The following is a 72089-nucleotide window of genomic DNA, read 5'->3' as shown; positions in this document are numbered from 1 at the left end:
GACATGATGTTTCTCATTGATGAGTCTTGTTGATAGATCAAAGTGATATTGAAGCTATGAAAATTAAGTGGTAAGTGGCATGGTAGATACAACATCACGTCTAGCTAAACCGAAGGCTTTTCTTAAATGTAGTTATAAAGTAGTATAGATACGGTACATATAAAAAATCAAATCAAAGAACATGATTGAGAATCTGTATTTATTCACGCATAGAAGGTCGTTGTTGAAGAAAATAAAGAGTGATATAAGATATTTAATGGCACCTTTCATTTAAGTTCAAGTAACTTTCCATTAACTCAATTTATTACAAGCTAAATTAAATGCTACAATTATGCCAAAAATTTCATTAAACTTGCAACAAACATATATTTATAGAATTGACATGGTACTAATTACTAAAATATTATATAAATTAAATATCGACTAACCAAAAATATTGTCTGTTCCCTAATTTTCTCTTTACACGATTGTTCAGCGGACGGTCAAATGCTCCCACAGAGCCTTAGCTCTGTTCAGCGTCTGTCCAACACTTCAATTGTATGTAACTCGATGAACTTTACCGCCAAACTGTCTGATGGGTGCATTTGAAGTTCTGCCTGGTGACCGCCAGATGATCTGTCGAAAGCCCGTGTTCATTTTCTAGCTTGCCAAATCGTCTAGCACGTGCAAGTTTTGCACACTTCCTCGTTTTGACTCTATTTCTTTGTCGGTCTTCGGGTCCGTTGTTCTTTCTCTTGCATCCCTATGATTTATCAGAGTCTATCTAACATATCTCAACACATATGCTAGTTCTAGTGATTATGTTGTCACCATTATCACCAAAGTCTCAATAAAATCATGGCTATGGGCACATGATACTTACAATCTCCCACTTTTTGTGACGATGGCAACACAATAAAAAAACAAGCACAAAATGCAATAGAATATTAACAATCGGAGTACATATGCACTAAGATTACCACAAACTTGCTTAGATGTCTTAGCATACATCCTTACAACCTCACATTCTCATCCAAAACTCATCCAACTTGACACCACTTGTAGTATCAGCTTAATTAATACCACTTGTAACACTCATTTGTATGCTGCTCATGGGCTTAATTAATACCACTTTAACACCACTTGGAATACTTGCATACCACAAGGCCAACGATGGTGATCCCCCTATGTCCATGGGACTGATGGGACCACCATATTTTCATCCCTCCCTCTAGATATAGTCCCCATCGATGCTTGATCTCCTTCGATGAGATGCATGTCGGACTGCTACTCCACGACATGTGCATGGGCTCATGTGGAGGTCAAAAACAGGCAGACAGCGTTGCAATATCATGGATCCAAGTCAAAGAGGAAGAATCTCATGAAGCGCTGCCAAACGTACGTGTCAAGGAGCAGACCGGAGTTAAGTTGGACCTGAAGCATGGGAAGCTAGTTTGAAAGCGCTACCAAAGAGGTTCATAATACAATATGGCTCATCCTGTCGTTAGCATTCTAAACTCTTCATATCCATACACACTAATGTTTGAAGAAGAGGAATCGCATCTTGATAGATTAGGATGTATCACAATAGACAAAAGGGAGAGAGAGAGAGAGTGAAGATTTGTGCACTGACATATATACAAGTCCATGCAAGTATCATATATGATCAATGCGAAAAAAACAAACATGCAAGTGTAAGAACACAACAAAAAGATTTGCATGAACCTAATTTTCGCCCAATGGCCTAAGTTCAAATTGGGTAAAATAATGTACTTGCCAGGATGCTACATACTTTTTGAATTTGAGTAACGAAATCGCTATAGAAAGAATTGTAACAGCACAATACGCTTGGCAATGCGTTTAGGTAAAACAACATATATGTTATTTGTATACATTTCTTTGTTGAGTATGTCTTGCACTGCACTTAACTACTGTAAGCCTGCCTGCGTGATGATGCACTGTTCACCCATTATTACGGGCATGTATTATTTAAACTTATTCGTATTTCAGCCCTGCAAGGCAGAGATCGTCGAGAAAACGTTGCTCAATAAGATCTCGGTAACCAACTCGAAAAAGCAGACTCTGGCATAACAATTAACAAGTGGTGATCTCTGTACTAGCTTCTACTGCGTTTTGGTTTGAAATTGTATAGTTGAAAGTTCTGTTTGGCTCTAGGCAGAAGTCCTTGGTCTAACAAACGTGCAGAATCGGACCACGACCAAGATCAGCATTCATCCGTTCAACCGGGCTGCGGCTGCAGGCATACCGAGCTACGGGTTCGAGCGGTCTGCCGCACGCACGGAGGCACGTATATATCGCACGTCCCCTGGCCCTGGATCTCCGCTCCGCCGACGGAGGCAGCACTGGACGGAGGTGGGGGATCCGCCGGCAGTCAGGCAAGGGCACTAGTGTCGTCGTCGGTTCACGACCCTTTTCCCTCAAATCTTTCACAGCCACGGTTAATCATGGGCGGGCGCAGGGCGCGCCAGCGGCTTTCACTTTGGCGAGAGAGGGGAGAGCGCCGACGCGGCGAGGCGGGTATCATTGGATGCCTCCGCTCCGCCGTGCGGTGCTGTCCAGGGGAGACGACCGACCCCAACTTCGTACCGCCTGCACTGCACGCCGCACGCGGGATGCACATGGCCTGCGCTCAGATCCCGCCCGCATCTTTTCTGATCGGAAAGCGCTGCTCGTCGCTCCTCTCCGCCCCTGCCCTGACGCTCCCCGGTCGTGCCCTGTCGGCTCGGCTGTGCTGCCTGTACACGCGGGAGGCCTTCCCTGTTCCTGCCAAATGCCAAGCGTGAAGGGGACGGGGTCAACACCGTTCGGCTGTGCTGTCTGGTTCTGGGCTTCTGGCAGTTTGCGACACAGGAATGTCGTAGCCTCAGCCACCTGCCCACTGAGCATTTTGAGCTTCCAAACAGCCAAATCTCCCTGCCCACTGAACATCAACTGGGCCTGGCCCCTGGGGGTGCCTCCTTTCATTTCATCACACAGCGAAATTTCCATCCTTTTGGCAACTAAAATAACCGATGAAATCAGGAAGCTCAGGTTCATCGAAGAATCAAAGCTGCCAATAACCCTTTCCAAAAAAAAAACAGAAAAGAAAGAATGCCAATAACAAGCTGAAAAAGGAGGGCTTCCATTGCTAATGACATACATGTAGGTTCACAAATTTTGGGCTGAACTTACTTTGGCTAAACCGCAAATTTACTTCCAGGTATTTACACTGTTCTAAGTTCCTTGTGACGACGAAACTAGGCACCGGTGGATATGATACGCGCGACTACATACATACAGTAGACTACACTTGGGACTAGCTGCTCTGCAAAGGAAGAGACGGGCCAATGGAGGTACTGAGATTTTTACAGATACTGAGATACACCATACAAAGGAATGCCGGTACTGACGTCACTCAGATCCATCATGTTCTGCAGGCCACTAGACTGAACGCTTTCTGCTCTCCACTGCATCAGTGCCATTGTGGTGCTGAAGTCCTGCATAGGATGGATGAGATGGCCTCGGTAAGAATGCACGGATGTGAAAAGCGTGTATTTGATAAGATTGCAGTGAGGCATAGTAAGACTAAGATGGCCTTTTGGTGTTCATGATGAGTAGCATACTTTGTCTTTCTTCCGCCAATCGATGAGGCACTGGCAGTTGGTTTGCTCATCGTTCGTGATGTCCGACGTGGTGGAGGTGGTGCGGGCGGTGCTGGTGGCTGCAAAAGTGAGTATGGAAAAAGGTCAAATCTGATGCAAAAACATCCTCACCAACAAATGAATATCTTAGAGTTCCATTCTTTTTAGATAAATGAAGCTTTATGTCGAGATGAAATATTGCTCCGGCATCTGTATCTTATAGATTGGAATTCCAAGTCATGATGAGAATACTGTGATGTCTATTGAAGTGCCTGAACCCTGACTTGGGGCTCTTGGTGGGTTTCAACTCTAACCTACCCCAACTTGCTTGGGACTGAAAGGCTATGTTGTTGTTGTTGATGATGATGAGAATACTGTGATGGGTAGAAATTCATACATTTGGAGCCCTCGCCTTTGAGTTTCCAGTCTGCAAAGGAGTTGTTCTCTTTGAAGTGGATGCTCGAGATTGCACTGTCGCCTGAACGCCCTACATAAAAGTTGCCAGCAGCTGTTAGTGAGTACGATTTTACTGTTGATGCGAGATTTTACACTACTTACACTACCCCAGTTCAGCTATAACTGTTTCCAGAAAGATGGTTTGCTAAGATTTGGTGGCATGTGGTAACCTATGACATGATAAAGGATTCTTAGAACCTTTTGTACTGGAGCCCTAAACTATGCAAAACCCAGGCATCTAGCAACACTGTTGCACACGTCAGTAGAGCCAAATGATCAGACTTATGTGTTTGCTATGGCCTATGGCTACTACAAACAAACATACAGTTGGACTGATAGGATTTATCAGCATCCGGCAGACAACAGAAATTAGCCCCTGGATTGAAATGTATTGTTTTTCTAAAGAATGGATTGAGATATAGTTCACTATATTACCAGATACTAGTTATTCAAAGTAATAGCGACTGCTATAACTACTTATGTGAACAGGGTAAACATTTAGTTGAAAGTTGAAACTGTCAATTTTGTGCGACACATGCATAAAAAAGAGGCAAGAATCATAACTAGATCATGAGCAATTACCTCTTTCTTTTTTGACCTAGAAATGGTTTCAACTGCTGGTTCTCCGGCAGTAGAACTGAAAATTTTCCTTGGAGGAAGGTTAACAGAACTACAAATCCAGAAGTTATGATCAGGAAATATGGCAAAGACAACTTTTACAATCATATTTTATAAGCATTATAAGATATTCCAACATTAATGCAGATTAGCACCTCGATTTCTGCTTGCCAGACACTTGCAAGTCCATTCTTTTTGACCTAGTAGAGTGGCTATCCAATACTGAAGGTCCCTTCAGTCTGTTGTTATTGCTGTTCAATGAAGCAGGTAAAGAAACAATGCAATCAAAATCCGACCAATAAAACTAACACTTTCAAGAATCTATCAATTGGTGTGTAGGAGTAACCTTTTTGTTTCCAGCTTGCTACTTCTAGCAGCATTTGGAGTGACAGCCTTTTTCGTATTGCCCTGCATGAACAAGTAAAATGTTAAGTTTTGCTGCAGTTGAGCTTTCACATGATAACCGAGCATGTGAGTATGCATCAGTCCAAATGAAGATGCTATGAACTAGTGATTGCCTAAACAAAGATGCTTCAAACTACAAATGCCACATTAGGTGCTTCAGTTACTCGTTATGCTGAAAAAGTCGATATGATAACAAAGATCTGGAGCATACCACTGTAGTTGTTTCACCCTTCGGATGAGCCACAGTTGCTCTTGCCTTACTAAGGCGTCTTCACATCCGTTCTCAGAACACTATCTCTAGTAATAGCGCGCCTCTCTCCTGTAGAGGGTCGACGTACAGCAGAAATATCACTATGCTTTGCTGCATTCTCTCTTTTGACGGGAGTCTTTCAGAAGTAGAAGGTCGACGTGGTGTGGTGACATTGGCTTGCTTCTGTGCACGATCTCGGGTGACTGGGCAGTCTCTCAGCAGTGGAAGGTCGTCGTGGGGTGGAAACAACCTGCAGGCAATTGTGAATTCTCCCTGGCAATGGCATGTCGCCTCTCCAGTAGAGGGCCGTTGCAGCACCTGCTGAGGAAGGTCTTCTGAGAACCTGTAAGCTTGCTTCCCTTCTGTAGGGCCAAACATCTTCTGGGCTGCTGCATTTGGCCTTTGCACCGGCTTAGCCTTCTGGTTCATACTTGTATTGGGCTTCACTGAACCAGGCCTCTGAAATTATTCATGTAAAATGTGTAATGAGTAACGACTTAATAAACAATTCATATTGGTGGGCATACAAGACAAAACATGCACTCATCTAGTTAGCTGAATACAAATTAGTGAGCAGAGAAACAGAAAAGTTGAGAGCGGAATCAAATAAACACCAATTCACTTGTACTGCTAGTATGTATGTCTACTCAGAAGGTTATAGTGTGTGGAAGTAGAAAGTAGCAAAATTTTATATATAAGATAAACAAATGCAGAAACAAAATTCATGGTATTACCTCACTAGCAAATGTGTAGTCCATAGCACTTTTTGGAAAGGGTTTTGATGGATTTCGGTATTATCTTGGGACTGTGTCTGAGCCTGGAGTCTTTCTCAATAATTCTTCTAGGAGTCCTTGCAGCTTCATATGTTGTTCTAGTATCACCATGAACAGAACCGGCATTCTGCTTCCCTGCATCCATTTTACTGGTAGAACTGTACCACGAACAGTTCCTCTAACATCATGGTCAGTTTGCTGCAGGAACACCTGATGAAGAAAGATTAGATGAGGAAAGTTCTGTATCGAAGTTTTCGTTTCCTTGGTCATTATAGCACTGCAGTCCGTGCTCTGACATAGTTTCATGCAGAGCTTCTTCCACATAAACATCCACAGCAGCTCCAGATCCAGTGGGAGTTTCAAGATCAGCACCCTGCTCATCTTCTGCTGTCTGGCTAGAGTCACTACCATCACCACTGTATTCCAGAATAAGTTCAGTTTGCTGGTTTTGCTGCTGTGAAGCCTTTAGTTCCCTGATCTTTTTGTAATACTCTTCAAAATAAGCCTTTTTCTGAGCGACTAAACCATTGAATTTTCCAAATTCTTCATTGCGTCTGTCATTAGTAAATACAGACCACTTCTCCCACGATAGTGACTCTAACTCAAATCTTCCGAAGGAAATGGAACCATGATCAAGTGTCTGAGATACAGATACTCCCTAACAAAAGTAAAGAAATGCAACAGAAAAGAGTGGTGAGAATACTAGCAGTAATAGTTGCCGAGAACAAAATTGTGCTTATTCTCTCTCTCTCTCTCTTTTTCCCCAAATGAGCTAATTTCACATAGCATAAATAAATCGAACAAAGCTAATTGACTAAAATGTACCATAAAAACTTACTTGAGGACCATCCCGTTCAGTTAGGTTCTCCTTGTGACAATGAAAAATAAGTTTGATTGACTTCCGTCGCCATTATGTATGGAGTGTCTAATTCATCATAATTGGGTGGACTCTGCTGGCAAACCCTGAAAACATTTGCCAGAACATTTAAAATCCAGGCATAACAGCATAGCTGAAATTTGATCTAAAATGACAGAAAACCGAAAAGGAAGTTCAAAGGCGTTGTTTGGTTTGGTGCATCTTAAGATTTCAGAATGCATTAGTAAATCTACAAATAATAGCCAGGACAAAGGAACACAAGGTTCTCAAACTTTTGCACAACACCACACCTGAGAAGTGGTAAAGAGCGCACGGTTCTAGAACACTAATATGAAAGAATTTTCAGTCACTGGAAGGTGGTAGCTAATAGCATGATAAATTTCACCGAGTCAATTCTATTTGAAGCATCAAGCCCTCAATCGCAGCACCTATCCTTTCCTTTTGGGTCAAGGTTTCAGACACTGCGTATTCGAGAAAAAAAAAGGTTTCAGACACGAAATTCCAACCTTCCACGCTGCAGGTGGATCCCTAAGCACGAAACCAGATACAGGCATACAGCCGGGAACGACAGTCTTCTTCTCAACAACCCATTCACATGCCAACAACTCAAACGAGTTGCAATCCAAAGGAAAGGATAACATGTACAGCCAAGTAAAACAGAAGACAGACTAAAGTGAAATGAACAAGAAAGAAAAGAAAACTCCTGTGGCCCAAAGAATCAGCTAGAGCACCGAAATCGAAAGTGTCTATTTTCTATCGCTGAAACATGAGGTTCTCGAAGTTAATAATTTATCACAGGACTGCATATGCAGAATCCAGCAACTTTCAGCCCTACCAGAACAAAACAGGAACACAACTAGCGATCTGTTTGGAGCAAGGGAAAAGAAGAAGAAACTTGACTTCTGGCCTACACAAGCTGAAATCAGGACACTGTTCTACCAAGCTCCGCTGCATCAGTGACAGTGAACGGAGCAGAAAAGGGAAGGGGTGAAAAAAATATATAGGAAAGAGAGGCCCAAAAAAAGGCGAAACTGTCGGTAATCATCAGAAGCCGTCAGATCCGTTAAAAAATGCGATCAAAGCGGGAATTTAAACTTCACCACAGAAAAGAAAGGGAGAGGCAAGAAAAGAGAGGCCACCGAGCAGTTAGAGCCCCCATCCCCCGCCCCCCCCCCCCCCCCCCCCCCCCCCCAACCCAAAAAAAAACGAGACTGAGAAAAGGGAAGCATTTTTGAAGAGCTGCGGCGCTCAAAAACAAAATTTATGTCAGACAGAAGCTGAATCGAAGGTCCAGCATCGACAGTGCGTAATTCCAACTTCTTCTACGAAACAACGACAGTCAGGCGAACAAGTCGTGAAATCCGAAACTTCGCAGCGTCAGAACAAAGAGAAGATCAAACACCAGACCCCCGGCGCAGAAGAAGTGGAGAAAATCGCGCGTCGCTGGTCCAAAACTTAAGGAAGTGTTTGGACGACGGGCATTTCGTGGCGAAATATAAGGCCTGTTCAAATTTGAACTGGATCTCCAAACTTTCCAACTGAGCACCTCGGATCAAAACGGAAGGATACCAAGAACCGCTCATCAAGGCACCAGACCCCGACAAAACTGCTCCACATTGCAGAATTCCGCACCAGCTACCAAAAACACCCGTTCCTCGTCACACAACCAGCCGCCAAAAATCCTCCAACTCCAAGCAGCGTGCCGTTCCACGCCTCCACCACCCAGCGCGGCCTAGTAGTAGAACCAGAGACCAGATAGAACGACGACAGGGGTGGAATCCTCCATTACCTGACACCGAGGACGCCGCATGGGGGTCGGGGGGATCCCGCGAGCCGCTGCGCTGCCGCTTCCGGCTCCGGAGTCCGGACCAGACAAGGCCGCGGGATGCGCACTCGCCCGCCGGTCGCTGTTCACCTCTGCCGCCGCCGCCGCTGCGGTGCGGCCACAGCCCACAGGGGGAACGAAGCGAAGAAAGCAACAACGCAGGTGGTAGGCAGGTGCGTGAGCCGAGGCCAAGGCGGGGGCTCTTAAATTCTGGGCGTGATTAGCGCCTTCTAATGGCCGCCGCGGCCGAGCAATTACCACGGCGATTCGTAGCGTGCGTGCTCGCGGGAGGGAAATGCTCCTGCCTTCACTAGCGAGAGTGGAGAGCGTGCTAATAACGCTCGCAGCGCGCGCGCACGCGTCTCTGAAGGTGGGACCCACGCCGGCGTGGGCGAGTGATTTCCGGATGGTTATGTGATGAGAACCAAGCCTTTGGTTAGTTTTACATTTGGTCTCATGGAAAAGGATAAATATTGTTAAATGATAGCCATATATAGAGGGCAGCACAGAAAGAATTTGACCTTTGTCTATAGAATGTTTGAAATGCGAAAACTTTGCAGGAATGCACTTAAATACTAGTATCCCTTCTGTTTTTAGTGTGTACCACCATTGGCTTTTGCTCAAATTTTTACCAACAACATTTTTTTTACTTAGTGATAAGGTGAAAATAGTACCAATAAATCTGTAAAAAAGGACATGAAGTGTGGTTGTATTTGGTTAAGGTGTCAGGTACAATTGCTAACCCTCTATTTTTACTCCTGGCGAATGATGCCCAGCAAATTGACCAAGACATGCTAAAGGCTACCACTAGCATTTGGTTAGGGTGATACCGTGATAGTACTAATCTTGAGTCGAACAGTTCTGAGCTGTGCAAATGCAAGGACACGAGAGGCCAAGGTAGGTTGGTCGAGGATAAGACTAGAAAGGATGCACAGGGACACAGGCAGGCAGCAAGCATGGATCCCAATTATTGAATCTATCTTTAGGGGAGGAGAGACAATGACAAATAGAAAACTCTCTTTGAGAGGCTTCCTTCCTCAGCGTTTCCATTCCCTGCCATGCCCTACCTAAAGCCCCTAATTTTTTCATCATCAGCTTGTCCATTTCTGCTGTGGGGGCACTTGCTGGCCCGGCCAGCAGTTCTCTTGTCCCTTTCCTTGCTTGCTCGGCCAGGGTAAATGGAAGGTGGTTATGCCCTGCATGCCCCATCATCATCTTCCTCCTCTTCAAATGCAAACATGGCAGACTTCAGGTGGGTCCCATGGTAGCTTGTTAACTTCACTGGCCCCTCAGACTCAGATTTTTAACGTCCAAGATAAGGCTGTATCATGCAGGTAATCCACTAGGGGGATGCAGCGGCTGGAACGTTGGATCACCGAGGCCTCTTGGTATGGTAGATGCTAAAAGCTGGGTTTAACCTTGAATGAACCGTCAACCGTGCCTTATACATCTGGTTAATTGGATTGGACGACCACATATGCTAGTGTTAAAGCATCTGTATCTTACTTTTTCTGTACATTTTACTTTTCTTGGCTTTGTTAGAAATATGCTAAGCATCCACTTTAATGGTTAGAATATGCTGTAGTAAGTGTGAGTCACCCTTTGCCTAAGGGAGTGTCATTACCAAATTAAGACATTGCATTTCCATTCAATCAAGCGCCCAAGGGCCAAGCTACCCTACGGTAGTTCCAGATCTGAATCTGAGATCCAATCGGGCCAACAATCTTCTATCGGAACTGAGAGGGTTCTTGAGTGAGCGAGCGCCATGTCCACTGCCAGCCAGGTCGCGAGAGCCCGCGCCGCCGCGAGTGCCAGAGCTGACGATCGCGTGACGTGCCTTGCTGCCGCAGAGGCAGCGGCAGCGGCGGCGACCGAGACAGCCAGGCAGGCGGCGGCTGCGGCCCAGACCGCGGTAGCCGCGGCCGCAACCCTACACGCCGAGATGGAGCGGGAGCCAGAGCCAGCTGGAGGATCGCATAGCCCGATCGGGCGCCGCCGCCAGTCGCCATCACCAGAGTGGCGGTGTGGTCGGCGCGGGCGCTCCCCGGTGCTGCAGACGGTCTACCACAACTCCGGAGCGGGAAGGCCGTGGCCGATGCTCACAAAGTCGAACTACCACGAGTGGAGCCTGCTGATGAAGGTCAAGCTGCAGGCCCGGCGGCTGTGGGAGGCGGTTCACGTCGGCGGCATCAACTACGACGACAATCGTCGGGCGCTAGAGGCATTGCGCGCCGCCGTCCCCACTGAGCTCGGCGCCTCCCTCGCCAACAAGGCTATGACAAAGCTGGCGTGGGAATCGATCATCGCGGCACGCATCGGCGGAGATTGTGTGCACCAGGCGATGTTGCAGCGCCTCCGAGGGGAGTGGGAAGGCCTCGCCTTTCAGCCTGGTGAGCAAGTCGAGGGCTTTGCCCTTCGTCTTACCAATCTGATGGAGCAGATGGCGCGCAACGGCGACACCGGCCTCACGGAGGAGCGCGCGGTGGAGAAATTCCTTCGCTGCATGCCGAAGAGATATGCGCAGATTGTCAATTCGATCGAGACGCTCCTCGACTTTGAGCAGCTCACCGTCGAGGACGTCACTGGGAGGCTCAAGGCGGTGCAAGACCGCGAGCAGGCGCTGAACTCCGAGCAGGGTGCCGCCGAAGGCAAGCTGTTGTACATGATGGAGCAGTGGCGCGCCTTCGATAAGAAGAAGGAGGAAGGATCCGGTTTGTCCGGCTCCAAGGAGCATCGCCGGCGTCCACATGGGGGCAAGAAGAAGGAGAAGAAGGGACCCTAGGGCCAGGTCAACGCTGATGGCGACGTCGCCGGCGAGCGCAAGGCGACCTAGGATGACACCTACAACAACTGTGGCGGGACTGGCCACTGGGTAGGCTCACGTCACGCAAGCAGAGGAGTAGGATTGTGACAGAACCGCCCAATTTATACAAGATCAAGTACGGTTGTCCCCGCTAACACGTTGACACACCCATACTTTCACTCATATAAACCCGGTAGTCCGCCGAGTGTCCCGAAAGACCTCGGTAAATCAACATCACAACCAAGATCGCGTGATTAAGCAAATACACATCACATACATCGGGTTGCAGCGGAAATAATATTACAAAGGGGTTAACAAATAATAGTACAAGTTTGGGTTTCAAAATCGCTTAGTGAAAACAACATAGCTTTCAAATGATTACATTAATATAAGTTCCAAATATATTGCTAGCATAGTGACATCATCCGACAAAAGCATATAGATGAGAAGTAAGTATAGAATCACCGAGCCCACCGGTGGTTAGCCACCATCATCAACAGGTCGAGAACATCACCTGCAACAAGGTGGGATAAACCCTGAGTACTCGAATGTACTCAGCCAGACTTACCCGTCGTAAACCAGAAATAAAGTGACACCAAGGATTATGCAAGGCTTTCTTTAGTGGGCTAGCTGACTTATTTGCGAAAAGCATAAGCCATCATGAAGAAACCATTTTAAGTACTTTGCATCATCTTTATTATGACCTATCCATCTAGGTAAGCACCTGTACTATAGCAATCACTTGATTAACCAATAACATTCAGTTACCAATTTAGATTTAGCATATCCCATACCATCTATATAACCATCATTGTTCCATAATAATTACTACGATGAAGTAACTCGAGTCAAGTGCTCACTATCCAGGAGCGATGGCGATTCGAATCGATTCCTAACCAGCTGGTGATTTATTCCTTACACAAACCTCACTCACCCGCTAAAGTGAGATATTGATCACCGAGTCAACTTTCCAGGAATCTCGAGTTTGCCAGGAACCACATGTACCCAGGGGCCGACCGACTGCACTTTGGTCTTATCATCTCGCCCCCGTGTCCTACCACACCTGCTCCGGCACAGTGCGTTGCGGGCAATCTACTCGGCCCGAAAAATCTCCCAGCTTCACGGTCGGAAGGTACTTTATCCGGCCAGCTAAATGTAAGGCATGCGTTCAACATGACTCAAGGCCCAACAACGGTCGGTCCTTAATCGACACAGACGGAAACTAACAGCACCCCAGAACCCTGTCTGGTTGCCTCCAACTTTTTCCGTCCGGTCTCCAATTATCCATCACACATGGTTAATTCCAGGATATCATTCTTTCCATAGCTAAATTCTTCCAGTAACCACCTATAATTGTAGGTGACCGGATATCACCGATCGCTACCGGTCTAAGCAAGGCTAAGCAGTTATTCGATCCTGACCTAACAGGGTAACAAGGTAGTAAGGTAGGCAAGGATAGTAATAAATGCATCAACGGTTTCAATCAACTCCTACAACTTAATGTAACAATATATATAAACTCATATATATAGAAAGAATTGCTTTTATAAAGTAGGAGACTTATAATGCTCCGGGGCTTGCCTGGGATCCGACACAAGTCAGTTCAGTTAGCTTGCACCATCCTAGGACATCTCAGATCCTAGCACTCGCTTAGTCCTTCCATCTTCGGGACAGATTCATCAAACACCGTCTTTGGGTTTGGCTCCAACATCACGTCCTTCACGTGGTTCATCTAGCGTACCTAGATGAGATGCAATATGCAAGTGCATAAATATGAAGAATAGTACCATGAGACACATCACAAAATAGCAAGCAAGACAAGCATAGTTTACACTAACACACTTAAGTACTTTGCGATGCTTAACTTAAACATCACACAATCAATCATGCTAAGATGGCAAACGGAGACAACAACACCAAGCATGACACAAGTTTCCTAAGATCTCAGGTGCTCTAACTCAGTCATCATTCAAGGCATAAGTCACACTTAACAATATATAAGCAAACGCTATAATTGGAATCTGCCACTTTCTAGATATGCAAACAACAGCTACAAGATTTAGCTATAACTGGAGTTACACAAATCCAAATGACTTGCAAGAAGACATTATGGAAAGCTTATGAAATTTTCTACAATTCATCTTTAATCATCTTAGCGTGATTCTCAAGTTAACTAAGTCAAATATATCTATTTACAGAAACTGGTCTACAATTAACAGAAAGCAGCCATTTCTGAAACCCAACTTTAAATAGCTGTAACTCTTAAACTACTTGGCCAAATGACACCAAATTTTAATAGAAGCTAGATACATGAATTATCTACAACTTTTGTATAAACAAGTTTCACAACAAAGCACATTATCATGAAGAACTTTGCTAAGTTCCCAGATCTGTCCATAAACCACACCGGCAAGAAAATAATTATTAACTTATGTTGCAAATTCATAATTGGGCTAAACCAACTTTACCAACATTTTACACATGACTAAAGAACACCAGAAAACCTAGTGTCCATGACCAAATAAATTCTTTTAATGCATTTCTTAATTTATTTTAGATAACAAGGTGACTTAATGAACATATACCAAAAGCATATAATAAATTCTACAAAAATTACAGTGGCTCACATATCCTCTCAATAGTCTACTTTACAAATTTCACTCCATTTGGATATGTATAGCAACCTCTATGAAAAAGACAAGTTGCTAAAGCAAGAATTCATGTGAGAGCAAGATAAACCAATAACTCACTCATACTTCATCCAATACTCATGAAATTTTTACCACACATCAACTATCACATGAGTAGCATGCCACAAAAATTTCACTTCATTTGGAGCCCTAGATCTATAGTTATGAAAAATAACAAATTCAACTAGCATTACAACCTTACTGCACAAATCTATTTTTACTGCAAAATATTTAAACTAAAACATGCCATATTATAGATCCACTGCATAGACAATTTCACAAGGATTCCAAAAAGTCCTCATTTACTATTTTACGAATTTTCTACGATTTACTATGAATTTCCAAAGTTCCTGCAAAATAATTATAAACCAGTCCTTACAGCACTATTCACATGAGTCACTGACTTCGCAGTTAGGACCTTGATTTTCGTCGAATTGTCGTATGACGCCCCTGGTCGGGATTTACAGAGGAGGCGGAGGAGGATCGCCGGGAGCGCGCGATGGCGGCCGGCTAGGGTCTGACGGCGGCGAGGAAGCGGCCGACGAGGACCGCGGCGTCGAGTCACACCCGAAGCCGGTCGTAGCGCCTCCAGAGGTGGCCCATGGCCTCCTGGCCACGTGAGCAGGCGGCTGTGACCGCGGCCATCCTCGGCAGGCGAGCGCCGGCAGCGGCGGGCCAAGGAGAAGGGCAGCGCGAGCACCGGTGGGACCACACGCATCCACGGGACTGCTCGGTTGAGCCGGAGGTAGCCCGAGGTGGCTCGGCCACACGCGCACCCGCGGTCGCGGCGGTGCGGCAGCAGCCTCCGGTGAGGATTGGGGCTGGGAAGGGGCACCGGGGTACGCCGTGCGACGGTGAGGGCTCTGGCGTTCACGGCTCGGACTGGGAAGGCGTGGAGGCCAGGGACAGTGACGGTGGGAAGCTCCAGCTCGCCGGCCATGGCGAGTGCGCTCTGTCGACAATGGCGACGACTTCCGCGCGCGGCTGGAGAGCGAGAGAGCGAGTGGAGAGCGAGCCGGAGATAACAAAGGAGGCAGAGGGGCGAGTGAATGAAGCTTGGGCTCTCCCCAGCACGCTCGGCAAGGCAGGGCGCGTGGCACGGGCGTGGATGCGCGGCTGCACTGCATGGTCGCCACGACGACATTTCACCGAACACATGTCGTGCGTCGCGGTGCCCGACTTGGAGTCCATTTTTCGCATAATCCACATGGATTCAGACCTGGGTGCCTGTACCAAAGTTGTTGCTCTTTAGGTACTCTCCAACTTTCATTAAGGGTAACTGGCCATTAGGGCTGTAGGTTAGTGGCTAATTAAGCCCCAAAATGACAGTGTCAGTGCCTTGATAACGGTCACAGAAATTCACTTTCGGAGGTCAAAACTCAGTCAAACTCAGTGCAACTTTTTGCATGCTCTTCTTCATAGTATAACCTTCAACTTTTATTTTTGGACCAACTCAAGTTGCTTAGCGAATTTCGGAGAACGCGGAATGCCAACGTCGTTGCTTAGTGAAACTCCAGACTTAGAATATTTCTAAGTGCTGAAAACAACAGCAATTTCGATCTTGTGACCTTGATTTGACTTACTTCCAAGCTGATCTAGCTCTTAGTCCAAAAACAAAGTTTGTTCTACTCTACCTAATCTTCAACTTTTATTTAAGGTGCAACTCCATGCAAGCACTGTAAGTGGTTGGTCAACATAGGTCAAAGTATCGTCACTATAAAGCTTAAATTAGAGTTATTGACCGATTGAGGCATTTTCTTGACTTCTCCTCAACATGAACCTTTCATGACTTTTGTTGTAGAGTTCATCTAGAGTCATTTGGGCAAGGTTGCAAGATTTGGTTGACGATCAAGAATTCCATTCACTTTATAAAATTATTCAAGCAAGGACATAACTCGTCATTTCATGTGACTTCTTGATTCCAAACTTCACGAAACTTTTCCATGGATCAATATAGATGGGTATTGATGTGAGACACATGAAGATATTCCAATCACACCACCCAAGCATATATCTTGAAAAGGGGTCTATAGGCGAGCAAAGGTGCAATATCCAAGTTTAGGTTGGGGCTCGTTTCTATAGGTTTGACCTTGACATCTTCATCATCACTTAATATACCCTGTTTTAGCTCAAACCCATTGCTTAACTGGTGGCAAACACCTGGGGTGTTACAGCCCTCCCCCCTTAAAGGAATCGCGTCCCGAGATTCGATGCGAAAGACTTTTAAGGGAAGAGAAACATGTCATCCAGTTTCCAACATCAGTGATAGCATTAGGCTACTTAACTTCGGAGCATCAGAGAGGCTAATTTGGTCAAGACACTTTCTGATACTTGTCCTTTGTAGCAAGTTTTGTCTGAAGAATTTCCTTCGTTGGCCTTCATGAAGTATGGTTACTTTGGGAGGAATCCAAGATAGCAATGTCCTACGTACTTCATCCTCGATGTACGAAGAGCAATACAAACGTAGACTAAATACTTGCAACATCTACTTCCCAAGTGGATATAGCACAGACCTTATGGACTTTGCACTAGATGATAATCTTCTGAAGGATACTCGTTGCAATGGTTCCAGGTGTGCAGTTCTCTTTCTCTGATAACAATATTGTATGGTCTAAGTCTACCGAGTGAGTGGTAAACATAGTAGCTGACTCTGTCGGCTCAACGTTCTCGATGATCATTCCTTAGGGAGCCTTCGTATCCAAGTTGCAACAGTGATCTGGGTTGAATCTGATGCAACCTCTTGGGTAAAAACACACATAAGGTACCAAAGGCATGTCAGCATTGGAGAACCATTGGCGTAGAAGGATGTTAGTGAGGCTTGGAGGACAACACAAGTTGCAAGTAATCACAAAACTAAGGACTAGTTCACTACCAAGCAGGTTAAGTACAATTTGCCTTCGTGGTGCAGTTGCACAACAAGTTGGGTTGACTTGCATCGTAGCAAAACCAGCCTTCTTACTACATTTGTCGTCGAGGCTTCCATTCTAAGGCCAATCAATATCTCAAAAACCATAATCCGAAAATCTACGGTTTAACACCCTTCCAATCTATTTTTGACTTGCAAGGGCACAATTTTGACTTCTAGAACACCTTGACTGCTCACGCATTGCTGATCTAAGAGGGCAAAGGCAAGGCACATAGGGGTGCAATTAGTCTTCTCAAGGGTATGGGGGGTTGTCTAATTAGTAATACACCTACAAGTTGTAATTTCTTGGCAGGAATGACAAACACAACTGTCTAATGCAAATGATGATCGCAGTCACAACGGAATTGCAGATTCTATACCCTTTTGTTTTCTATTCATATCTCACAAACTACTGCTCCAATATGCACAAATTTTTGTGGACATGTAGATCCATGGGTCTTCTAACTACTCACCAAAAATCAACTCAAACGGACACCATTTGACCATCCAAATAATTCATCTACCAAAACTGTTGTGTTCTAAAATGGCAGCAACCGAGCCGACAAGGTATCTCTCAAATCCGATGTTTTACTCAACCAATACTCAAACCAACTTAGGACATTGAAGGGTCCTAAGCAAAGAATGAGATCACCAAGTTTGGGGTCAATTCAACTTCGTTTGAGTCGCTAATCGCCGGTTGGAAGATAACCGGTTTAGTGCTACAAAATCTAGACAGATTTCGTGTTCTCCCTTTTCTTTGCTTCACACGTTGAGGTGTGTGTTTTGCACTCTCTACTTTTCTCATAGTAGTAGCAGCCTTTCCCTAGCTAAGGATGGAGGCTAGAGTTTTCCTTACATGCTTCTCTGGTAACAATTTCCACCGTTGATCTAGATACCAACTTGACGATGCACAAGCATTGGACTTGTGGCTGTTTTCGCATGGCACAAAACATTATTCCACATGTAGGGCATTTCTACATTGACAAGGAACCATTCCTATATATCCTTCGGCACTTCATCCAATAGAGTCCGGACACATGTGTTAGTGGCACCTTGGGGCACAAAGATGCTGACTAAAAACTAGGGGTGTGCTTTCACTAGCTCCTACCTAGCCGATACCACAGTCTTGTACTATCTACGTGATTGTCCAAGATGGAATTGACTTGATAGCACATTTGGAGAAGAAGTAGCACTTGCATCGTGGGGCCAGGTTTGCTATTTCCTTGATCAACATTGTTCTGTGAGATCTGGCCTTCATAGTTACCAAATAGTCGTTACCTAACTGAAGGCTAACTTTCCTACTGGTAACAAATCAGTTGTCCCTCAACACTAAAAAGGTTCCAAATCTTCACTCTTGATAATAAAAATTTTAGTCGAAGCCTACAGATGGTCGCCATTGAAGTCAGCAGAAAGGGGTCACACCAAAGGAGGTCGGTTCGTCTACGTATCCTTATGCACCTAAAGATTGAGAACTTGGACAGGAATCTCATATATACCAGGTGACCTATTACAGCACATAATCTCCTGGTCCATTTATCATTCCGACTGATAACTTGTTCAACCTTAAGTGTGGTGCACCTTTCTGATCCAATGAAAATGACATAAGTTGCTCACTAGATGATCGACGTCATTACAGGGACAGTCACGTCGAGTAGAGTCACTTGTCTACCCTCTTGCAGTCTGTTTATGTTCCTGTTAGTGACCTGTTCTTCAAAGGTTAACCGTTGGACGACTTCACAAGGGAGTCCTATTGCATCTAGTTCGACATATAGATCGCTTGACATGATAAGGAGAGATAACCAAGGAAGAGCTCAAGTGAGAATAACATATAGGTGCAGTTCTGCAATGGATCATGACTAGAAACCTTGATACCAGCGCTGTGCCGAGCAGCACAACCTTGTGTGCGCGCCCACAGGAGGCTCTCGGTTTCGTCGTGGCACCATAGATCGCTAATCGTTGCACCATTACTGAACATACAACCCACAAGAAATCTCACATGGCATAAATTGGGTTGCATAGGAGCAAGCACTATGCGAAGGAGGGATAGCAAACAAAGGTAGTCACTAAGGTTAGGAGTCAACAAGCAAGGGATCTGAAAATCAAAACACAACGCAAGAGAGCATAGCTTAATTGCCAAAGACAACTGAGCAGAGGACTTCTTGCCAAATTTCCATATACGTCTTGTGTCCACCAAGTGATTACCAAAACTTGGACGTGGTTCTAGGATAGCGCTCTTCAACACTCGTATGCTTACCGAGGACAAAAGGGGTGATAACTATGGCACTAATTAGATAACAAGCATACATACCCACCACTTGGCTAAACTAGAGGACATTATAGGTTAAGCATGTAACCACAATTATTTCTAGCAAGGCTAAGCACACACTTTTCTCAAGCACTTCCTATTCAAACAACATGGAACACGGCATTCTTGTTTAACTCCACACAAGGAAGATAGTGCAATACATCGATCACAAGTTACTTAGTACTTAGAACAAAGGAAGGGAAGCATATTTATGCACAAGCACAATCATGATGCATGCTCGTCCTATTCGTCCTCACGAAATTGCCAGCCTAAGGTGGCAATCACGTTCTATGTCGGTGGCATAACACGTACTCTCTCGATATATAGCTAGTCGTCAGCTACATTCAATCTACGCATTCGTGGTTAGCGTACCTGCAGGCAAATTCATTGCAGCCCATTCCCATAAGAGATAAATAAGCACATAATGAAAGCAGTAAACTAAGATACTTCTCCATATATACATCCCCAGATATATATACTTCGGTATCCATAGCTACCCGGTAGATATACCCATCAATTAAGTACCTTCATATATACATGTGTGTAACATGTAAATATTCCAGTAACCACAGCTAACTCTCCCCTAGACCGACAGTTGGACGGTCATACTCTCACAACTCACACTTACCTAGGCGTAGAGGCAATTGATCCATACAGTACCATTCAAGCGAATGGCATCCATACAATTGCACGCCGTATGGACGATGAAAGAAAAATTGCAATAAATTACATCCCTTAAAGTTAGTACTTAGATAGCCACCTAATAGTCCTTAACTGGGCATAAAGGAAGATGTCGCTAGCATAGTTTTGCAAATAAGTTTTGACAAATTTGCCTGTAGCTAAAGTTTTAGTTAAAATAGAACTTTTAAAACCAAAACTTAGCTTTTAAAACTATGTACCTGATAGTATTATGCTTAATCTCGCTCTAATACCAGCTGTGACAGAACCACCCAATTTATACAAGATCAAGTACGGTTGTCCCCGATAACACGTTGACACACCCATACTTTCACTCATATAAACCCGGTAGTCCGCCGAGTGTCCCGAAAGACCTCGGTAAATCAACATCACAACCAAGATCACGTGATTAAGCAAATACACATCACATACATCGGGTTGCAGCGGAAATAATATTACAAAGGGGTTAACAAATAATAGTACAAGTTTGGGTTTCAAAATCGCTTAGTGAAAACAACATAGCTTTCAAATGATTACATTAATATAAGTTCCAAATATATTGCTAGCATAGTGACATCATCCGACAAAAGCATATAGATGAGAAGTAAGTATAGAATCACCGAGCCCACCGGTGGTTAGCCACCATCATCAACAAGTTGAGAACATCACCTGCAATAAGGTGGGATAAACCCTGAGTACTCGAATGTAATCAGCCAGACTTACCCGTCGTAAACTAGAAATAAAGTGACACCAAGGATTATGCAAGGCTTTCTTTAGTGGGCTAGCTGACTTATTTGCGAAAAGCATAAGCCATCATGAAGAAACCATTTTAAGTACTTTGCATCATCTTTATTATGACCTATCTAGGTAAGCACCTGTACTATAGCAATCACTTGATTAACCAATAACATTCAGTTACCAATTTAGATTTAGCATATCCCATACCATCCATATAACCATCATTGTTCCATAATAATTACTACGATGAAGTAACTCGAGTCAAGTGCTCACTATCTAGGAGCGATGGCGATTCAAATCGATTCCTAACCAGCTGGTGATTTATTCCTTACACAAACCTCACTCACCCGCTAAAGTGAGATATTGATCACCGAGTCAACTTTCTAGGAATCTCGAGTTTGCCAGGAACCACATGTACCCGGGGGCCGACCGACTGCACTTTGGTCTTATCATCTCGCCCCCGTGTCCTACCACACCTGCTCCGGCACAGTGCGTTGCGGGTAATCTACTCGGCCCGAAAAATCTCCCAGCTTCGCGGTCGGAAGGTACTTTATCCGACCAGCTAAATGTAAGGCATGCGTTCAACATGACTCGAGGCCCAACAACGGTCGGTCCTTAATCGACACAGACAGAAACTAACAGCACCCCAGAACCCTGTCTGGTTGCCTCCAACTTTTTCCGTCCGGTCTCCAATTATCCATCACACATGGTTAATTCTAGGATATCATTCTTTCCATAGCTAAATTCTTCCAGTAACCACCTATAATTGTAGGTGACCGGATATCACCGATCACTACTGGTCTAAGCAAGGCTAAGCAGTTATTCGATCCTGACCTAACAGGGTAACAAGGTAGTAAGGTAGGCAAGGATAGTAATAAATGCATCAACGGTTTCAATCAACTCCTACAACTTAATGTAACAATATATATAAACTCATATATATAGAAAGAATTGCTTTTATAAAGTAGGAGACTTATAATGCTCCGGGGCTTGCCTAGGATCCGACACAAGTCAGTTCAGTTAGCTTGCACCATCCTGGGACATCTCAGATCCTAGCACTCGCTTAGTCCTTCCATCTTCGGGACAGATTCATCAAACACCGTCTTTGGGTTTGGCTCCAACATCACGTCCTTTACGTGGTTCATCTAGCGTACCTAGATGAGATGCAATATGCAAGTGCATAAATATGAAGAATAGTACCATGAGACACATCACAAAATAGCAAGCAAGACAAGCATAGTTTACACTAACACACTTAAGTACTTTGCGATGCTTAACTTAAACATCACACAATCAATCATGCTAAGATGGCAAACGGAGACAACAACACCAAGCATGACACAAGTTTCCTAAGATCTCAGGTGCTCTAACTCAGTCATCATTCAAGGCATAAGTCACACTTAACAATATACAAGCAAACACTATAATTGGAATCTGCCACTTTCTAGATATGCAAACAACAGCTACAAGATTTAGCTATAACTGGAGTTACACAAATCCAAATGACTTGCAAGAAGACATTATGAAAAGCTTATGAAATTTTCTACAATTCATCTTTAATCATCTTAGCGTGATTCTCAAGTTAACTAAGTCAAATATATCTATTTACAGAAACTGGTCTACAATTGACAGAAAGCAGCCATTTCTGAAACCCAACTTTAAACAGCTGTAACTCTTAAACTACTTGGCCAAATGACACCAAATTTTAATAGAAGCTAGATACATGAATTATCTACAACTTTTGTATAAACAAGTTTCACAACAAAGCACATTATCATGAAGAACTTTGCTAAGTTCCCAGATCTGTCCATAAACCACACCGGCAAGAAAATAATTATTAACTTATGTTGCAAATTCATAATTGGGCTAAACCAACTTTACCAACATTTCACACATGACTAAAGAACACCAGAAAACCTAGTGTCCATGACCAAATAAATTCTTTTAATGCATTTCTTAATTTATTTTAGATAACAAGGTGACTTAATGAACATATACCAAAAGCATATAATAAATTCTACAAAAATTACAGTGGCTCACATATCCTCTCAATAGTCTACTTTACAAATTTCACTCCATTTGGATATGTATAGCAACCTCTATGAAAAAGACAAGTTGCTAAAGCAAGAATTCATGTGAGAGCAAGATAAACCAATAACTCACTCATACTTCATCCAATACTCATGAAATTTTTACCACACATCAACTATCACATGAGTAGCATGCCACAAAAATTTCACTTCATTTGGAGCCCTAGATCTACAGTTATGAAAAATAACAAATTCAACTAGCATTACAACCTTACTGCACAAATCTATTTTTACCGCAAAATATTTAAACTAAAACATGCCATATTATAGATCCACTGCATAGCCAATTTCACAAGGATTCCAAAAAGTCCTCATTTACTATTTTACGAATTTTCTATGATTTAATATGAATTTCCAAAGTTCCTGCAAAATAATTACAAACCAGTCCTTATAGCACTATTCACACGAGTCACTGACTTCGCAGTTAGGACCTTGATTTTCGTCGAATTGTCGTATGACGCCCCTGGTCGGGATTTACAGAGGAGGCGGAGGAGGATCGTCGGGAGCGCGCGATGGCGGCCGGCTAGGGTCTGATGGCGGTGAGGAAGCGGCCGACGAGGACCGCGGCGTCGAGTCACACCCGAAGCCGGTCGTAGCGCCTCCAGAGGTGGCCCATGGCCTCCCGGCCACGTGAGCAGGCGGCTGTGACCGCGGCCATCCTCGGCAGGCGAGCGCCGGCAGCGGCGGGCCAAGGAGAAGGGCAGCGCGAGCACCGGTGGGACCACACGCATCCACGGGACTGCTCGGTTGAGCCGGAGGTAGCCCGACGTGGCTCGGCCATACGCGCACCCGCGGTCGCGACGGTGCGGCAGCAGCCTCCGGCGAGGATTGGGGCTGGGAAGGGGCACCGGGGTACGCCGTGCGACGGTGAGGGCTCTGGCGTTCACGGCTCGGACTGGGAAGGCGCGGAGGCCAGGGACAGTGACGGTGGGAAGCTCCAGCTCGCCGGCCATGGCGAGTGCGCTCTGTCGACAATGGCGACGACTTCCGCGCGCGGCTGGAGAGCGAGAGAGCGAGTGGAGAGCGAGCCGGAGATAACAAAGGAGGCAGAGGGGCGAGTGAATGAAGCTTGGGCTCTCCCCAGCACGCTCGGCAAGGCAGGGCGCGTGGCACGGGCGTGGACGCGCGGCTGCACTGCATGGTCGCCACGACGACATTTCACCGAACACATGTCGTGCGTCGCGGTGCCCGACTTGGAGTCCATTTTTCGCATAATCCACATGGATTCAGACCTGGGTGCCTGTACCAAAGTTGTTGCTCTTTAGGTACTCTCCAACTTTCATTAAGGGTAACTAGCCATTAGGGCTGTAGGTTAGTGGCTAATTAAGCCCCAAAATGACAGTGTCAGTGCCTTGATAACGGTCACAGAAATTCACTTTCGGAGGTCAAAACTCAGTCAAACTCAGTGCAACTTTTTGCATGCTCTTCTTCATAGTATAACCTTCAACTTTTATTTTTTGGACCAACTCAAGTTGCTTAGCGAATTTCGGAGAACGCGGAATGCCAACGTCGTTGCTTAGTGAAACTCCAGACTTAGAATATTTCTAAGTGCTGAAAACAACGGCAATTTCGATCTTGTGACCTTGATTTGACTTACTTCCAAGCTGATCTAGCTCTTAGTCCAAAAACAAAGTTTGTTCTACTCTACCTAATCTTCAACTTTTATTTAAGGTGCAACTCCATGCAAGCACTGTAAGTGGTTGGTCAACATAGGTCAAAGTATCGTCACTATAAAGCTTAAATTAGAGTTATTGACCGATTGAGGCATTTTCTTGACTTCTCCTCAACATGAACCTTTCATGACTTTTGTTGTAGAGTTCATCTAGAGTCATTTGGGCAAGGTTGCAAGATTTGGTTGACGATCAAGAATTCCATTCACTTTATAAAATTATTCAAGCAAGGACATAACTCGTCATTTCATGTGACTTCTTGATTCCAAACTTCACGAAACTTTTCCATGGATCAATATAGATGGGTATTGATGTGAGACACATGAAGATATTCCAATCACACCACCCAAGCATATATCTTGAAAAGGGGTCTATAGGCGAGCAAAGGTGCAATATCCAAGTTTAGGTTGGGGCTCGTTTCTATAGGTTTGACCTTGACATCTTCATCATCACTTAATATATCCTGTTTTAGCTCAAACCCATTGCTTAACTAGTGGCAAACACCTGGGGTGTTACAAGGATGCCACCCTATTCCTGGTGCATGGATGCATAGAGCTGCAGCAAGACACACGGGAAGGGGTAAAAGGTCCAAGCTTTCCCCTTTCTGGGTCGGCTGGCTCCACCGAGCTCCACCTCGATGAACCACGCGCCCACGCCTTCCTCGACAAAGGTGCCATCGATGACAAGATCGATGGCTGGTACCTTGACACCAGTGCAAAGCACCACATGATTGGTCGACGTGAGTTCTTCTCTGACCTGGACTCTGGCGTGAAGGGCTCCATCAAGTTCGGTGATGCCTTCGCCATCGAGATCAAGGGTGTCGGCTCGGTCATCTTCAAGGCCAAGACAGGGGAGCACAGTCTTCTCACCGGGGTGTACTACCATCATATGGAGACCGGGTGGGACCGTATGTGGACTTGGTTAGGCAACTGAGCGAGGCTCTGGTTGCATTTGTTCCACCTGTGTCGGTTGAGGACCGTCCATTGTTGTGGATGGTAGTCAGGTCATAGACTTATTATCCTAAGCACATACTTGCTTATGGGAGTGGGAAGGCTTGTTGCGCTCTTGTTGTGGGTTCCGACTCTTTTCGGACTGACTGATTGGAGGCGGGAAAAGGTAGAGGTCTAAACACCACACTAAGATCAGGTCTCAAGTGTGGGGGCTTGGAGTCCAAATTTGGATGGGGACCTGAACCCCTCGACAGGAGTGAAATGGGTTGGTCTCGTTTGTGCCTAGGGTACAAGCGAGGCGTGTGTTTTTGGGTACCCAGCTGTGATACATTGATTCACGAATCGTCGTTTTTGTTAACGGTACCGACTTGATTATGGTCTAGCACCGTAGTAAGAACTGGAATATGAGAGATGGTAAAATAGTTTTGATTGCTTACCATATGCTTGAAAGTAGCTTAGGTGCTTACTTAGAATGATTAGCTAATTAACTAAAAATAACTGCTCAAAACTTAGAACATAAGGATGCACCAGTTGTAATGCTTTCTGCAAATACAATAATCCAGCAAGCCAAATAAGCCTTGCATATCCTTATAGTCTTTTCTTTTTCTCCTGTCGGGTAAGTCTTGCTAAGTACAATCAAGTACTCAGAGTTTTATTCCCCCTGTTATAGGTGACAGGTGGATACTAGAGCTGACTCTTGTATGTGGAAATCTTATGGTTGGCTCAGAGAGGATTCCTTTCACGCTGTGATCGTAGTGTTTATTTATAACCCTCACTAAAGGTTTTTATAAGAAAATATGTAAAATCTGCTAGCATATCTTGTATAGAAATGTCCACTACGTTAATGCTTCACCATGTCATTAGATTAATCTTTGTTTCCGCTGTAACTCTGATCATATGTTTATTTTTCGCTGCAAGATAAAACTTATGAACCTGAATGTATAAACCCGTTTACATGTAAAATGTTTAATTTTCACTGTTGCATTCAACTTGTTTAAGTACTCTGATGTTGTAATAAAGTGATATAAGAAATGGCTAGGAATGTTGTAAGCTTTATCCTCTCGTTTATAGGCCCCGTTCGGCTTACCTGTTCGGCTTCTTTTTTTTAGCCAAAACAGTGTTTTTCTCTCACAACATTTAAACCAGAACAGTGTTTTTAGGCACTTTCAGCCAAGTTTCAGCAAGCCGAACGGGGTCTTGATGAAAAATATGGATTTTCGAGTTCTCCCATTAGTTGTGCTCGACGAACAATCTGAATTAGTGCGCTCCCATGTGTACTTAGTGTCTAATGTTAGACGGGTACTCTTGAGAGGACATTAGCTCAGACGGTTTTGCCACACAAGCTGTCCTTTAATAATTTCAGATCTAAATCTAAGATCCAATCGGACCAACAGTGTAAATGGTGCGGTGCGGTGGAACGATCCTCTTCGACATTCCCGGCCTAGGTGATTTTTTTTAATTTTAACCCTTTTTTGAATATAATTTTAAATCTAACACTATCGGTTTTTTTTAAAACTAACACTTTTGGCTGCGCCTATTTCCCTGGCGCGGCCAAATGTCTGTGTCGCGCCATACATGATGGTGTGGCATAGGGGCTGACGTGACGTGGGTCGGCCTAGGGGCCGATGATGTGGCGGGTCTTGACGCGCCATCGACCCTGGCGTGGCAGTGCCGCGCCCTATTGCGTGGCGCGGCTGGACCAAATATACCGCACGAGCAGCCACACCACCTGGCCGCTGCGCCTGTCGCCGGCCCAAGCTACCTGGATGGTAGAATCGAAACGCGTTGCGCCCGTATTTTGTTGAGTTTTTTTCATGACTGAATAGAGAATTTGATAAGCCAATGATTAGTTTTTCGTCTTTCATAATATGGTTATGCACCATTTTAACTAATCAATTACGAAAAATTGCCACCGGCGTCCAGATACGTCGGGACTGTCGGTTCTCGAACGCATGATACTTAATCTCGCCGGCAGTGCTACCGTGACTCAAAGAAACGAATAAGAAGCAAGTTGACAAGCTACCACATAACATATTCATTGTTTTGACATAAGTTTGAGATAACATAACCAAATAACCCCGCAAGTTTCGGATGCCAATATTCGTTTGACCTAACAAACTAAGACCCAGGAGTGTAAGGATCCCTCGGACGCCTCTGTCTCTTCGGATTTGTTGGCAACACATTGGGAGTGTAGCCAACGTCGGTATGGTCGCATCGACTGTGTGTACGGCTCGTACCCTGTAGGTATATGATACACACGATTACTTATAATTCTTTATGATCGTTAGTTCATGGAGCCTACGTATTTAAATAAACTATCTTTTATAGTACCTGTGAGGCTCCTTGGGTACCAAGCGGGGCACCACCTAGCTGAGACATGCTGATCTCATGCTGCGGCCATTCATCCCACTGGCCGTGTTGTCCGTGGAAGCATGGGGGTTCATCGTCGTCGTCATCGTCCTCCTCCTCATCCTCGGTTGCAGGGTCCTTCCCAGCGCTATGATGTGGTGGTGTACGCACCGCGGAAGTGGCACCCTGCGTCATCGACTGAGAAGAGCCGGCTGGTGTCCTCAAAGAGGCTGAAGACGTGCCACCCGACCGCACGAGGAGTGGCGGTTCCTCATAAGGAGTGTCCATGTAGCTCAACTTCTGAGCTAGCCTCCTGCAGCTCATCTTCACCTTCTGCATAAATAGATGTTAAAGTTAGTTCATTACCCAAACACATATACACTAAAGAAATATTTTTGAAACGGATAAGTTTATGTTTACCTCCACAAAAACCGCGAGAACGCCTGGCCCCTGCCCTCTAGACTTGTGAAGCCGGAACGCTGCTTCATTCGACAGCCTTGACAATTGTGTCGTTTGAGTACAGAAACACGATTGGACAGTTTTAGTACACATATTTAATACCAAAAGGATAACAAATTGTACCATTCAAGTATCTTACCACGTATCTTTGAAGCGGGGCTCTCTGTAGCTATGTGTCCTCCCTAGTGGTAATGTCGTACACATCTTCGATGATATCTTCCTCTAAGTCCTCGTCAATCATCACGTCAATGTACGGGGGCTTGATATGTGTCCTTGTAGACCTGTGAAGCCACCGTAGGTACTCGTCGAAGGTGTGCTGCTCGTGTGGAGGACCCGCAAGGACCACATGTGGTACCCTGGTCTACCACAAATGGATGTACGAGATGTGTGTCATGCGCCAATCCTTGGTCTTGTACCTCTTCCTACAGTCAAACCTGCAACAAAATGATATTAGTTGTACCAAACACACCTATAAATTATAGCATTGTTATTAATCGATAACACACCCGTGCAATGCTTGATTGGTGGAGTAAAGCGGTGGTGGATAGCCTGTCATTCTTCCAAACTGTCTACAGACCCGGATGGGCAAGTGAATCTCGACCACATGGAAGAAAATAAGAGGGATGTCGCAGTGATACTCATGTGACTCGTCCCTAGTGATAGGACTCAGATAGTCCTGGAGCTCCGGAGAATCCCAAGGACACCAAAACACCTGAAATTTCGTAATTGTGTTAGGTTATGATATAGTGTACATCAAAGAAGATACTGGTACGATAGTATAGAGAGTGTAACCTAGTGCTGTGTCAGGACGTCGAGATCGTCCGTATACTCCCTATACTTGCGCCACGCATTCCCTCTAACTAACTGTGCTTCCGTCCAGATATACAAAGTTGTAGGAAGTGTGTCATGCCTGTTCCATTGCTGCATTGAACACGATAATAAATTAGCAACAAATAATCTCATCATATCTAACTGCTTGGAAGAATATAATGAACCGAAGTACTTACCGGTAAACCATTATTAAGGGGCCTCCCAACGGGCAATCGTTCTCAACACCAAACCCGGAGTAGGTAGGAGCAACCCCAAGATTCGCATGTCCTGAGGCGCAACGGCAGGCAACGCATAGCTATTGATACGTCCATGCTAGGACTGCGCTGCCCCAGCTGTACCCTGCTATGTTCTCCCACGGCTAGCGAAGTATGTCAAGGAAGATCCAGCTGATGGTATTGCCCGAGGCGTCTAGAAAGAGGAAAGCACCAAGAAAGTGCCAGAGTCACACTCGAGCGAACCTGTCGATCTGTGCCTCCTCAACTTGTGGGTCCAAGTACTCAAAGCGCTCTGTGATTCAGGACGATAAAACACCGAAACTTTTCCTGTAATTGATCAAAGAAAATGAGACCCGATGCCAGCTGTAAAGCAATGCAAGTATTAAATAGGCTTGAATTACTCACTTATTTTTTTTGGAAGCATCGTCATCCGGTGGAAGAAAACCAGTAAACTGAGCCACCAACTACCTCCAGTGATCGTTGTCAACTATCCCTATCACTAAAAGTCCCCCCAACCGAAGGCTTAAAATAGCCTTCACGTCCTGCAACATCAAGGTCATCTCGCCACAAGGTAGGTGGAACGTGTGGGTCTCAGGCCTCCACCTGTTATAAGAATAGAACGACTGTTAGTTGCCTCCAATTTGTTACAAGAAAGTTTACGTACAAAGAATGCACTCGCACCTGTCTACGGCTACAGTAAGTAGTGTTGGGTCAAGGGGCGAAAGACCGTGGTTGACAACACAGACAAGCTCGAGGAAGCTGGCACGCCGTATGTGAAAGGTCCTAATATGGCTAGAGGGGGGGGGTGAATAGCCTATTTAAAAATCTACAAATCAACTAGAGCAATTTGATTAGTATGACAAAAAGCGTAATGCAAACTTGCTCTAGCTCTACAAGGGTTGCAAGCCACCTATCCAACAATTCTAGTTGCAATGATTACTTAGGCACACAAACTTGCTATGTAATTACTCACTAAGAGCTCTCAACCTTGCTACTCTAAAGAGCTCAACTAGATGAATATAAATAATAAAGCAAGCTCTCAATTCTAATTACACTAAAGAGCTTGTGTCAACTAGTTTGCAAGAATGTAAATAAGTGAGTAGAGTGATTATACCGATGTGTAGGGGATGAACCAATCACAAGATGAATATATAGCCAATCACCGGGAGAATGCCAAAGACAAGAGACAATCGATTTTCTTCCGAGGTTCACGTGCTTGCCAACATGCTACGTCCCCATTGTGTCGACCAACACTTGGTGATTCGGCGGCTAAGAGGTGTTTCACAAACCTCGTCCACACGATTGGACACCACAAGAACCGACCCATAAGTGAGGTAACTCAATGACACGAGTAATTTACTAGAGTTACCTTTCGGCGCTCCGCCGAGGAAGGTACAACTCCCCTCACAATCACCGAAGGCGGCCACGAACAATCACCAACTCGTGCCGATCCTTCACCGCTGCTCCAACCATCTAGGTGGTGGCAACCACCAAGAGAAACAAGCGAAATCCACAGCGCAACACGAATACCAAGTGCCACTAGATGCAATCACTCAAGCAATGCACTTGGATTCTCTCCCAATCTCACAAAGATGATGAATCAATGATGGAGATGAGTGGGAGGGCTTTGGCTAAGCTCACAAGGTTGTTATGTCAATGAAAATGAGCAAGAGTTATCCCTTGAGCCGGCCATGGGGCTATAAATAGAGCCCCCATCAAATAGAGCCGTTGTACCCCTTCACTGGGCAAAACACGCTCTGACCGGACGCTCCGGTCATACCGACCGGACGCTGGCCCTCAGCGTCCGGTCGCCCGATGGACGCCACGTGTCTCTAGCTTTAAACACTGTTCATCAGATTTCAACAGCTACGAAGCTGACCGGACGCTCCGGTCAAAACTGACCGGATGCTGAAGCCCCAGCGTCCGGTCGTTTCCAGTAAGCTCCCCGAGGCATGTTTTTTCGACCGGACACGTTCGGTCCACCTTGACCGGACGCAGACCAGCGTCCGGTGCTCAACCCTAGCGACTGTGCCGTCTGACAGCTCAACCGGACGTAGCCTTTCAGCGTCCGGTCGCTGAGTGACCCAGCGTCCGGTCAGTAGACCGACGCCAGCATCATTTCGACCAACTCCATTTCAACTCTAACTTCTTCACCCTTGCTCAAGTGTGCCAACCACCAAGAATTTTGCATCCGGCGCAATAGAAAATAGACATTTCATTTTTCCAAAAGCGCCGAATCCCGCCGAGCAAGCTCGGCGGGAGGGAGAGAGAGACCCAAACCCATCTCAACCCTGCAAACACCTTGTGCACATGTGTTAGCATATTTTCACAAATATTTTCAAGGGTGTTAGCACTCCACTAGATCCTAAATGCATATGCAATGAGTTAGAGCATCTAGTGGCACTTTGATAACCGCATTCCGATACGAGTTTCACTTCTCTTAATAGTACGACTATCTATCCTAAATGTGATCACACTCACTAAGTGTCTTGATCACTAAAACAAAATGGCTCCTACATTTTATACCTTTGCCTTGAGCCTTTTGTTTTTCTCTTTCTTCTTTTCTAAGTTCAAGCATTTGATCATCACCATGCTATCACCATTGTCATGATCTTCGTCATTGCTTCATCACTTGGAGTAGTGCTACCTATCTCATAATCATCTTGATAAACTAGGTTAGCACTTAGGGTTTCATCAATTAACCAAAACCAAACTAGAGCTTTCAGTATGTACGGCGTATAACGCTCGTCCCGCTGATGCGCCCTAGTGTGAGTGCGGGGCCTCAAAGGAGACAAGAACACCTCTGCGTCATTGTCACTCAAGATGTGTGATCGGTGTTGGTCGTCATACTCTACCTCAAGAATGGAGTACAAGTGGTGCTGCGTGGGAGGGGTCATCCTGTTATAAATTGATAAACAAAGCGTTAGAGTATTCAAATTAATAAAATTCAAGTTAACATTAGTAAGTTCACAAATAAATCACATACAAATTCAGTAACCTAACTAGCCTAAATCTCTAAACCCAAAATCCTAACTATACTAGATAATAAATACATAATCAATCCATATAGAACTTTGGTTTTAAAATTACAAGTAATCTCTCCGTCTCAAAATAAATACACATCTTGCTTCTCGAGTAGTCAAATATGTTTAAGTTGGATCAAAACTAAAAAAACTGTATCAATATTTCTATCTTCTAATAAGTTTATTACGAAAGTATACTCCATGCTTAATGTAATAGTACCTATTATGTATCATAAATATTAGTACGTTATTATATAAATTTGGTCAAAGACACTAATAGTCAATGAAAATAGCCTCGATGTCCCTACATGCTTCTAGAAATGCTAGCACTAGCAGACCATCATCAACTCTTTTGCTTCTGCGCTGGCCGCTCGAGGATTGCGAGGACACATGGGGTACCGTAGGGATACAAAAAATACTAACTATACTAGATAATAAAAAAAATATGAAATCGAGAGGGAGGTACCTTAGGAGCGGGCGGCCTTGACGCGCCGGCGTTCATGGCGTGGCCGGCTAGGGCACTGCGCGGCGGGAGTAGCCGGGCGCGGCGTGGGCGAGCGGCCGAGGCCGGGCCGTGCGGGCGCGGGCGGGGCGAGGCGAGGCCGGGAGGGCGAGGGCGCGTGCGGCCGCAGGCAGGGCGCTGGCGGCGGCGTTCAGGCGGGCGGGCAAGGAAGGGGTGCGTGCGGACGGGTGGGCTCGCACGCGGTATATATCTGGTCCAACCGCGCCACGGATCAGGGCGCGGCACTGCCGCGCCAGGGTCGGTGGCGCGGCAAGACCCGCCACGTTATCGGCCCCCAGGCCAGCCCACGCCACGTCAGCCCTGTGCCACGCCACCATGCTGGCGCGGCACAGGCATTTGGCCACGCCAGGGTAATAGGCACGGTCAAAAGTGTTAGTTTAAAAAAAACGACGATGTTAAATTTAAAATTATATTAAAAAAAAGGGTTAAAATTAAAAAAAATCGCCTAGGTTGACACGGCGGCAGAGCCATTGCGTGCGTCGGTAGCGCTGCAATGTAATGCAAGTCATATCCGGCATCACGGCAAGCACTAATCTCTCACGTGAGCAGCGTGAGATCGGTTGGCTTTCAGCTCGCCGATCGGAGTGATCGATCGTGACGATTATTTTATCTTGTGGGGAAAGCGCATGGGTCTGGCTCTGTTTGGCTGCTCTAATAAATCAGTTTATGAGCGAGCTTATCGGTTATGATATAATATTTTTTTCTCATAATAAATTAGTCGTACAAATTAATATAAACGGCTTACATATCTGCAGAACAGAACCCATCTAGATCATCGGGCAAGCGAGCGAGGCACGGAGGCAGCGAGCAAGAAAGCGACGGGAAAAGGCAGCCGCGACCGGGAGCGGGAGCACGTCGCCGGGCGCGCCACATGCAGCTCCGATCCATGGGATGGGTGGATGGATCTCGCTCATCTCTGCCACGAGGCGCTGTCGCCCGCCCATGTTACCCCGCCGATCCGGCTCCGCGTGCTCCACGACCGCCAGCGTAACAGGCAGGCGCGCGAGCGGAAGCGCTGCGGAGTATGAAGATCTCATCATCTTGTCCCGTAGTACGGCAGGTGCAGCTGCAGCGTGCAGGCACGCTCGCGTCGCCGTCGCGCGGCGCCGTGCTCCTGCGATGGTCTCGCCTCGATCGTGCCAGTGGATGCAGCCTTCCTCTATTCTGCGCGATGCAGAGAACGAGTCCCAATCATGGAGGCGGAGCAGCAGCGTGGTACCGGTAGTCCGGTACAGTGAGCGCGACGTCACATGGCCCGTCCGCGGAATACTCCGAGCCCATAACGTGGCGTGTCGCCCATTGGCTCGCGTCTCGGGTTCAGTAGCATGCCCTTCTCGGCTTCTCTGTTTGTTTGTCGTGGACAGTATTATGAAAACTCGTCAAATGCACTGCTACACATGCCTCCTGCTGCTGCGTAGTATTACTAGTACTCCTACTAATTAACCTGTTATTACGATTTAAGAGACACATGCCTCCAGCTGCTGCGTAGTATTACTGGTACTCCTGCTAATTAACATGTTATTAGATTGAAAAGAACTAAAACCGAATACATGACATGCGATTTTAACAGAGTTGTACAGAGGAGGGAGATGTAAATTTTGAAGGTAGTAGTAGTGTCTAAGAAGGATATCTTTTTGGTATCTGGGATCGATGCTATAGAAGGATGGAGATATTGATGCGGACGTTAGCCATATAATCAAAGCAGGGTGGATCAAGTGGCGACAAGCTTCCGACATTCTCTATGACAAGAGGGTACCACAAAAGCTAAAAGGCAAGTTCTATAGAACGGTGATTAGACCGGCTATGTTGTATGGAGCAGAATGTTGGCCTACAAAGATTCGACATGTTCAACAACTGAGTATTGCGGAAATGCGTATGTTGCGATGGATTTGCGGTCACACAAGAATGGACCAAGTTCGGAACGATGATATACATGATCGTCTAGAGGTAGCACCAATTGAAGAAAAGCTTGTCCAACATCGGTTGAGGTGGTTTGGCCATATCCAAAGAAGACCTCCAGAGACAACAGTGCATTGTGAAGTCCTAAGCCAAGCTAATAATACGAAGAGATATAGTGGAAGACCGAAATTAACATGGAGGAGACAATAAAAAGATATTTGAAAGCTTAACATATACTTAGAGATCTATGTTTAAATAGGAGTACTTGAAAAGTAGTGCCTGAACCGTGATTTAGGGTTCTTGGGTTTCAACTCTAGCCTTGGTACTTTCAGACCATGTTGTTGCAGTAGTATTACGATTTAAGAGACAGCCCGGGGATGTTCTGCCGACGTGCATCTTGGCCGGGCCTTATTCCTCTTCTTCCGTCAGTAAAAAAAACCTCAAAAAACTGCCTACCGACTTGCATCGCAGCTAATATTGGGCTGGTCAGACCCGACGTGTGAGCAGCATCGGTGACGGCTCACCCACGGACCCACTGGATGCCTGCGCGCCTTGGCTAGGGTCAACATGTCGGGTCCGGTCCCACATGCAAGTGACAACAAGGGACGCTTGCGGGCCGGCATGCAGGAGGACCGAGGACGTGAGCTCGGAGGGGAGAAGCGTCCAAGGGCAAACTGCACATGAAGGCCACATGACCTTGCAGGCTTGCAGCCAAGAAAGAAGAGATGCGTCTGACCGACGGGATGCGCGCGCGCACTTGCAGGAATCTTCCCTGATGGAGTGTTAGGAGTACTTACGCATTTTATTATACTAGGCATGTCTGAACGACGGGATCCGCCAGGGATAACAAGAGTATATTTGCAGGGATCGAGAGCACAAGAGTATATTTGCCATCTCCCATCAACCTAACAATCAGCCTTTTAGTTTGAATGTGGCTTGTCGTAAATGATCGTAAATTTTTAGCCAGAACAATATTTTTCTCTCACACAAACCAGTCAGCAGTACTTCTTCACGAACCAGCCAACCGAACAAGCTGCACTAAAGGTCAACAGAGCCAGACCATTAGTAAAAGTCAAACCTTGTGGTCAGAACCAGAATTCACAGTGCGTCCAAGATCAAACCTAGTCGTCCGGACTGGTACGGCGGCTGATGCCATGTCCAAATGTCACTTCTGACCCAGGACAGCAGGCACCGTGCTCCTCCTCCCAAAAAGTGCCGGTGAACGTACTGTTTGTTCATAACTAACGCAGCTAATCAATCAATCAGCAAGGCTAGCTTCAGCTCACACTGCTGCCCGCCCAACCGCTCGTGCTAGATGCATGTAGCTAGGCCGTGCAAACCAAATCACGCAAGGCTATGTTGCCAAACCAAATCACGGATGGGCTTGCTGCACCTTGGAAAGGACGAGGTGTGGTGTGAGGGCGAGGCTGCCATTCTGACTTCTGAGCTGCCATCGTCCTCTCCTTTACGCTGCTGCACGAGCGGCTGCCTGATCATTGATCACTGCTGCTTTCCGATCAGTTTGGTCCATGCACAGGAGGCTACCTGCAATCCTCTGCATGATGCAAGGGGAGCCCGTGACAGGGCCAAGGCACCCTCCACGCTCTGATGGCTATTTCGCTTGTTGGCTGCTACCATTACTGCACTGGGCCTCGCTAGATTCTCCCATCTTTCTTTCCGAGCTAGCCCAACCTACGAATGCAATGAATTTGTTAGAAAATCAGGTGTCATTGGAGACGAAAGAAAAAGAGTAAAATTCGCAAGCAATCTCTAAATTTGCACAGGAGTGTCATCTACCTCAACTTTTAAATTTTGATATTTGAGTCCCTAAACATGTATTGCAGTGTCACTCTCTGGTCCCTAACTCTCGATTTTCGACATTTGAATCCTCAAGCTTGTATAATGGTGTCATTTAGCCCCACAAATTTGTTCACGAACACAAAATTATCATGCCATGTTAGCGTCATCTATGTGTTAATATACAAGTTTGGGGACCTAAATGCCACTGCAGCACAAGTTTTGAGACCAAATAATTCGATAGCTTCGGACCCGAGTGACACCGCTATACAAGTTTAAAGACTCAAATATCAAATTTTTAGAGTTGGGGATCTAGATGACACGATTGTGCAAGTTTAGGGACAACTTATGAATTTTACTCAAAGAAGAACAACTGAGCCATATTTCGCTCGTTCGTTTTCTCGTAAACTCGCTTTGCCCATAAAAAGGTGCAATTATAAGATTTATGCAAGTCAAACTAGCTTAATTTTGATTAAATTTGTAGTAAATATTATTAATATTTATGTCTCTAACTAGATTTACTACGAAAATATATTTTATCATTAATTTAATGATACTTATTTCGTAACATAAATGTTAATACATTTTACATAAATTGGATCAAACTTTAAACCGTTTGACTCTAAGAAAATCAGAATTACATTCTAGGAGAGAGTATATACCTATATACTATTAAATAAAAGGAGAAACAAATTCTCTAAATTTTGGTCAGTCACACTCTCTTCCAAAGGCGTTTGCTCCTTCGAGCAGAAGAGTCCTTACTGGTTTTATTAAAATTATAGTATATATGTATAAATATATTTGTTAGTCCAAATAAATTTTATGGGACACTTTATGGGCGCCTCGGAATATTCGGGCGCAGATCTAAATTTTTCTGAAAAAAGGAAAAGAAGATGAGAGAATTCCTTGTGTGCCATTAAAAAGATTGCAATGCCCTATGAGTTCCTGGAAAAGTTCAGTGGTCTTCAGCGTCACTGCTCCAACTTTTTTGTGCCATCTATGCCATTGCCGTCAATTTGGGCTCTAACGGTGCCAAACTGTAGGTGTGAAAAGTCAAAAATACCCTTAAGTCTAAATATATCATTAATTTTTTTTAGCATCTTAACGACTTCAAATGAAAAATCTTAAAACTAGAAAGTTGTAGATCTCGTCGAGATCTATAATTTTCATATAAAAATTATCTTCATTTAATTCCACAAAAAATATGATTTGATATGATTAATATATCTTAGAAAAAAAATTAACAACTTTATAGTTTAGTTCAAATTGATGGCAGTGGCATGGAGGACAAAAAAGAGTTAAAGTAGTGTCGCTGAAGACTGCTAAATTTTTTCAGAGGCTTATAGGACATTACGATCTTTTTTAATTGCACACGAGGAATTCCTCAAAGAAGATGGGGGCGTCTGCAGCATGGATGGGGGATAGTGTTTTTTTTTTTTTTTAGCAGAGGATAGGGAATAGGTTGTTGGGCCTTGCCTTTCCATCGGTCAAGCATGGGGTCCATATGTTTGCGTACTTGAAATTGGGTTCTACTACTTGCCCTCCCATTGTGTCTATCTAGCTATAACCCAGTACGGTTCGAGCCATATCATAAGCTAAAACAGGAAAAAAGATACGTTTTGCCATGCGGATTAGGTGAGCACCATCATTCCTCACACATGCGAGGGTCACAGCATCTCTCTCATTCAAAAGTCCCATTTGAAACCTCAGATCAAGTTGTCTATTGCTTGCTGCATAGGCCATGGACAGTCTGAACTAATCCACATTAGGGTGTAGAGAGGCCATGAACGTCAACGGTCTGAATCACAGGATGACAGGAGCAGAACACCAGAATTAAACGGCGTGCCGCGTGCCAGTACTTTAGGTGCAGAATTGAACAGTCGATGAATATCAGGAATCCCAGCTTCCAAGTAGGATTAGGCAGCATAAACTATGTGTCGGTGAAGCGGTTCCATCCCGTGAATACAAACGTGCAGTGCAGCGGCCTTTTTGGTCTGTGAAGTGGACAGTTAACTAGCTTCTTCTTTTACAGTTAGCAGGAGCTGGGATGGGAAGAGATTGGAAACAAGAACAGTGTACAGTCAGTGTGCCACGTACAAATAGCGGTTTGAAGAAGATGGTGCAAGCCTTGTACATCACTGCACAGGATGCGGGACGCTTCATAGCTTAGCTTAGCCTCAAAATGTAATTGCTTACACAGCAGTATACTTCAATCAGTAGACTGAAGATGCGATGACAAATATATCTTACAATATTCTTTGAACGTCATAGTGTACTCCTAAGACCTGACAGGTGTATCAAATGAACATATGTATCATTCGATGATACTCCACAGCAAGATCACTTCGTATGATGATAATGCTCTCCTTCCTGGGATTTTCTTTGTTCGCACAGAGACAGCATTCATGCAGGATAGCTCAGGCAGGAGAGGAGGTCTATGTCCATTGCTTATCCAATGAATATCCGCAACCGAAGACATGGAGATCCATCAGGGTCCCCTGAAACGTGTACCACACAAGCCATTATCTCTGAAACTGGACGGTTGGACAGACGCGACTCTTGCGGATGGAGGATCGATCGTGCACTTTGGACCAGCATGACTTTCATTTGCTTCGGTTAAGATACGACTTGGAGAACATGAAAAAAAAAAGAAACAAAGCTCCAGGTTTTTCTCTCAAAGAGAAGATGGCGAAGAAAGTAAAAAAAAATTAAGGGAAGGATTCATTTATCAAGCCTTGTTTTGAATCAAAGGAAAATTCGACAGACACTGCAGCAGACTGAAACAACATGATCGATGCAGTAGTTTAGTCTAGCACATCTGCACATGGAAAGCTGCTTGTTGCAGCTTACTAGCAAGATCCGTGTCCGGCATTATTGTTTGTTTCTATAGCTAGGTGCAGCTGTTTGTAGGAAGACAGAGAGCCGAATGCGATGTACGAGCTACCAGTAACACCGACCGATCGTACGCAGTAGACCAAGAACGACAGCGAGATGCCGTGTTCGCATTCACATGCAAAACGAAGGACGAGAGAATAAATTTGACGCATGTCATTTTGTTGTGTCCTTGCGTCGTCCTTTCTACTAGATCGCCGCCCAATCACCTGGTCTGTGGAAGATTTTGCATTGCATATTCATTCGTGATTCGTCTTCGAACGTTCTGACCGAAGATCGATTGACCTCGACAACCTACCTGGTTTGCGCCGTTCCTCTGTGTCGTATCATCGTCTGCACCGTGCGGTCCGCCACAGGGAAAACAAGAGGAGAGACTACTGGCGGCAGCCCGGCCGTTCTCATTTGTACGGCCATCGGCTCTAGAGCCTTGGCTGCCTGATGTGGCGTTGATGCAAATTCTACTACAGGATCGACTTGGTTAATACCAGCTGCAAGGCAAGCTCAGACCCGCTGGACCGGGCCTGTTCGTGCACGGTGCAGGGCCTTGTGCGCTTGAACAGCTGTGGACGAGGGACGGGCGCGGCGGCCGGGCCGCGGCCCAGACATTCAGCATGGCCCTGGTGATGTGGTCTGGTCGCCACGTCCCCACCACGCACTGACGGCTGACGCACGCGAGGACCAGCGGCAGCCGACCGCACACCGCCACCATGAGGACTTTTTCCCGTATACGACCCCACCTGGCAGTACTCCATGGCCCCACGCGCCAGCCTCTAGCCTGTTTATTTCGGCTTATTTGTTTGTATCTGGCTTATACAGCCTGTTGGGTTGGCTGGTTCGTATCGTTGCTGGTTCGTGAAGAAGTACTGCTGGCTGGTTTGTGTAAGAGAAAAATATTATTCCGGCTGGAAATTTACGATCGTTTACGACGAGCCACAGCCAAACGAACAGACCGATAATCCACGATTTGAATTATATTTTTCTCTCACACCAAACCAGCCAACAGTACTTTCAGCCATGACTTATAAGCCAGTTCAGCCGAAACGAACAGGCCGTTGGGTTCTCCGCCTCCACCCTTTTTCTGCCCGTTTCCACACCACAAAACTGACCAAACAAACCGACCATTTTTATTGCGTTATTTGGATTCGTGGCATTATAATTTTTGATGTTTGAGAAACGCTGTTACTATTCGTCTATTTTGAAGCATACCATTACAATTTTTCGTTTCCCACAAATATGCCACAGAATACGTATAGACACGGCCTGAGCCCAACTGCAGGCGAATACGAAGACGTATACTTCATCGCAGCCTCTCTTCCTGTCACTGACATGTGGGTCTCACATGTCATCTTCTTCTTCCTTCTCTCCTCATCTTCCCTTGCTGAGCACGTCGATGGCGATGGCGAGAAGCAGCAGCAGCACGCGGGTGAGCGGAGCTCGCGGCATGTGGAGGACGCGGCGCACGGAGCTCACGGCCGGCGCGGAGTGGGCGAACTGGGCACGCACGGAGCACGCGGTCGGGCTCGCGAGCGTGAGGGCGAGCTGCTGCTGCGGGCGGTCAGGCTTGTGAGCAAGAGCGGCGGCGCCGGCAGCTAGGCACGAGGGGCCGCGGGCCATGGCGTCGGTGCGGGAGGCTGAGCTCGCGAGCACGAGCGACTGCCGCGGGTGGGTGGGCTCGCGAGCAGGAGCGGCGCGCCGGCATCGAGGTGCGAGCCGCCCAGGCCGCGAGCTCCGCTCGGCCACGTGCTGCTGCTGCTACTCGGTCGTGTGCTGCTACTGCTACTCGTCATCGCCATCGACGCGCTTAGCAAGGGAAGATGAGGAGAGGAGAAAGAAGAAGATGATATGTGCGGCCCACGTGTCAGTGATAGGGGAGAGAGCCTACGATGAAGTATATGTCTTCGTATACGCCTACAACTGGGTTCAGGCCATGTTCATACGTATTCTGTGGCATATTTGTGGGAAACGAATAATTGTAATAACATGCTTCAATATAGACAAATAGTAATGGCGTTTCTTCGTACATCAAAAATTATAATGGCACGAATCCCAAATAACCTTTTTATTTGCGAGCAAAACAAGCACCGATTTGGCTCGTCTCGGCGCGTGCCCCCACTCGCTCGCGCCCCTTTGCTGACCCCGCTCCCCGGTGATTTGATGTCGGCGGTGGCGCGCGCGCTCTCTCCGCGCCGTCGAGAAGAGCTCCGCTCGGAGCCGTGAGCCTCTGCACACCGCGACCCGGGGCTAGGGTTCGCGCGACGTGGCCTTGCGGATTTTTTTTTTAATTTTAACACTTTTTTGAACTTAATTTTAAATCTAACACTCTCGGTTTTTTTAACTAACACTTTTGGCCACGCCTATTGCCCTGGCACGGCCAAATGTCTGTGCCGCGCCATGCATGGTGGCGCGACAGAGGGCTGACGTGGCGGCGACCAGAAGCGCTGGCCGCTGACGTGGTAGGGCTCTGCCGCGCCACCGATCTTAGCGCGGCAGTGGCGCGCCCTGATCCATGGCGCGGCAAAGCCAGGTATAACCTCCGCCGTGGCCCGCGTGCCTGAGCAGTCGTCGTTCTCCGAGTAGCGCAGCAAGGCTGGCTGCCGCGCCCGCCTTCGCCTGCGCCTGCCCGCCGCCGTGCACGCCGTCTGCCGCGGCCGCGGCCGCCCACGCCAGCCAGCCTGCCCGCGCCAGCAAGTCAGCCGCGTCCGCCCACCTACGCAAGCCAGGCAGCCAGGCAGCCAGGCCACCGATCGCCGGGTGCGGCCGCCGCGCCCGCACGCCGGCGCGCCTCTCCCTCTGGCCAGAACCTCCGGTCACGCACGACGGCTGCCCTACGCCCGCGCCTCCCAGCCTGATCTTGCGCGCTGCAATAAGGTACTCCACTAATATAGTTAGCACAGTTAATAAAGTTAGTAAAATTATTAAAGTATAGTTAGTATAGTTAGTAAAGTCAGTTAGTTTAGTTAGTATACGTAATATAATAAGTTAGTATAGGTAGTAATGTTAGATAGTTTAGTTAGTACAGTTATAATATGCCTTGTATAGATGTTAATATTTGATTAGTTAGTATAGTTATAGTTAGAAAATATATTAATGTTAGTATGGACATTACGTACGATGATTTCGACGACTTAATAAAGTTTCTTGAAATGCTTCTGCAGATGGATTGTTGTGTTAGAGTTTTGTACGGAGGAAGTGTTAGGAGAGAGGATGGTATGTTTGAGGATATGGAAGAAGAATTGGAATGGTTTGATGAACCTCCTAGCTTCAACGACCTTTGTGTCCATTTGAATATAAAGTTTGGCGGTGATTTCACACTAAAGGGGAGGTTTGATACTGGGAAGACTAGGGCACACTATGTCCTCATGCCCTTGCGTGACCCTACTCACTGGTCTCGCTACACTAGGGTTCTCCAAGATTCCAATGTGCCCATGGCTGAGGTGGTGGTAGAGAATGGGTACAAGATGCATGGTGTTTAGGACGGCCCGTCTATTGATGGTTTTAGAGGCAATGAAAAAGAATTAGGGGTCAAAGGGGAAGCAACTCAGGATAACATGGATTTGGACGACCAGTTGATGCAGGAGCAGTTTTATTCAACTATAGTAGGCTATATAAGCAATGACTTCGATGTGAGTGAGTTCGAATGGAAAGAGAAGGAGCAGGAAGAGGACAGGATCGATGATATAGTTAGTAGTGATTCAGACGATTCTAATGATGACCAAGGAGGTATAGATGATATGGCAACAACAGCTGATGCCATGCCAGTACTGATACATACTGTGCCATTACCAGCACCAACTGAGGTTTTACAAGGTATCCATGCTCAGGGTAGACTAGTCACAGATTTAGCTGCAGATGATATCCTCTATGATTCATGGGCCAGAATTAGCAAAGCGCAGCAGTATGTTCCACCACCACCTTACACAGCGACTGAGCTTAAACAACTAAGATCCAAGGATGTACCTTTCAGGGGTGTTTCAAACTATAGGGATGTCAGCATGACAGATATGACAGTTTGTGATACCGGTCTCCAGATGTGTAGGAATTCATTGTATAACCATGAGACAGAAACCCTTAGGAAGGGGATGATATTCAACACAATGTCAGAGATGAAACTCTTCCTTTAGGACTATGTTGTGTACCACTATAGACCGTACACCGTCACTCATTCGGACCAGGAGTTGAGGTACCACTTGATATGCAAAAACGGTTGTCTGTGGAGGTTAAATGCATGAAGAAGACAGAGTGATGGCAAATGGAGGATAACTAAAGTTGTTGAACCCCACACTTACCTAGACAATAGGGGGAAGAAAAATCATCATCAGCTCACTGCACGTTACCTTACCCGTCGTATATTGGGGCTCATTGATGACAATAATGATATCTCAGTGTCTTCTTTACAACAGTCCATATCTAGATTTGTTAGGTATGATGTGACGTACGGAAAGGCTTGGCGTGCTAAGCAAATTGCTCTGGCAATTCAATGGGGGTACTTGGGAGGAAGCGTACAGCAGGGTGCCCCATATCTTATGTGCAATGCATTATTACAACCCTGGCTTGAAATGGTTTGTGGACACCGAAGAGATGTTTTTTCAGGACCCATTGAGGCATGTCCTCTATCGTGTGTTCTGGTCGTTTGCGCAAATGGAACATGTATTCTAGTTTTGTCGGCCAGTCGTACTTGTTGATGGCACTTTCCTAACAGGAAAGTACAGGGGCACCTTGATGATGGCTGCTGCTATTGATCCTGAGGACCAGATAGTACCCGTGGCATTTGCTTTGGCAGAGGGAGAGAACAATGAATCGTGGTCATGGTTCATGTGGCTTCTACATGTGTAAGTGCTTGGCCCAACTCGCACTATATGTTTGATCTCCGACCGTCACGCAGGGCTTCTTAACGCTGTAGCTGAGCATATAGATGGGTTCCCGCCTCTAGTACATAGATGGTGCATGAGACACTTTGCCGCTAATTTCTGGCGGCGTTAGCGGAAGCAGGAGGTATGTGACAAGGTAAATGCTCTATGTTGTGTATGTACAGAGCACCAGTTCAAGGAGACAAAGAGAGAACTAGACAAAATAGTAAATACAGCGGGAAAGGCTAGGTTAGAGGCGCAGATGGAATAGAAGGCTCAGTGGGCGTTAGCATATGATGATGGGGTTTCAGGTATGGCATCATGACCACTAACTCATCGAAGTCCTTCAACCGTGTATTCACCAGAGTTCGATCGTTGCCTGTGTCTAGAATTATTGAGTTCTCCTTTCATAAGTGCAACGAATATTTTGTGAAGAGGTGGGAGCTTGCGCAGAGGAATATAGTTGAGCAGGGGCATTTCGGAAAGGCCAGAGCTGAACATTTGAAGGAGACCAAGGAATTGGCCAAGCAGCACACCGCCGAGCCGTATGGACCCCGCCGCCATATCTTTAGTGTACGGGGCAAGGGTGGCACAAGCCTGGGCGGTGAACGTTATGGTGGACGAAACTACCGAGTTGATCTTGAAAAGGTAGAGTGCAGTTGCAATGTCTCTCAAATCATGCATGCCCCTTGCTCTCATATGATCACGGTCTACAGGGTTCGTGGGTACAACTATGAGGATCTATCATATATGTCACCCTTGTATCTCTGTTCGAACACCATTATTATTTGGGAGATGAGCTTCGAGCCATACCTTGAACCAACACAGTGGCTACCTTATAATGGCTATGACTATGTGCCACATCCGGATCTAATGAAGGTAGGGAAGGGTAGGAGGAAGAAAAAGCGACTAAAGGGGGACATAGACGCTATGAGAGGGTACGACGAAGACATGTACGGCGGGAGAGACTTCAACAAGACCCGTCGCAGGAATCTTTGCTCCGTTTGCAAATAATCTAGCCACAAGGCTAGCCGGCATAGAAGACAGCAGGTGATTTCATATTGTGTTTGTATTGCATAACAAGTAGTTCAAATTTTGCAATGCTACATAATGTTAATCTGAAAATTGTTAATTTGAATACTTCAACCCTTTGTTTATCATTTTGTAATAGGATGGCCCCTCCCACGCCGCACCAGCTGACCCCCCTTCATTACGTCGTGGGACTTAGTTCATTACGTCAAACTTATGTCGAACAAATATTGTTGTCAAAAACTTGTAGACTCATAAACCAATGAAAATGTTGTATGGCAACTTATCGTCCATTTATTTGCTTCATGTTTGTTTTGTATAGCACTAGTAGTTTTGTACAGCACCTTCGCCTGTAAGCCCACCTCTGCTTGTAGTTTTGTAGTTTTGTACAGCACAGACGCGCCGTGGGCTATGGCGCGACAAATGATTACGTTCGTTTTAGAAATTTTGAACGCATGATACAAACAGATGTGATCACTTAAGATCGATCATGGGTAATCCGAGTACATGATACATGGGTACAATACATCAGTAGTTCAAATGAAATATAACACAACATAATAGAATTTCTACTACATTGCTACATTGATCATTAATAAAGCATGGAACTAACAGACGGCGCAATCAAAAACCCTTAGGCAGAAACATACTAAGTAAGCAACTCGTCGTCCGAGTATCAATCCTCAACCACAACCCTGTTGCTGTGGCTAGACTCACCTGCATTGCTCTGACCTACCTATCGCCTGTAGTAAGTAGTCTTCGCCTCATCTACGGCCGCTGCGGCCTGAGTGAAGAACGCGTCGTCATCCTCCTCCGCCTATAAGCCCACCTCTGCTAGAGCGATGAGCTCGCTCAATCTGCCAGTGTCATCCTCATCCTCCTTCGCCTGCAAGCCCGCCTCTGCTAGAGCGATGAGCTCGCTCAGTCTGCTAGTGTCGTCCTCATCCTCCTCCGCCTGCAAGCCAGCCTCTGCTATAGCAATTAGCTCACTAAGTCTGATAGTGTCGTCCTTATCCCCGTCCCCCTCATCAGACAACACAATCGATGATTCAACGGTGCGACCAACTCGCTTTCTGTGCTCATCTAACTTCTTTTCCTCGTATCTTACACGAGCCACCTCTAGAGCATGTTCCTCGCTATATCATATCCCTTCATGTATAAAATGCAATCAGTTAGCAACGTGATTATATTACATTAATAATCAGGCAACGAAAATAGGCCTTCAAGCACTCACTGGCACATAATGCAGCAACATGCTCGTTCAAGACCTGCATTTGTACTCTTGTCTCCTCTATTGTCTCCTTCCTTGCCCTCTCCTCCTCTAACGTCATCCGTCTCTCCAATTCCTATTTGTTAAGCCCAACATCGATCGGGTTACAAATACCGTGCTGTCTAGCAAACTCACACATCTTTTCTTTGTGATGTTTAACGAATAGGTTGACGTAGTCAGGTCCATATCCCCTCTTCCTTGCAATTAGTTGCCTCTTCTTTAGTTCATCCAAGAACTTAGCTTGACCATCGTAACGTTCCCACCTACATTTCCTAGTGCTCTGTTCAAAATAAATATTATATCATATATGTCTTAGCAAAAGAAATAAAATATGATTTCATGTTTACCACAAATATAACGAACCTCTTCGTACTCAACCATATGGCCGCAATAATAGCCTATTCCAAGCTCCGAAGGGACTAGGCCATAGTTAGAATTAACACCACATTCGCACTTGACTGGTGGTGCTTTGTAAATTAACCTTTCTTTCTTCTTTTGTTTTGCTTTTGGAGGTTCTTCGGGCCATTTGTTCTTAGGACCATATAACCACTCCTTGAAATGGCACTTCACCATTGAATATACCTAAATAACGTGACATTAGTACATGACACATATAGCTCAATATTTCAACACATACACTTTGCATTTACTTCATGCTTGTTTGGACACACAAACTCCAACGTATTGTCAGGGTTTATCACGGTCCGGTCTCTGCAATGGCACAGAGGAGGTTCCTCGAGTCGTCTAACTACGGCTAAGTGCTTCTCCTTAGCCGTCATTGAAGGGGGGTTAGGGGGAGGTGAAACCCACTGCTCGAAGTGCTCTCGTGGATGTCGCCCTCGCCATCAATCGTCGAAAAGAAGGTACCTGGGGTCAAACTTGTCTGCACCGTCGATCCACTGAAATAAAAAGCACCTCTTATGGGCCTACACAACAAAAACTCGACAAAATATTAGTAACCTAGTAATACAAATGAAGAAAAATATACGGAAACAATTACTTACATTAAAACGACTACACGTGTAGAAGCAACGAGCCGCTGTGTCCGAATATCTCGATTGAAACACGTCGGCCGGACGACCACAGTCATAATTTGGGACAGGGAGTTCAGGAGGGACGGGGCATCTTTGTTAGACTCGTCGGGGTACATTTCTCTAGAACGACCCCGTTTTCGTCATAACTGCTCCAAAACATGTCTTCCATCTAATAAAACGGTTCAAATTAAACATCAATCAAAACAACGCAAATTAATGTAAAATGTAATCATTTGTAATACAACTAAAATATTATAAACAACAATTATAGCAACAAAAATATACATGGCAAACATACTTCTAACTAAATAATTAACCTTAATATTGACAAAATCATACTAATATCTTCACCATAGTTCCCAAACATAATTTTCCTACTAACCTTAACTCTATAATATTCTATCCACCATTCAAACGAAAATAAAATATGCGTCATTACCTTGAACTAGGACGAGGAGGGAGGGAGGCGGCCAGGGAAGGGAAGGGAGGGAGGCGGCAATGGAGGGCCGGGCTGCCGCCGTTCGTGGCGCGGCGGCCGGCGTGCTTGGCGACGGGCGGGAGCGACGCCTAGGACGCTTTGCTGCTCGGGCAGCGGGACTGGCCGCGGCGGAGGTTATACCCGGCTCTGCCGCGCCAAGATCGGTGGCGCGGCAGAGCCCTGCCACGTTAGCGGCCAACGCTTCTGGTCGCCGCCACGTTAGCCCTCTACCACGCCACCATGCATGGCGCGGCACAGGCATTTGGCCGCGCCAGGGCAATAGGCGCGACCAAAAGTGTTAATTTAAAAAAACCGAGAGTGTTAGATTTAAAATTAAGTTCAAAAAAAAGTGTTAAAATTTTAAAAAAATCGCCTTGCGAGGTACGGCTCTGCCTGCGCTCGCTCCGGGTGCCCAGAATCATGCTGCGTTCCGTTTAGTCGTCGTGGTCGGTTGCTGTAGGAGCTAGTGCTTGGTGGGGTTATGGGTGCTAACGCCTCGCGTTGCTGGATTTGGAGCTAAACGCGAGGTTTTGGTGCAATTTTGAGGGTGTGAGGTGGCGGGTGGTGGATTGGTGATCTGCCTAATGCAGATGCAATTAGGTCACTTCGCTGTACAATCCTATTGCTATTCAAGCAAACAAACTGTTTGTTGATGTATTTCTTACATTTTGGCAGCTGGGTTTTTTTATTTCATAGCATGGATTGCCTCGATTTCATTTGCCTCCAAATCTTTTTTTGTCACATAGCGGCACTAGAATGGAGGGAATTTTGGGGTAATGGAACTGATGATCATGGACTCACAAATCATTAGCATTGCTTCTTATGGCCGTATTAGTGACTAGTCATTAGTTTCTTCTGTGGCAATTTTATGTGTTTGCTGTAGTAATCACTGTAGTTTATTTAGTTTTAAGGAGGGCTCTAAACAGAAAATCATTTCTTACTTTGACTATAACTAAATATTTCAGATCCCACATTTATTCATATTTACTAGTTCCATTAGTGTTATGTCTTGCTACTTTTAATAAAAAAAGAGAGAACAAAAACAGACATATGATGTAATAGGAGGGAGATCTGGAACTTAAATTAGGGTTATGATGAAGAGAGTACAATGTTGAAGATGACATTAAGTGAATATTGGCTTGCCTGCATGATGGCATCCGCTAATGCAGTTGTCCAAATTTGTCTGATTTATGTATCATCAGCAGAAATCTCGACTTATCACTGTGATTATACCTTTGCCTCTTGGTTTCAGGAGAATTTCCATAATAACTGCCTGTTGACATCGTCTAGTCTGAATTCAAGTCCTTTGCGATGCCCTCCATGCAATTGTGCTCCAATGGCTTTGGCCGACACAAGAATTCCTTACCAGCCTGATGTTGACAAGCATGCTGGAGTTCTGCCTGTCATTAGTTGTAACACTAGCTTGATGTTGAAATATTTTTGTGCAATCAACATAAATCAAATTCAACACTTTAACTTCAGGTGCAGTGGAATTCGTTTATGGACAAATCAATACCTGATCCACCAACAGCTGTTCTTCTTCATGGAATCCTTGGGAGCAGGAAAAACTGGGGTAAATGAGGAGTCCTCAATACGTGCTTATAATTTGTCTTCATAGTGTATCATTTCGTATTTTGTTATAGGAACATACGTGATACTTTTATGTTTTGATTGTGAACCACGTGACTAACAAGCCATTTGTCTGTGAAGGATCTTTGGCGAAGAGATTGGCTCAGGAATTCCCAATGTGGCAGGTCATTATATCTATCGTTCTGATGATGGTCGGAATTGCTCTACAATGCATATATGAAAAATGATTGACATTTCTCTTTATGCAGTTCCTCTTGGTTGATTTGCGCTGCCATGGCGACTCAGCATCAATTAAGGAGCGTGGACCACACACTGCTGCCTCAACTGCTCTTGATGTTCTAAAGCTGGTTTGTAGCTTCTTGCGTCAGCTATTTATGTCTTCGCCCCATGGCTTCTCATGTTTTCAATCTTCATTTTTTATCAATAGAACAAGATGTGTAGCTTGTTTGAAAACAAACTGCATCTGTGTCCAATGTGCTTGCGCAATATCTGCATATTCATCTTATTGCAAATCTAGCTTTATGCATTTGGAGACAGACCTAACCCTTCATGTTATGTTACATGCATCAGCGTCATATGACAAAATGCAGATTTGAGATTCCTGTAATTTAATAATCATCACTATGAAGTAAATGACAAAGTGATTTGGTGGCATGGCACTACGCCTGCTTTAAAACTTATATGTTATATTTGGTGCTATTTGTTATTTCTCGGTTGTTCACTCCTTTTTTAGCTTACTTATATTTTGCTTCATCAAAATCCAACAGATAGTGCAGCTCAGGCTAACCCCTCGGGTTTTGGTTGGTCACAGCTTTGGCGGAAAAGGTTTTTATTAATATATGTCTTTATCTTTTATAAATGTCATGCTTTACAACAAAAGTAATTAAAATGTATACTGGTACTCATATATGAGTTTTGCAGTGGCCTTGAGTATGGTAGAACAAGCTGCAAAACCACTTGCTCGTCCTGTTAGAGTGAGCTTTACTTCTTGTTTTGAATGTTGTTGGTGTGATTGAAATGTGTTTGCATTGATTAGTTCTTCTCTTTTATGCTTATTTTCTTGGTATTCTGTTCCTTAAAAGGTATGGGTTCTTGATGCTACTCCTGGCAAAGTTCGTGCCGGGGGAGATGGTGAAGATCACCCTGCTGAACTTATTTTCTCAGAAGAATGCCTGAGCAGGTTGGACTTTAAGAAGTATCTTAAAAACTTGTACTGGGCAATACATTTTGGTGCCCTGTCACAGCTTTACGATTCATTTTTCTTTTGCATTTTATTGTTGAAATTCAGGTTTCTTCAAAACAGGAGGTGGTCGATGCTCTTGTTGAAGGACAATTTTCTGTGGATGTTGCACGGGTATGGTTAACAGCTTATTGAGATGCCCTTTCAGGCTACTCTATCTTGTTGTCTCCAATGAAACAACAGTCAACATGTATTCCTTTTTTGTGTTGTTTCTTTGTTTCAGTGGGTGGCCACAAATCTACGTCGAACCAGTCCATTGGGTCAGCGATCATCTTCAAGCTTCTCATGGACTTTTGACCTAAATGGCATCTCTGAGATGTACAAGTCTTATGAGGATACTAACTTATGGTAAATCTTCAGCGATGCCAGTTGAGATCATCTAAAGAAAGTATGTTGTGTGACTAATGGAATGCTGCTCCATTCAGGAGGATTGTAGAGAATGTACCAAGGGGTAGGGATGAAAATGGTACGGATATTTTCCGACCGTATTCGAAACCGAATTCGTTTAGAGGGGCTGAAATCTGTCCGTATCCGAGTCCGGATATCCAACATCCGATACCGTATCCGTATCCGAATACTGAAATCGCATATTTATGATGTCGATATCCAATCGTATCCTATCCGACATAGTTGACACTATCCGTATTCGAATCCGAATCCGGACAGAAATATGAAAACAAATATAATATCGGTGCTATCCGTCCATATCCGATCCGCTTTCATCCCTACCAAGGGGTGTTCATATTAATTTTCTAAAAGCTGAACGAAGTTTGCATAGATGGGCTCTTGAAGACCTCCAAAGAATTCATACTGCGGAGGAATTAGCTGCTGATGAGGGTGGAGGAGTTGAAATGCACGTGCTTGAAGATGCTGGACACTGGGTATTTTGGCATCCGCCTTTTTTTTTACTATAAAGGTGCAAACCAAAAGATTTGATTATTTGCATGTTTCCTTCCAGGTTCATGCAGACAACCCAGATGGTCTCTTCAGAATTCTCTCGTAAACCTTCCAAATCGAAACTACTATAAGAGGAATGCAAGACTGAGGATCAAACCTTAATTGATCTAGTGACAATATGAGGGAGGCACTTGCGAATCGATTCAACTATAAGAGGAATGCAAGAGGATCAAACCTTAATTGATCCAGTGACAATCTGAGGGGAGACACTGACATTACCAGAAGATGTGTATATTACAAGCAGGGAGGGTGGATCCATCATTTTTCTGAATGATAGGCGTCTTTGTTCATTCTTTTTTTTAAAAAAAAGAGAGTAAAATGCATATTTAGTACATAGGCCCTATTCGCTGGTATTATGAGCCGTACTATTTTCAGCGAACAAATAATGTTTTTCTCTCACAACAAATCAGCGAACAGTACTTTCAGTCATGACTTTTCAGCAAAGCGAATAGGGCCATAAACTTGGCAAGTGGGTGCACTTACATGCATTATCTCTTTAATTGCTCAACTCAGTTCAAGAACTTGTCAAGTGCGTGCACTTACATACATGATCCTTCTAATTGCTGAACTCAGTTCAAAATTATGGAAGGTGGGTGCATGGCAAGGAAAAAAATAGCCATACTAGTGGCCGATCTAGCATAGGAGGTTGTATTAATTTTAGATTGCCTCTTGGTATTATATTGTGTCATTATTTAGTGCTCACTTTGGCACAGACGAGAGACAGAGTTAGAGAGTTTTGGCAGAGGGAGAAAGGATGGCGCCGATGGCGCGTAATCACGGACAAAAGTGTACGCAACGGATGGGTCCAAGCCGAAGGGAGCGCTGCTAAACAAGCCTTTATTTGCCAGAACTCAAGACTCCTCCACAAGTCTTGGACACGCAGCATAGTAAAAGAATCCTTGCTACGGACGTGCAAAGAGTTGTACTTTACCTGGAGTCGGCATTCAGAGGAGACACGAGAGGGCGGGACAGAAAGTTTTTTTTTTTTTTTTTTGAAAATTTTCCAAGGCACAGGGGTTTGAGTTCGGGCCGGTCGGGTGAAGCAGAGCAGGTTACGCACGCATCTACAAAACGCTACCGCTCGTTCCAATCACCTTCCGGTTGGAACGGGGACAATCGAAAAAAATGGACTCGAAACATTTGTCGTTTACAAATTTTACACTGGATCTATATTCATAGATATAGATGAATCTATTTATCATCCACCCAAGTATCAACTTGATCGAAGAGTTAATCTTTGGAGTGCCAAATATCCAATTTTCTCGTTGGAAAGGAAGAAGCGGCGCGGCCAAATAAATCAAGAGAGAATTCCTTATTTGACATTGGAAAAATGAGTCGTTCCTTTCTTGGTCCTGAAATTTTCTTCGTTCCCTATTTGACACTCACTTTAACTTTCATCCCTAATTTGACACTACCGTCAAATCCGTTAGCTAACGGTGTTAACTGGCTGTTAAAAAGACGTTTTTGCCCCTAGAAAAAAAAGCGGCGAAGCAAATTTGAGAGGAAAAAAAACCCACGCCCGCCTCTGATGCATGCACCCAGCTGCAAAAAAAAGGCGCGGGTTTTTTTTCCTCTCAAATTTGCTTTGCCGCTTTTTTTCTAGAGGCAAAAACGTCTTTTTAACAGCCAGTTAACACCGTTAGCTAACGGATTTGACAGTAGTGTCAAATTAGGGATGAAAGTTGAAGTGAATATCAAATAATGAACGAAGAAAATTTTAGGACAAAAAAGAAATGACTCATTTTGGCAATGTCAAATAAAGAATTCTCTCGTAAATCAACGATGGGGGGTAGGTGCCCGCCGACGCCGGTAGCCGCCCGCCGCTTGGCACCCTGCCTGTGCTCGTGTACGATCATGGGCGACCAGAGCCTCCACGCAGGCGTCGTGCCAGAGCTGGCGGACTACTACTACGTGACGCCGCACGGGTGGGTCCTCCTGGTGGCGCCCGGGCCGTCGCCGCGCACTACCCGCCTGTGGGACCCTCGCACCGGCGAGCGCGTCTCCCTTCCTGCGATGGAGGGCGAGCTACCGGAGTACGGCGACGACTGGAAGTGCTATCTCTCCGACGCGCCCACCGCTGCGTCGTGCCACGTTCTCGTACTGGATATCCGCAAGCCCAGTTTCCGGTACTGCCGTGTTGGCAGGTGGAAGTCGCACGACTACGACATCGGCGACCGGATCCTGCCGCCGCCGGACTACGCGCCGCCGGGGTCGTTGGTCATCCTGCAGATGGCCGCCGTGGGTGGCAAGTTCTATTTCGAAGCGGAGGCCGGGAAGCTGGGGGTCGTCGACTTGTCGCAGGCGACGACGGAGTTGAGCTTCGTCGACTACCCGGAGGGAGAGTTCCCGGAGGGATGCAACTGCCGCCGGGGGCACCTGGTGGCGTCACGTGGCGAGCCGTTCGACGTACACATATGCCACAAGGAATTCAGCCCCGAGGTCCTGACGGTGTGTGTCTATAAGGTCCACCTGTCAGGGGCAGGGGCCGCCACTCCGCGTGAGGTGAAGGACCTGGGCGATAGGGCGTTCCTGCTGAGCTACCCCAACTCTCAGCTGCTTGTGTCGGCGAGCAAGTACGGAATAAAGGGGAACCGCGTCTACTTCAATCACAACCAGCGTGTTCGGGTTTCTGAGCTGTCCGGCTGGTGCTGATTTATTACGAATAAGTCTGGCTCAAGCGAATAGGCTAATATATTGAAGGAGATGGACGGTGGGCTGCTTTGCATCTACGACCTGGATGAGCAGAGCTTGGAGGCCGTGCGGCCGTGCCCAGACATTCCGGAGCTTCTTCGGAATTCTTTCTGGGTGCTGCCTACCCATCAAGATATATAGCTTTTCCTGTTACTTTACTTCTTAAGGCCAGTCTTAATGGGGATGTCATGGGAATGTCATGTACATTAATTAGGGTGACACATCAGCATGGGAACACTTTTTGCATGAAATGGTGAGGAGAGAGAACAAATTCGTTTCATGTCCACGACACTCGCCAGCTCCGTTTCCAAGGTCTCGGTAACTCCACGACACCCGCATTGAGAGGGATAGTTTCATCCACCCGCCCGGCGCGAAGATCCCGTGCTCCAGGCGCCAAGATCCAATCCTCCCGCCTCCTCCCCCCCCCCCCCGCGCGCGTGATTCCTCCCGCCTCCTTCCCCCCGCGCGCGATTCCTCCCGCCTCCCGCCTCCTTCCCCGCGCGCGCCATGGATTCGGCGCGTAGCTCCGGGCGACGAGTCAAAGGAGGGATTCGGCGTGGAGGCAACCGCCTTGGAATGAAGACGGCGTTGTCTCCTACGCCGCTGGCCCCTCCGGCTTCTTCTCCGCTGGCCCCTGTTGCGCCACCACCGTCCGCCCCAACGCCGCCACCGGGTCCGCCAGCACCGTCCGCCCTAGAGTCAGCGCCTTCGTCCTTCCCTGGTCCACGGTAAGCCCTAGATCCACGGTGATTTCGATGTGTAGAGATGTCCGGATCTCTTGTATGGTTCGGTTCTCTTGTGAATTCCATAGGTCCGGATCTTGAAAGCAGTAGGAAATCCTGTCCATATTGTCACACGAATTCTTTTTTATTACCATGCTTAGCAGTTGGATTTGATGTTTCTTTGTAATTACCATGCTTAGCAGTTGGATTTGATCACGGGGTCTAATATTTGGTTGTCTTGTTGGTGTGTAAACATGCTAGATTTGCTTGTCATATCATATTTGTGGTGAGATGCAATGGTGTTATGAACATATGAAGCCATTGCTGGATTCAGTTGGTGATTGGTATGGCGCTCATATGTGAATCTGTTATATCTGAGAATGATAATTGCAATTTTGCACATTCTAATGCTGATGTTTCAAGCTCAGCTCTCATTGAATTTGTAGATTTCCATAACTTTAGTAATGTAGAAAGTGCAGCCTGCATACAAATAGAAATTATTGTATTTGACTTGCCATAGATCCATACTTCCATAGCCCTGCAGAGCTTGTGTGTGTCCATCAGCATTGACCTCCAGACTGTCTCTGTATATGTGAAGTCTAGTATCATGGCCTGGTTGATGTGAAAATCACGTTGTGTCCTTTTCTGTCTGAAACTTTGGATGCTGCTGAACTACATGTGTAGTGTATTTTCTGTCCAATTGGGTTCTCTTCCTTATGTGACTGGGAAGTGCTGCCTGCATACCTGCTTGACCTTTAACATTGGATAAGCAGTAGACGGAAATGCCCAGCTGTAATGTGGAAACTATGCTTTCTTATGTAATATAGCAGTTAACTATACTGCATTTGCTGTGCTGACATTTAGTATTTTTTGTTTTGATGAATATGCCTGCAGCAACCATACTTCAGGGTCTATCCACCTGGTGGTTTTTTAAATTTCCTTCAACAACCATACTATCCGTCGCACCCACACATGGCAGGAGAAAATTTTCATTTTGTTGGTCAGACTATTAACGTGAACCCAATATCTCCACCACCACCACCAAGTGCCTATGAAACATTAACACCCCAAGCTGTGAAACAAGGAACTTCAACAAACGAGACGGTGACTATTGACATTGAGAAAGGAGAGAATAGTGAGGCAAATAGGTCAGTAAAGAAAAGATATTGGACTCATGACGAAGAAACGAGGCTGGTAACTGATCAGTTTTTTATTTTCCTTTTTGTAGGCCAATGTTTGGTACAATACTTGATTTGTTTATATTTTTTATTTCGTATTTTGTAGGCCAGTGCTTGGTTGAATGTTTCAAAAGACCCAGTTAGGGGTAATGACAAGAAATTTGATACATTTTGGAAGAAAATCACTGAGGAGTTTAATAGGAAAGGGAATGGGAAGCGTAGAAGGGAAATAAACTAATTGAAGGTTCACTGGTCACGCCTGAAGTCATCGATCACTGATTTCAATGACGCTTGGACTAAGGTAATTCAAATGCATACAAGTGGATACTCCGACGACATTCTAGAGGAAGAGGCACATAAGATATATGAAAGCAGGTTTGGAAAGCGTTTTTCGTTGGTGCATTGGTGGAACATATTAAAAGAGGAGCCCAAATGATGTGCACAGTTTGAAGAAAAAGAGAAAGATAAGACTGAGATAGTTGATGTTCCAGAAGTACAGTCACGTCCCATTGGTAGAGAAGCAGCAGAGGCTGAGCGTAGTGGAAATCGCAAGAAGGATAATGTTATGGAAGGAATTGTGATCCTTGGGAACAATATTGAGAAAATTATCAATGTGCAGCAAGATCGGAAGGTGGAGTGCGAAAAGGTTATGGAAGCACAAATTCAGATATCAAACGCAAATTTGAAGGCAACAAAGGAGCAAAAGGAAGCAAGGATGTTTGAGGTCTACAATTCCTTGCTCAATCAAGATACAAGTCACATGTCTGAAGATCAAAAGGCTAACCGAGAAAAGGCATTACGTAAGCTTGAGGAAAAGTTATTTGCTGACTAAGGTTAGTTCTCAGTCTTAATGCTGCACTATATATTTATGTGAATGTAGCACTATATATGTGTGAATGCAACACTTTATTTTAAGACTTAATGCTGCACTATATAGCCAATGAATGTAGCACTATATATGTGTGAATGTAGCACTATATATGTGTGAATGCAACACTTTATTTTAAGACTTAATGCTGCACTATATAGGCAGTGAATATCTAAGGCTGAGAAAAATTGTTTGCCGACTAAGGTTAGTTCTGAATTTCTACAAGTGATTCTCATGTATCTCTGAATATGAAATGCTGCAATTTAGGCTGAGAGCTCATGCTCAACTATTTTTGTTTCTGCATGGTGAAAGCAACCATATGAATCCTGTGAAAACAACCATATGAAGTGATGTTTGCTCGAAGCTTAGCTCTGTAGCTCATATGGTTAACTTCTATTACAGTGATGGTTGCTACTACTGGCCTGAATGTTTAAGAAGTGAATTAAGAGAGAGAGGCTATCTGAATTTTTTATCTCTGAAATGAAAATCTATCTGCATTTTATCTGAATGAAAATATAGTTGAGTGTTATCTATATTTTATCATGTGTGAATGTGACTATCTAGAAATCTCCCAGAGTTATACAATGCCATACTTGTATGGTTTCTCTCTTATCTGAACCAAAAGCTCATGTGTGCACCTAATGCTTGTATGGTTTCTCTCTTATCAGAGAAGAGTACATTTCTGCTCCCCAGAACCACTCAGTTCCATGGTTTGACAGTTAGTAGTATGGCATTGTATCCGCTTCAGCATATCTATGGTTTGATAGGATCTATGTGTTAGTTGATCTCCACTAATAGGCCCAACGGTCTATTGGGCCCTTGCCTCTGCTCCCTGATCGGGGGAGCCCAACCCTAATCCGGTTGGTGGGCCCCTATTGCACAGCACACATAAAAGGAAGGTGGGGATGAGGGCTCGAAAAAAGAGGTTCGCCGTGAGCTGCCACACCCACCTATAGTAACCCTAAACCGATCTAAAGACCGTGCTGCCAGCGACGGGATGTGCCCCAACCACCGCCGTCGGCCCACTGTAGGGTCACCACCGGACCGCTGTCTCTCCACCAGCGCCACTGGACTTCACCCCACCGCGTTGGACGCCTTCTACACCGCGGCACCGACGTCTCCTATGTTGCTGCAGTGCTACTGAGCCAGGGCAAGTAGAGAAGCCCTAAAGGAGAGGTCTACCCCGATCTATGGGTTACACAGAGAGGTACACACATCACATCGATCTAACAATGGTATCAGAGCCAGGTTGCCTCTGTGTAATCCTAACCCTAACCAGGTAAAAGCAAAGAAAATGGACCGAGGTGGCAGATGTCACTGGAACCAGGTCACCATCGTCACCGCGCGGGGGAGAAAGAACAGATCCGTGTTTGGATCAGAGAAGAAGTAAAGAAAGAGGATTAGGATCTCAAGAACCCTAACCTTAACCCACGTAGAAAGCTCGGGGAAGAAGAAGAGAAAAGAACCGAACAGATCTAGTTCGGATCTGAGGAAAGAAGAAAAGAAAAGTTCTGAACCCTAACCCTAACTGGGTGGAGGGGAAGAACAGTGAACCTATTTCGGATGAACTAACCCGCGCAAACAGCTTGGGGAAGAAGAAAAGGAAGGGCCCTCGACAAGCCCTCGGCACTCGAACCCTAATCCACGAGAGGATTCGGATGAACCCCGAAAAGAAAAGAAATGAAAAGAAACCCAAATCGGTTCAATCCGAGCACCAAAAGAAAAAGAACAAAGAAAAGGGGTCGGCACACGAACCCTAACCCCAATCGGTCAAACAAAGAGAAGCCGACAAGATCTAGATCTGATTGGGGAAGAAGAAGAGAAAAAGAAGGGTCGGAACCCTAACCCTAACCCTAGTTTCCCATTCGGATAAACTCAAAAAGAAAAAAGAAGAAGAACAAATACAAATCCGAAGGGGGAAGGGGTGGATCTACCTCGCTGTGTGTCGGGATGTCCCTTTGCCGGCGCGGGAGAAGAAGAGCCGAGCCGGCACTTCGTCGGCGCGGGAGAAGAAGACCGAGCTGGGCTCAGCAAAGGGGTCACCACGGCCAGGCCGCTCGACGGCGACGCGCTCACCCGCTGGGGAGCGTGCACACCGGCGAGGGGGTCGGCGGCAGTGCCATGGACGCCTTCGCTCGCTCTCGCTCGCTCGGTTGTGCTCGGCTGAGAAGAGAGAGCAAGGTAGAGAGAGGAGAGAGCGGCGAAGAAGAAAGAGAAAACAAACGCCGAATGAACTAGGGTTTTCTGAGGAACCCGATGTCGGCGGATTTTTATTCGCTCGATCTCGCCGCTCGACCGTAGGATACAGACGGATGGTGCAGATTCATTGGACCTGATTTGGCCCAGGCAGGATAGAGCTCGAGGCCACTTTCCCGGCCCAGGCCCAGGTTGCGGCCTGGGCGTGGGTGAGCGCGCGGGAAGGGCGCTTGCGGCTGTGGGCCGTGGGCCGTTTCAGGCCGAAACAGTAAAGAGCAAGAGCCCAGTCTCATTTTTTTTCTAGAAAATTGAATATGCAAATTGGCTCAAAAGAAAATATAGAAAAGATATTTTTCCCTATGGGTAAAATTCAAGAAATTGAGCATACATTTTCCGCTGCTAAAGAAAAAGTATATTCTCTAGTGATTTTGATCCGACGTGATATTTAACTGGAGAAAAGGAAAGTTTTTCTAGTAAATATTTATTTCCTAGAAATTGATTAATGGATTAAAGAAAATAGAAAAAGCAATTTTCCCTGTGGGTAAAATTCAAAGAAAAGAGAGTTTTTCCACAGCCAAAGAAATTATTGATTCTCCAGTTATTTTGAACCAATGTGGTATTTAATTGAAGAAAAAGAGTTTTGATAAAATTATGATGTTGTTATTTTCTGACCAACATTGTTAATAACAATATCGTAATGTTAATGATTTATGCATTAATTCTACTTCTGCCCAACGGTGATATAGAATTAGTGTATAAGAACAGATGTTAATTTTAATGATTTATGCATTAATTCTACTTCTACCCAACGGTGATGTAGAATTAGTGTGTAAGAACAGTTGTCAAAGTTAATGATTTATGTATTAATTCTATTTCTGCCCAACGGTGATATAGAATTAGTGTGTAAGAACATTTGTGAAAGTTAATGAGTTATACATTAATTCTATTTCTGCCCAACAGTGATATAGAATTAGTGTATAAGAATAGTTGTATGTTTTGATTTTGACCAACGTTGGAATTAAGGCATGAAAATGATGTTATTTTTATGTTAAGAAAAGTTTTGACCTGGTTTTCATCTTGTCTAAGGTGGACTAAGTAGTCACCTCACCATGTTCCACTGAGTTTGTGGCACTGGTGAGGAAGACAAAAGAGAATGATGCCACTTGGGCAACTAAAGAAAGGGATTTTGAATCCCAAAAGATGTCCTATGACTTTTGAGTTTTGAGCATAGGAAGTGGGTCACTGCCAACAAGAGATGTTTAGCTGTGATAAAGAACATGATTGAACCTATAATTGTGGGCTCAATCCCAGAGTGTGACACGGTCACCGAGTACCTTGATAGAATAAAGAGTCAGTTCACTGACTTTTCAAAGACATGTGCTATCTAACTGATAAAGCAGCTGGTGACAGATAGTCACTCTGATAATGGGGGCATAAGAGAGCTCACAATGCATCGTCGAAATTATGGCACTATCATTCAAGCCATATTTCGAGGGGGAGAATAGAAAGACTAGTTAAGAATGATATTCTTCCTCCATTAGAGCTCTCAGATTAAGAACAATGTAGAGAATGCATAAAAGGAAAGTATGTAAAGAAGATTAAGAAAGATGACAAACGAAGCGCAGGAATTTTATAGATTATTCACATAGACATCTGTGGTCAACTTTCCTGTAAAGAGTGTAGATGGTTATGATCCGTTCATAACATTCATAGATGATTACTCCCATTATGGCTATATTTATCCAATCAAAGAAAGAACAGAAGCATTGGATAAATTTAATATATTAAATATTAAGATAGTCAGGTCTGATCATAGGGGAGTACTACGGTCGGCATACCCTAAAAGAATGGCATAGTAGCCTAATATTCTATACCGGGCGAACCTCAGCAGAATAGAGTAGCTAAAAGAATTAATCGTACCCTGATGGATATGGTGAGCAGTATGATAAGTTACTCCACCTTACAGTTGAGCCTATGGATAGAGGCGTTAAAAACCCCATTCATATTCTCAAAAGAGTACCAAGTAAGTCGTTGCCCAAAACACCATATGAGTTGTGGATAGAAAGAGTACCCTCACTAAACCACTTTCGTGTGTGTGGGGAGCCCTGCTGAGGCTAAAGTATTTAACCCAAACATTAGGAAGTTATATCCCAAAATAGTAAGTTACCATTTATTTGGCTACATAGAAAAGTCAAAAGTTTTTCGTTTCTACTGTCCAGAGAGACATACAAAGTTTGTGGAAACGAGACACGCTATTTTCCTAGAGGATGAAAAGATGAGGGGGAGCATGGTAGCTCGAGAAATTATCCTTCAAGTGAAGCGGGTGTATGCGCCCACTCCAATGATTCATGAGCCAATTTTCTCACTACCTGCTGTCGCTGCACCGACAATGCTAGATACTGTGGTGCCAGCACCTGTTGTTATCCCACCTATGGCAACAATGAATGACGATGAGGAACCTGTTCTTCAGGATTCTATAGAATCTATTGCCACACATGAGGGGGAGCAACAACAGCCTCAAATAGAAGATATGCCAAATGTGAAGGCCCCTAGTAGGTCTCAAAAAGTTAGAAAATCAGCTATTTCTGCCGATTTTGAAGTGTATAACGCTAAGGAATTTCAAATGGAGGATGATCCCACCTCATTTGAAGAAGCCATGAGAAGTGATCATTCATCAAAGTGGCTTGAGGCCATGGAAGATGAAATGAAATCGATGAATGCCAATAGAGTTTGGGACTTGGAAATAATTCCTAAAGGAGCCAAAACAGTAGGTTATAAATGGGTCTACAGAACAAAACTTGACTCAAGGGAATATAGAAACATATAAAGCGTGACTTGTGGCAAAAGGCTTTATGCAAAGAGAAGGGATTGATTACAATGAGACATTTTCTCCAGTCTCATGTAAAGTTTCCTTCAGAATCATAATGGCATTAGTGGCACATTACGATTAAGAATTACATCAGATGGATGTAAAGACGGCATTTCTCAACGAAGACTTGGAGGAAAATGTTTACATGGCACAACCGAAAGGTTTTATCATAGAAGGAAAAGAACGAATGGGATGCCGCCTAAAGAAATCCATTTATGGATTAAAGCAAGCTTCAAGACAGTGGTATTTGAAGTTTGATCAGTCAATAAAGAATTTTGGGTTTTAAAAGAGAATGTAGAGGACAATTGTGTCTATGCAAAGTTTAAGAATGGAAAGTTTATCTTCCTTGTCCTGTATGTGGATGATATCTTACTTGCTAGTAGTGATGTCAGTCTACTACAGGAGACAAAGAAGTTTTGTCCTCAAAACTTGATATAAAAGATCTTGATGAAGCCTCGTTCGTTCTAGGGATCGAGATTCACCGAGATAGAAGAAAAAGGGTATAATGACTGTCACAAAAGGCATACATGGAAAAGATCTTAAAGAAATTTAGTATGCACAAATGTAGTTCCTCACCTGCTCCTATAGTCAAGGGCGACAGATATAGGGATTTTAAATGCCCTAGGAACCAATATGAGCTCAATCGATAAAGTGAAAGTGGTTCCATATGCTTCAGCTGTTGGAAGCTTGCAACATGCTCAAGTATGTACATGCCCTGACTTGGCATTTGTTACCAGGTTTTACTTGGCAGATTCCAGAGCAATTTTGGAATAGAACACTAAAATTAGTAAAGAAAGTCTTGCATTATTTGTAAGGAACGAAAGGCCTCATGATGACATATAGAAGATCTGATTCACTTCACATGGTGGGATATTCAGATTCTGATTATGTGAGAGTGAATGCATATCTAGACGTTGATTTTCTATCATCTCGCAAAGGGGAGCTATTTCATGGAAAAGCTCAATGCGAACCTTCAGTACATCATCCACAATGTATGATAGTTTGTAGCGTGTTATGAGGCAACAGGCAGGTGAACTGACTAAAGAAGTTCATACCCGGTTTGAAGGTGGTTGACGACATCTATAGACCATTAAAGTTATACTGCGATTATAATCTGGCAGTACAGTATGCTCACAACATAAGTCAAGTGGTGCTGCCAAACACATTGACATAGAGTATTATGTTATGAAAGATAAAGTTCGGGATCAAGTCATAAGTCTTGAGCATATAAGTACAGAAAAGATGCTCACGGATCCACTTATAAAAGGCTTACCACCCAACGTGTTCAGAGAATATGGTGTTCAGAGAACATATAGCTAGCATGGGTTTAAGGGAAAGCCTATAAAATTTCTAGACAAAAGAAGGCCTAAAGATAAGTATCTATTTCAGAACAGAGTAGTGAGTTGTAGCTGTTAAGTCTATCGGCAATGGACCATGACGATAAGACATGCTCTATGAGCTAATCTGTAATGGAATGAATAAAAGTAATGATATGAAAGTGAAAGATGGAATGAGATCAAGGGGGAGAATGTTAGTTGATCTCCACCAATAGGTCCAACGGCCTATTAGGCCCTTGCCTCTGCTCCCTGATCGGGAGAGCCCAACCCTAATCCGGTTGGTGGGCCCCTGTCATACAGCACACATAAAAGGAAGGTGGGGATGAGGGCTCAGAAAAAGAGGTTCGCCGTGAGCCGCCACACCCACCTATAGTAACCCTAAACCGATCTAAAGACCGTGCTGCCAGCGATGGGATGTGCCCCAACCACCGCCGTCGGCCCACTGCAGGGTCACCACCGGACCGTCGTCTCTCCACCAGCGTCACTGGACTTCACCCCACCACGCTGGATGCCTTCTACACCACGGCACCAGTGTCTCCTACATTGCTACGGTGCTACTGAGCCAGGGCGAGTAGAGAAGCCCTAAAGGAGAGGTCTACCCCGATCTACGGGTCACACAGAGAGGTACACACATCACATCGATCTAACACTATGATCATTTGATATCAACCGTTTTATTTGATTTGGTCACTTGGTAATGAGTTTAGAGTACCTGATGCTTGTGTGCACCTGATGCTTATCATTCTATTTTGATAACAGTTCCATTCGTTGATTAGGTGGTCACCTGATGCTTTTTCAGCCGACTGAATAAAGAAAAACAGTAATCGGGAGAGAGAAAGCACAGTAAAGAGACGTTTTACCCCTGCCGGCCTGAGTCCTATCATTTAGGTCGTCTGGTTGGACCAGCTTGGCTCGGCCCCGGTTGTCTTCTTCCTTCCCCTGTTCTTGTTCTCGTCTGTCTCTCCCCCCATCCTCATTCCCCATCTCGACGAACCCTAGCTTTGAGCCATGGCATCGAGCTCACATTCCACACCATTCAGCGCACCGCACCTAGCTTCGCTGTCGCTCGACCCCTACAAAGACCAAGCTGGATTCTTGCCCATGGTTCCTTGCCACAAGTGTAGAACCGTTTTCATCGGGCGTGTGTCGCAAAATCCTAGCAGCAAGGGGAAGAGGTTTTACAAGCGTCCATTGCTTGAGCATGTAAGTGGTCGTTGACTTCTGATCTGGTTTTGAGGAGATGCACATTTTTTTGATTTTTCATCTCTTGTTTGCTAGACTGACTTTGCGTGTGGAGTGTACTACTTTGAGGAACAGTATATCAATTACTTGGTCGCCAAAGGCATTCTTCCTCGCGCTTGTAGTCAGGTTCGAGTTCAGGGTGCCATGGCGCTCGAGGTGATGAGGGAAGGCAATGACAAGGAGAAGGCCTGCCAAGGATTTGATGGCTGCCAAGATCTGTTGGAGACTGCAGTGATTCATCTCCAAGGTTCAGAGGCACTACTGAAGTCAGTACTTGTGGCTAGAGACGGCGGCGCTACGGGAGACTGGAGACGCCGGCACTGCGGGAGACTGGAGACGCCGCCGGCTAGGGTTGGATAGAGCACAGGGTCTGGTTCGACCAAGTAGTGGTCCGGCTCGACCAACAGGGTCTGGTTCGACCAAGGGGCAACGTTGGTCATTTTAGAATGTTTCTCTCTCCCGATTGCTGTTTTTCTTATTTTAATGGAGGCGGTGTCCACTGGCAAACATTCATGATTTCATAATGGTACTCAGCAAAAGCAAGTGTTGGCGGTGTGTTGTAGCCAATTTGTTGTTTTCGCGATGTCCCATAGCAAAAATTGCCTTAAATATATTACCCCTTCGTTCTAAATTATAGTTTGCTACGCCTAGACTTGGGTGATATTTGGGTAGCAACCCAAAGAGAAGACGTTGGACGGCATCCCCAATGTTCACGTCGTAGAGCACAAGATTCAGTACCAGTTGCAAGTTTTGTGTAATGTGTTCATCTTGATCTGTGAGTTTTGCGCGTTGCGTTTGGTTCTTCCGTCATTCCGTGTGATAAGGTAACCTAGTTGAGCAACTGAGCATTGAGGTCAGGGCATGGAGCTCATACTTCACTCTACAGGAGGAGCGAGGAACCATGCTATACGCAGCACGTAACGTGTGATCTCAGCAAGGGCGGTGATAGATGTACAATCTACATACAGGTAGTTGTGGTCATAGGAATCAGTTTCAATCTCAGATGGTTCATGAAAACTAGGTAGTAGTGGTCATACGACTTTAAAAGTTGGGAGATCTAACTATTTGCCACTCTTACGGTGGCTACATCTCCATTTGCCAACTTTATCGTGCCAATTACAAAATTGCCCGAGAAAACAGTAACCAGACTAATATTTTGCCATTTTTGCTGATGTGTCATACCAAATCAGCGCACCAGCGTGGAAGTTAATGCCTCCGTCTCCGCTGACCAACGGCGCCCGCAACTGTTCGTCAGCTCCCCCTCATCTTGCTAATGGATGGCCGCGGCTGCCTCGGGGCTCCTAGCGGGGCACGAGCGGGGTTCTTGGGGATGGCCGCGAACGCCGACGACAAGTCGGTGGCGGTGAGAGGGTTCGAGAGCGACGATGGGATGGAGCACGCTTGCTTCAGTGGTAGCCCGCATAGGTTCGGGTTGCCCTCGTACGCCGTCGCCGGCTGCGCAGCCAACGAGGCGTCCTGTGGGATCACGCCGGTGAAGTTGTTCCACGACAAGTCCACCATCGCGTTCGCTGGGACAAGCATGGCCAGCTCAGTCGGCACTGCGCCAGCGAGCTTGTTCGACGAAATGTTGAGCAGGCGGAGCCGTGCCCCCCCCCCGAAGTCCGACGGGAGGGAGCCATTGAAGCCATTGCCGCTGAGGTCAACGAGCTCCAACGTCCCGAGGCCCCCGATGGGGAGCTCGCCGGTGAAGCGGTTGCTGGTGAGCCCCAGCACGACGAGGCAGGGTAGCCTGCACAACACGGTGAGGAGGCGGCCCACGAGCGCGTTGCCCGAGAGGTTGAGCTCCTGGAGACCGCGCGCGTAGGCCGCCGCCCCCGTGTTCGGGAGCTCGCTGGAGATGGTGTTGCCCACGAGAGAGAGCACGCGGAGCTCGGTGGTGTTGAGCAGCGTGGCCGGTAGGCCACCGCTGAGGCTATTCCCGAAGAGGTCGAGGTGGCGTAGGTGCTCGACGTGGCCGAGGTCCGGCGGCAGCATCCTCGAGAGCTACGTGTTAGGGAGCACGAGGTTGATGACCCACGACATCGTGGCCGCCGCCAGTGACGCACCGAGCCCGCCCGCCGTGGCGGTGGTGGCGGCGTTCGGCGTGGGCGCGGGCGCGGAGTTGCCATTGCCGTTGTCGTCGGCGGAGGTCACGTTGACCGCCGCCGGTCTAGCGTTGGGCTACAGGAAGCCGTTGCAGACGACGCTGTTCCAGGCGCACGGCGCGGCGTCGCTGTAGGTTCAGCCGACCAGCGCGCCCAGCGGGTCCGCGGTGACCGCGTTCTTGAAGGCCATGAGCAGCACCCCGTCGGCATTGAGCCCGCGGGAGCGGGCGCACAGCAAGGCGAGAAGCAGCAGTAGCAGTAGCCACCCCACCGCACCCGCCGCAGCTCCGCCGCCGCCCCACCTCCGGCCATCCATTGCCACTACGGCGAGCGAGCTTCCTAGATGGCCAGCGGCGGCGCCAACATGTTCGTCCTCGATCCTCCTCCTACGCCGCTAGCTTCCTTGGTTGCACAGCACAGCAAGTGTTGACCGACCCGCTCCGGCCGGCTTCCTTGGTAGCTCAGCGCCCTCCCCTCGCGGTCAGGGCTCAGGAGGAGCAGCAGCAGGTGGAGAGGCGGTGTGAGCAGTGTGAGGTTGGCAATGGCATGTGAGGCTGGCATGAGAGGCGGTTCAGCGCTCGCACCCACGCCGGTGGCGAAGCGAAGCAGGACGAGGAGGAGGACAAGGAGGAGAAGCGGAGCAGGACGAGGGGGAGCTGACGAAGAGTTGCGGGCATCGTTGGTCAGCGGAGACGGAGGCGTTAACTTCCACGTTGGCACCGGATCCTGCGTGTTTGGTCGGATTCGGGACCCTAGGCGCCGGATCCCTCGATTCCTGCGTGTTTGGCCGGATCAGGGACCCTAGGCGCCGGATCCTTGCAGGGGGAGCATTTCTACAGAGGATTGGAGGTCCCGGCGTCCTCTGCGCGCCGGTCAGCGGCGATGCCCTCTGCCTGCGGTCAGCTCGCCCTTTGGCCATGGCCGGCTCGGCCTGTGCAATGACGGCGCCCACGACCGTGGTCCTACACGGCGGCGGCACCCGCGCCAGCGTCCTGCTTTGCCTGCGCGGACTTGTGGTCGTGGCTACTGGGGGCGCCTGCTCTGGTTGCACGCACAGCCCCACCGGCGCTGCTCTAGGCTCACGGGGGCGGCTGCCGGGCAGAGGCGTGGCTGCGGCCGGGTCTGCCCTCCGCGTTCATGCCAGCGCTCAGCTAGGCCTACATGCCCGCGACGTCTGGCGGCTTTGGGGGCTCCTGCGTCCGGCTGGCTGGCGGCTGGCGGCTGCTGGCCATGGCTTTATCCGGGGCCTGCGCCTTTGGGGACCGGTGGCCGGGGCCAGGGGACACCCCCAGGTACCGTGGTCGAACAAGCTCCTGGGTGAAAACTCTACCCAGCTTCTCGCTTCGGGCTGGCTGGGGTGGCGCAGCCTGCGCTATCCACCTTCCTGAAGGCATCGTCGAAGGATCAGTTCGTCGCGCTGGTCGTTGGGGCCGGTTCAAGGACGAAAGTCCTTCTTGCGCCTCTTCAACGTTGTTGGCGTCTGTGGACGTCGTTCCCTTTTTTGTAGGCTTCGTTGTTGGCCACCATCCATCGGATCAACTCCTAGCTTGTACTGTGCCTGCTGTGCTTCAACTTCCTTTTCGCTTTGGTCGTTCCACCTAGGGTGTTTTTGTTGCCGCAGTCATCATCTTCTTCGCAGCGACTACCTGGTCACTTGCGGATGCTGTCGTCTTTCTCTTTGCAGCGGCTACCTGGTCGCTTGCGGATACTGTGATCGTCCTCTTCACAGCGGCTACCTAGTCGCTTGCGGATACTGTCGTCTTCTTCTTCGCAGCGGCTACCCGGTCGCTTGCGGATGTGCTGGGCTTTCTACTGGTGGATGCTTTGCCACCACGGCTTCACCCCCTCTGTTGGCGACCATTGCGTGGATGTATTTTTCTTTTGCACGCATAGTCGGTTGGTGCTTGGGGTGGAGGTTCCCCTCGTATTTTCTTGCTGTTTGTTTGTGTCTTCCGGATTCCGCAGGTGATCTTAGGGTTACTTGTGAGTCCTTTGTAACCGTTTTTTGGTCTTTCTTTTGGCTATTCCTTTTAATGAAAAACGGGTAAAAGACTTGATCGTGAGAAAAAAAAATTGTTGCAAAACAGTAGTAGTGGCCACAGCCTGTTCGTTTGGCTGTGGCTTGTCGTAAACGATCGTAAATTTCTAGCCGGAACAGTATTTCTCTCTCACATAAACTAGTCAGCAGTACTTCTTCACGAAACAGCAACGATACGAACCAGCCAACCGAACAGGCTGATAGTTTATTTCAAGATTCCAAAAGTTACTTGTGCTGGTTCAGACCACTTGGATTGATTTTATTGTAGTAACATATTCAGCGGTTTTGCTATGATTCCCTAATTCCTTACAAACTTCCTATAGTAACTGGGTAAGTCCAAGAATTCCCCTCGAGTCACTGAAATTTGTAGGAACAGGTGCCCTGAGCAAAGCATCGATCTTTGCTGGATCAACTTCCACATCTTTGTTTGAATAATATAATGTAGCCTCAGTATTCCAACTTATTTGAGCAAATGGTGCATTAGCTTTACTTGGCCACCATTTTGTGTTTCTATAAGATGTGATATATCAGTTTGAGTCTGAGATGCTTTTTATGAGGGAACAACATACAAGGTAGGACTGTAAATGAAAATACTTACCATCTATAAATATCAATAGAAGCTTCCTTATAATATGGCCCAAAAATAGAGTTCATTAGACACTGAAATGTGGTTGGGGTATAGCCGCATAGGACAATCCAGAAGACATGACTCTGAATTGGAAATGGCCATGGGTGTTTTAAATGTTGTCTTGAACTCATCTGTAGGCAGAATTCTGATTTGGTAAAATCCAAACTTCATATCCAATTTTGCAAAGTACTCTGCACCAACCAATTCATCAATCACAGGCATAGATAACATCATTAAGCTTCATGTAATCAATGCAAAACTATCGAGTCCCATTGTTTTTGACCAAGAGTACTGGGATGCAAATGAACTATGGTTCTGTGTAATTAACTCAGCATCCAACATTTCTTTGACTTGACGCTCTAAGGAAGGTTGCCAATGTCCTCATCCATCGCTTTGCTGGGGTTTTAAGGATTTGAGTTATATATATACAAATCTGACTTAAGCAATTTGTTGCTCAAAGACAATGATATCAGTGGAGTAGCCTGCTACTTGACAATTATAAATTTGAATTTACACTTAAGGCATGTTTGTTTGAGCTACAGCTTTGGGCTTTTAATTTGACTTAAAAGCTAGTTTTTTTTGCTGTTAGATTTTTCCAGCACACCAAAAACCAGAAGAGCTGCTCAAACGTGCTTCTTAGGTTGTTTGTTTCAGCTTTTGGCTTTTGACTGACATAAGTCAGATAAAACTGAAACAAACATGCCCTTAACCATGTAGTCTTTCTATTCAACACATCGAGTAACAAAAGCCTAGCTATTCACTTGGGAGATGCCCCCTTTTCATCTTTTTATATGCAGTCATAATTCCTTTCGAACTTACTGCAGTGCTTCCATAATTTTCTCTTATCTTAAAATTAGATCATCAGAGCCGAACTCTTTTGAAGGTCTGCACTCTCTTTTCCTTGGAAAGAGAACATGTATCTTGTCTCTACTCCAATGGGCTGTTTTGGTGGCGTGGAAACAGTGCCAGATAGTCAGGGCAGTGAAACGTGATTCTCATCTCATCGCTTTTCTATTTCTCCTTGATTCTCTAGTTAATTCTTTTATCGCAACATGTTAAAATAAATATTATTAAGTTATTCTTGTCCAAAAAAGTTTTTATTTTTACGGTCTTTTTTGTTTATATATATATATTTTTTAAAAACTTATGCATCAGAAAGTAGTCTATCAGCTAAATGTTTTTTTCAAGTGATTTAATAAGGATCTAGATCCATAAGGTTCTACAAGAATCTAGATGTCTGACAAACACATCTTAATCACGTAGCTTTGCTTGTATGAATGCTCCTCTCAAGCGTGAGTGGTCGAACTCTGACCTCAAACTTATCAGCGCGAAAAATAAATAAAGGATTTCTATCATAACCATAAAAATCAACGGCTAAGTTATTCTACACAAGCCTAGAGGGAGTATTTAGGACCGTAAAATTGAGACTCTCTTTTTATTTTAATTTTTTGAAAAAAGAGCACACACTGCAGTCTATATTACTTGATCTCGTAAAGAGAAGTTCCACGAGCACCTTATGTTTATACACCGGTTTTCACGAGATAATTTGTCTTTTCTAAAACGATAATGATACGCCACATGCGTCCGCCCATCGGACGCGGCTCCTAGACCTGCTCAGCGGACCAGCTCCAACCTCTCTTAAAAACAAAAAAAGAAATATCCCCACTCCGCCCATCCGCCTGTCCCACTCCGCCCCGCCCTACCCCCTTCCCCCACTGCGCCGCATCCCATCGCCGGCCGCACTTCGACTCATCCCCCACGAGCGGACGGCGCTGGAGTAGCAATAGTAGGGTCGCGAGCAGGTACGGGTGAATTGCAGGAGGAGCGACGGGCCACGACGACGGAAGTGAGCGCGCGGAGCGACGTCGCCCTAACGCGAGCTTGCTTACTATCGTAGTTCCCCAACAGGTAGGCTGTGGCTGCCGACGACGCCGTGTTTCAAATATTTTAGGCGTTTTAGATTTATGTTTCAAGTGTTTCATCTTGATATTGTAAAAGTATATCTGAGATATTGCATAGGTTGCAATGACAATATATGTATATTTTCAAGTGTTTCAGACGTGTGTTTGAAGTGTTTTATCTAGATGTTGCATAGTTTGCTATAGCTATATAAGCATGTTTCAGGTGTA

The 72089-nt window shown here is 45.8% G+C and overlaps 1 protein-coding gene and 3 pseudogenes across 1 annotated transcript; 2 read left to right on the top strand and 2 right to left on the bottom strand.

Annotated features, from left to right (window-relative positions):
* Positions 1–3102: 3102 nt before the first annotated feature.
* Positions 3103–7048, bottom strand: LOC136453816 (protein WVD2-like 7; annotated as a pseudogene).
* A 36141-nt stretch (positions 7049–43189) lies between these two features.
* LOC136455468 (uncharacterized) lies at positions 43190–52490 on the top strand (annotated as a pseudogene).
* A 2299-nt stretch (positions 52491–54789) lies between these two features.
* On the top strand, positions 54790–57509 carry LOC136455467 (glutathione S-transferase T2-like; annotated as a pseudogene).
* An 8931-nt stretch (positions 57510–66440) lies between these two features.
* Positions 66441–67184, bottom strand: LOC136455466 (probable LRR receptor-like serine/threonine-protein kinase At4g37250). The gene has a single exon (XM_066455481.1). It carries the CDS (start codon positions 67182–67184, stop codon positions 66441–66443), a length of 744 nt encoding a protein of 247 aa, XP_066311578.1.
* Between the last annotated feature and the right edge of the window lie 4905 nt (positions 67185–72089).

The sequence above is a fragment of the Miscanthus floridulus genome, chromosome 5, assembly GCF_019320115.1.
Source record: "Miscanthus floridulus cultivar M001 chromosome 5, ASM1932011v1, whole genome shotgun sequence".
In the NCBI taxonomy this organism is placed as follows: Eukaryota; Viridiplantae; Streptophyta; class Magnoliopsida; order Poales; family Poaceae; genus Miscanthus; species Miscanthus floridulus.
Note: the sequence above shows the minus strand (reverse complement) of the source record. Positions and strands in the feature narration are given on the sequence as shown.

Bases quoted from the DNA above. Each gene is read 5' to 3' on its own strand.
- LOC136455466 (XM_066455481.1), bottom strand. From the start codon at position 67,184: ATGCTGCCGCCGGACCTCGGCCACGTCGAGCACCTACGCCACCTCGAC.